Genomic DNA, 72,089 nt, shown 5'->3' on the forward strand with positions numbered 1-72,089 from the left:
ATGAGATCATGCTGCGATTAGGGCGGGCTCTAAATGCAATGAGAAATACACTTCTATGAGACAGGCAGAGGGTGATGTGAGACACAGAGCCTGGGGGAGAAGGCCCTGTGAAGACAGAGGCAGAGACTGGAGCCATCATCCTGGCACACGTCAAAGAACACCTGCAGCCATCAGAAGCTGGCAGGGCAGGGAAGGAGTCTTCCCTTGAGCTGTCGGAGAGGCCTTACTGCTGCCTTGATTTCAGAATTCAGTTTCCAGAATTATAAAGGATCAAAATTCTGTTGTTTTCAGCTAACGAGTTGAGGTAACTTGTTACAGCAGCCTTGGGAAACCAACACAGCCCAGGTCCAATCCATCAGTAAATTATTACAGGGTCAATCGCAAAACACATCCAGCCTATGCACCACCTCCACTCTCCTTAGCAACACAAAGCCACCGTCATCTCTTTACTGGCCATCCCTTCTCAGTGCTTGCACGCCCTGCAGCACACAGCAATCAGAGCGTGGCTTTAAATTGAAGTCAAATCCTGTCCCTTCTTTGCTCAAAACCCTCTCTGAGCTTCCCATTTCTCTCAGAATGTAACCCAAAGGCTTTATAGGCTGGATAGATCCGGCCCCTGCTCTCTTTCTGTCCTTACTCCTTATCATGCTCACAATCCGGGCTTCCTCGCTTTTCTTGGCACACGTGTGCCAAGCTTACTCCCCCCTGAAGTCTTTGCATGTTCTTTCTTCGGTTCAGGTAACCACAGGCCGACTTCTTTAAAGATCTCTGTTCATGTCCCACCTTTTCAGAGAAGACTTGCCTGTTCATTCTACTTGAAGTGACCTGCTCCAATTATTGTCTATAAATCACTCTCTTAACTTTTCCTTACAGTGCTTACTTTTTATTTTCCTGCTCACAGCCTCTCTCTCCTGTTAGAAAGAAAGCTGTCAAAAGTGTCAAGACAAGGGCGGCGCCTGTGGCTCAAAGGAGTAGGGCGCCAACCCCATATACTGGAGGTGGTGGGTTCAAACCTGGCCCCAGCCAAAAATTGCAAAAAAAAAAAGTGTCAAGACCTTGTCTGGCTCATTTGTGTCTGTGTTTACAGTGCCCATGCTCAATACACTGCAGTCACTAATAAACGTCTGCTGAATGAATAAACCAATATAACTTGTAGCTATTAAGGGTGTTGCTCAGAAAGGATGAAGATGGTATCTATTTTCAGCACCGCCCCAAACAAACTTTCTGGAGAATAACCAGGTTGGCCACCTACACACATTCCCAATAAATAGGATAAGAGTCGCCACCTGAGAAAACAACCCATTGTAGTTGCAAAGTGAGATCTGAAATCAAGATATTGTTAAAGAGTTGTTAACTTTCATCTTGGCGCCCCTACCTCAGTGGTTAGGGTGCCAGTCACGTGCACCAGGGCTGGAGGGTTTGAACCCCACAGGGCCTGCTAAACAAACAAAAATAGCCAGTGTTGTGGTGGGTGCCATAGTTCCAGCTACTTGGGAGGCTGAGGCAAGAGAATGGCTTGAGTTCAAGAGTTTGAGGTTGCTGTGAGTTGTGATGTCACAGCACTCTACTGAGGGTGACATAGTCAAGACTCCGTCTCAAAAAAAAAGTTATTAACTTTCAGTAACATCTCTTATAATGTTTACAACAAGTTCAAGAAATTTTTAATGTTCAAGAAATATGAATAGGAAGGAAGGAAATTTGAGAACAAAAACAATTTTTTATGCATTTAATACTGAGCAATTTAAAAGGGGTTTATGTACCCTATTTAATTTGACTGTTTACTTGCCTGAGTCCTTAGTAGTAGTGAGTACTATTATTCCCATTTTACAGATGGAAATAGGGAGACTTTTGGAGACTAATAATCTGCACGGAGTATGCCGCACAGCTGGCATTAGGGTAGTCCCAGACCCAAACTAGGACCTCTGATTCCAAATTCCTTATTTTCCTCCATTGCACTTATTTAATTCGTTGACTTATTCGTTGTACATTACTGAACATCAAATGTTTATAGTACTTCTTTAGGTGCAGTAGATTAGGATTAAAAAATTGATAACCTGTCTACAGTTTTTCAATAAAAAATGTGTAATGCATGCACTTGGGGGGAAAAAATCAGAGTAATCGCTACCCTTCTCTCCCCATCCCCTGTCCCCCAATTCCTCTCTCCTGATGCAACGCAGTGTTCCGTGGAAATCTTTGAAAATATACCGGATAAGTGTCCTGCATCTGGAGCGAGGAGGTCTTTGCTGGAGTTGGGGACTGGACTAGATGACCTTGGCTGACTCATCTCCATCCCGTGGGCGGCTGAAGCGCATGATTAAGCGCGCTATACCTACTAACAACGGCCACTCTCGCGTGTAACCACTGCGGTGTGAAAAGGAGGCCAGCCCTAACGGAGAATGCTTCCGGAGGAGAGGGACAGAGCCAAGTCCAGGCGGACCAGAGGATCCTCGGACCAAAGTACTCGGGGCTGGGTTCCCAGCGAGTGGGCGGGGCCATACGGGGGCGGGGCGGGGCCATACGGGGGCGGGGCGGGGCGGGGCGGGGCGGCGCGCGGCCGACGTGGCAGCCGCTGGGGCATGCGCCGCTGGTGGCCATCTTGGAGGCGGGGTATCACGGAGGTGAGCTCTTTACTACATCTTCCTTGTCTCCTCCGAGCCAACCGTAGTTCTAAGCCCCGACCTCCCCCACTTTTCACCTACAGCGCCGGCCTCTCCGGGTACCGCAGGTGAGCGTCCGCCTGGCAGCGACGCGGGTGCATGAGAGCGGTCGCAGGGCATGCCGGCGCCAAAGCCGGACCCCGAGGGCGCAGTCTGGGAGGTGGGCGGGCCAGCCGGGGCCGCGGGGTGCAGGGCTGGTTCCCGAGTCCCCTAGTCGCACGGTCCGGGCGCGGGGCTGTGGGTGCGCGAGGCGTACAGCAGACAGGGGTGTGCATCTTAAGACCAACAGTCCCCACAGTGTATTGCAAGGTGGGTGCGGTCCGGTGGGCTCATCCCGGCACTTGCCCTGGTCCAGCGACCGAGGCTGGGAACCCCCGGCTACCTAGCCCCACACTTCCAATTCGCTGGCCCAGGGAGGGAGACTGGTGGCGAAGGCCTGCGGACCGTAGCCCGGCCCAGTCTGGCCTGAAGACGTGGCATAGCTGGGGGAAGGCTTTGGAGGCCCCGGAGACTCGAGAGTCACCAAAACCAAACCGGACGGTCTGGGGGAGAGCTGATTTTCCCTAGGTCCTCTCGTTGGTACTCAGCGCCGCTCCAGAGGGCTTTTGCACTCTCTTGTCTCTTTGTTCTGTCTCTCACCTGCTTCAGGCAAATTTGCCGGATAGCTCCTTTCGTGGGTTGGCAGAATTTATATCCAATGGAGTTGTTGTCATTTAGAGTAGTTATTTTGAGGGACAACATGTATATTTATGCGATCATGACACATTTTGGCATTTTAGTCTTTCGCCTGTGTAGCCACTATTTAATTTAGTGAACATTTATGGAATTTTATTTTGGGATCGGAGCTGAGAATGCAGAAACAAAACTCAGCCTAGGCTCTAGGGAGTGCTCACCGTCTAATAGTAGACACAGTCGCGTGGCACCAGTACTTGACTCATAGTAATGACTTTTAATGCTTTAAAGTTTACCACAACTGCACTATTCCATTTCTTTTCATACGTCCTTATAAGTAGCCATCCACTTAAAAAAAAAAAAAAAAAGAAAAAAACAGAGAAAAACCAAAGTACAAGCAAATTAGATTAGAAAAGCAGGGCTTGGCCAGAGGCTAAATTCTTAATTTTCCCAGTCATTTCCATCACTTTTTTAAAAACATGTTGATACATTAATACTACTTTTTATGCTGCAGTTTTAAGTCCTAAAACCATTACAAACTGATGCTACAATGATATTTTATAATAGTTTTTTTAGTAAAAGATTTTATGTTTATGCACACACAATTTACCCCAATATTGTCATTACCCCGGTTCTCAAATAATAAAGCTTTTAAAAATGGAGAGAAATTGACCTGATCATTCATTTCCTGTTATGGCTTTGTATTCATTGTACAAAGTTATGGCAAAGTCATATGTCATTATTATGGCAAAGTTCCTTTGCCAACCCATTTGTTAATGTTAGACATTCTCTTCATGATTTTTATTAGCCATTTTAAGGATAAGAGAGTGGTAAGAAGTAGAATGACTCAAAAAAAAAGGTGAGAAAAGAGGTGGCTTTGGTGGGGAGTGATGGGATCCTTGGAGGGGCATTTCTGTTCTCTACCTTTGATGTATAGGTACTGAATCAAAGGATTTAGCCTCCTGGGAGCCTGTCCTCTACTTAGTGCTGTAGATCTTTCCTCTACATCCACAGCCAAACTTATTGGAAGTTTTATGCATATTAATCTCACCTAGTTTTCAGTTCAATTCAAACTTCTATCCCCACTTCTTCCACAGAACCTGCTCTTACTGAGTTCATTTCTGGTTTGGCAAATCCATTGAACTTTGCAAATTGTATCTTATTTGGTTTCTCTGCAGCATTTAAAGCAGTTGCCTATTTTTACCTGAAGCTCTCTTTGGCTTTTGGACACCACAGGGTCCTAGTTTCTTAATATCTTTCTGCTCACCACTCATCCTCTGTAAGCTTGTCTTCTACCTGATTAAAGCAAGGGTTAAGACATGCTCTCTTTCCTCTTGGTATTCTCTTCTTAGAGAATCTCATCTCAGAACATGACTTTAGAGCAACGGTTCTCAACCTGTGGGTCGCAACCCCCTTTTAACAATGAAAATACATTGCCGCATTAGGAAGGTTGAGAACCACTGAAGACTACCAGTACACTGATGACATCCACATGTTTGTGGTTTCTAAGCTCCAGAGTAAGTCAGCGTCTCCACTTAGGTGTTTCAAAGAGCTTAAAGTTAGTATGTGAAAGACTAAACACTTTATGATCTGCTCCATATACCCCCCAAAAGACGTCAAACAAACACCCTGACTTCTAGCAGTGCTCTCTCTTAGTACATGGCACTGCCATCCTAACTGTACAAGTCATGCCTCTTCCTTTCCCCACCTCCATGTCCAGTTTTACTATCTACACATTTCTTGAATTGGTCTACTTTATATCTACTCCAATTATCTTAATCGGGGTCAGAGTTTGTCAGCTTTGGCACCATTAACTAACATTTGGGATCAGTTAATTCTTGTGTGTAGAGTGTGTGTTGAAGGGCTCTAAGTGGTAGCCCAAGCCTTTGCCTACTAGATGCCAGTAGTACCCTGTTAGTATGACATCCAAAAATATCTCCATAAACATTGTCAGGTGACCCCTGGGGGCCATAAGCAGCCTATCTTCCTTACATGAATCACTGGGTTAGGTTGTGACCACCTTCGTTTTGAACTGCTAGATCGTCCTTGATTTTCACTCTGCATCTGCTCTGTCTAATGGCCCAGTCAGCATACTTTGGTCAAAGAATCTTTTCAAAATAAAAATTGCTAAGAAACTAGAATCAGGCTAAATGATCTCTGGGTAGATGGATAAGCTATGCTACTTCTATATAATGGAATAGTATTCAGCAATAAAAAATCCAACTATTGCTACATGAAACAACTTGGATAACTCTCAAGAGCTTTATGCTAAATAAAAAAAACCAATTTGGGGCAGCGCCTGTGGCTCAGTCGGTAAGGCGCCAGCCCCATATACCGAGGGTGGCAGGTTCAAGCCCGACTCCGGCTGAACTGCAACCAAAAAAAAAAAAAAAAAAAAAAACAGCCGGGCGTTGTGGTGGGCGCCTGTAGTCCCAGCTACTCGGGAGGCTGAGGCAAGAGAATCGCTTAAGCCCAGGAGTTGGAGGTTGCTGTGAGCTGTGTGAGGCCACGGCACTCTACCGAGGGCCATAAAGTGAGACTCTGTCTCTACAAAAAAAAAAAAAAAAAAAAAAAAAAAAAAAACTAATTTGAAAGGGTTACTGGTATGTGAGTCTATGTATCATTTGTGGAATGAGAAAATGATAGAGAACAGATCAGTGGTTGCCGTGGCTTATGGCTAGTGAGAGGGTGACAAAGGAGTAGCCTGAGGGAGTTTCTTTGGAGTGATGATATTAGTTCTGTATCTTAATCATGGTGGTGGTTATCCAAGTCTGTGCATATGATAAAACTTACGGAATTACACGCACAAGGGAATGAAGAAGCAGGTGAAATTTAAGGTTTGTAGTTAATGGTATTATACCAATGTCAATTTCATGGGTTTGATCATCTTCCTGTGGTTATGTAGATGCTGTTACTGAGAAAAACTGGATTTGAGGTACTTAAGAATTCTACTATTTTTGCGTCTTCTTGTGAAGCTAAAATTCCTTCAGAAAAGTTAAATGAAATACAAATATGCGGCTTTCTGCTTGAATACCCTACAATGATATTCTGTTCTTAAAAAACTCATCAATTTCTTGGGTTTGATCATCTTACTGTGGTTATGTAGATGCTGTTACTGAGAAAAACTGGATTTGAGGTACTTAAGAACTCTACTATTTTTGCGTCTTCTTGTGAAGCTAAAATTTCTTCAGAAAAGTTAAATAAAATACAAATATGCTACTTTCTGATGAATAGCCTACAATGATATTCCGTTCTTAAAAAGCTCAGTTCCTTAACGTGGCTTGGAAGACTTTAACACCGTCCGGGCTTCTGCCGGTCTCTCCAGTTCTCATTCTCCTTTTCTGTTCCTTGTCGCCGGGATTTTCTTGAATCTGTCTTGTTTCCTCTAGCTTACAGGACCTTTATAACTGCTGCATATTCATTTTTTTTTTTCTGTTACCTGCCTCCTTTTTCCTTTTCCTTGCCTACTCAGTTCTTAACTCTGCAGAGCTCAGCATCTCTTTGTGTTCTTTGGAACTGGGTCCTGACTGGCCTCCATCCAACTCAAAATCCTATTCCTGTCAAACGGAGGGATGTTCTTACCCTCAGAGCACATAATTCAGGCTAGCATTTTCTGTATATTGGCATTATTTGATTATTTTCTGTACTGGACTATGAGTATCTGTTTGTTTTTGCTAACCATTGTATTTCCAGAGGTACCAGTATAGTGCTTGGAAGGCAGTTGACCCTCACTAAATGATTATTAAATAAGTAAAATCACTGAAACATATTTGGCATATTTAGAAGTTGGTTTTATGCTTAAGATGGACTTGAAAATTTGTAACTTTTGAGAAAGTTTTCTTTATATAATCTATTGTCGTCTGTTAGGACTCTGATGTCTAGTGACATTTTAGTGACATTTTTACTATAGTTAACGTTTTTAAAACCTAAGAGGTAATTCACCTGTTGCTGGACATGCCTCAGAATATGAACTAGGAAAATTGAGATGAATGCATTTATCAAGTTAAACACGTTAATTTCTTTAAATTTTAATAGTAATTCACAAAATTGCTGTATAAGAGAAGAGATAGGGTTTAAAAAAATACATTAAGTACAGTAGAACCTCTGTAAGTTGATCGCTCAAAGATTGTAACAGCTTGGTTAACATAAGGAACGAGGCCTACTGTACTGATATGTATGTAGACGTCCAGTCTATGAAAATTAGGTCAACTTAAGGAGGTGGTCAATACAGATTTTACTCTATTTTAATTTTAAATGTAGTAGTGATTGAAATCTAGATGTAAATATGCATTCATTAGATTAGTAGTTTACTATTTGAAATATATATATGTATATAACATAGATCATCAGTTACATGGTTAACACAAAATTCCTGATTATAAAGTATTATAAGGAAATAGATAATAGATTGTTAGGTATTGACTATTCTCATAGACTATCCTCTTAGGAATTTTGACAAATCCTCCATCTGAAGAAAGTAAGTTATATTATAAATAGTAAAGGCAAACATCTGCCTTTTGATGATTCTTTTAATTTTTCTCTATACAAGCTTTAAAAATATACTTTTGATTACTGCATAGTATTATTACATTTTTATATCTTTACAGTATACCATAATTGAAGAAAAATGATGGAAGAGAGTGGAATAGAGACAACACCACCTGGGACTCCTCCACCAAATCTCGCAGGACCGGCCGCCGCGGCTGCCATGGCCTCCACCCCCCTGCCGTTAGGTGCGTGCAGTCTGACGCCTCATGCTTCTGAGAACAGTGAAGATGCTCTTCTCCATTCTCAGAGTCAGTTGAAAAAAGAAGGCATATATTTAAACTTCTCTAATCTTTCTGAGGGTGAAGGGAAATAGCCTGTTTATTTAAATAGTAGGAATAGTCTTTTTTACATATGTTTAAAGTATGAAAACATATCCCTGTTTTGCTTTAGGTAGACTTTTGCTTTATATTTATAATGGTGATAAGCCATATTTCTATATGATGGCAAAAATATCCTAAAAAGCATATGTTAGCTGTGTCTGATGTTCTGTCTTTCTAGTGATTAACCTTTTTGAGTCTTCAGTATATCGGATTTTATGCTCAAACTGGAAGTAAAAAATGGCTTTATGTTTTTGAAAAAACCTACCAAAACAAGCCAGAGAACAAAGATGAATAATGCCACAGTTAATTTCATTTATCTGCTTCTTTTACTCAATGGGATTTGAAACAGCTCATTTGCCCTCATTTATATTTGTTGTGTTTTTAAAATAATTCTTGGGCTATGCTCTGTGAAGTTACAAATTTTATAAGAAGAAAGAAGTGAGAAATTTTGAAAACTAAACATTTGTAATTTTGTGTATTTGTTCCCTTCACTTTTTTCTAGCTGCGACCACTTCTTTTTCTTCTCCAAATGTGTCCTCTGTGGAGTCCTTGCCACCGCAGGCGTATTCGACTCCGCAGCCGTCCCTTCCTCCTGGGGGACCGTTTGCAGCTCCTGCTCCAGCTCCTTCTGTTCCACCCCTCGTGACGTCCGTAGCGCCTCCTGTTTCTCCACCAGCTGCAGCTGCCCTCAGCAATCCTCCTTTATTCCACTTGCCACCTTCAACTTCTGCCCCAAGTGCTCTTTTATCTGCGCCACCTTCCGGTCCTCCTATATCAGGATTTTCTGTCGGTTCAAATTATGACATTACAAGGGGACATGCAGGAAGAGCTCCCCAGACACCTCTGATGCCATCCTTTTCTGCACCTTCAGGAGCAGGTAATTCTCTCTTTTTTAAATACTTTGAAATGCATAGGCATAACTAATGTTTTATTTTTTTAAAAAATAATAGTTTTATTGAGATATAAAATATGTGGTCTTTCGTGACTGGCATCTTTCACTTAGATAATGCTTCAAGATTCATCCATGTTATGATGGGTTTTGGTACTCCATTCCTTTTCATGGCTGCATAATATTCGAATGATGGATATACCACAGTTCGTTTATTCATCAGTTGAAGTTGGGTTGATTCCCTTTTTTTGGCTATTGAGATCATGTTGCTATGAATGTCTGTATTCAAGTTTTTGTATGGGCATATTTTTATTTCTCTTGAGTATTTACCTATGCATGGAATTACTGACTGACAGGGTAATTCTTTGCCAAACTCTTTTCCAAAGCAGGTGTACCATTGTACCTTCTTACCAACAATATGTGGGGTTCCAGTTTCTCTGCATTAATGTTCTATTTTTAACTCATTTCTTTGATTTCCAGAGTTACCTGTTGTCATGTTTTTGACATTTTAATTATGACAATAAAGCTAGTGTAACAGTGTATGATTTTTTTTTTTTTTTTATTGTTGGGGATTCATTGAGGGTACAATAAACCAGGTTACACTGATGGCATTTGTTAGGCAAAGTCCCTCTTGCAATCGTGTAACAGTGTATGATTTTTATATGACCCAGGACTTCGTGTATGATTAGTATATGGGATATCAGAAAAAATTCCAACATTTTATCCTAACATCCATTTATAGAGAAATATCAAGGTAAAGTCTAAAAGTCTTTTAAAACATTAGATAAAAAATTACCAAACCTGACTCTTCCAGAGAATTGTCTTTTTTTTTTTTTTTTTAGCCTGGGAATTCAGAACCAGATAGAATTCAGAACCAAATAAAAGTCCATGTGTGCCAGAAGTTGCTGATTTGGGTCATTTCCTTCTCTAAGTCAGTCGTATCTTCAGTTTTGCTTCTCTGGAATGGTTGTTGCAAACCATGTATCAGAATTTCATCTTCGTTATTTACTACCCGTTTTCTAGAAGCAACATTCTTGTGATTTTTGTTATCTAACTTTGCTTATCTACCTTTATAATAAAATATATTTCATGGGACAAGTATTAATCCCTGTGTCTACATATATGTGAATTTTTTTGAATTGAAATGAAGTGTGTGGAACATGTGTAGTAATCATTTTATACTTCTGTGTGAGGGGCTTTGGTGTTCATTTATTTTTGTGGACTGAAGAGACTGGAATTGGAACTGTCTACATTGAAGTGCTGTGTAGGACAAACCTGCAACTTCCTGATATATCTTTTTTGTCCATTTTCAGTCTGTTTGGTGTAATCCTATACCAAGGGAAATAAATTTCTCCTTCAGATTGTTTTGTTTGCCTTTTATAAAGGTTTGGGTTGTTCTTTGCATTTGTAACTCAATCTTGAAATACCGGACATGTAGTTTGAGCTCCTCACTTCATATGTTGTGTTTTCTTTTTATGGGAAAATATGTAGATTAAATTATACATGTTAAAATTTTTGCCATTGACTAGGTATTTTGCCACCTCCCATTACTCAGCAAGCTGGTTTGACATCTCTGGCACAGGGGACTGGAACCACATCTGCCATTACATTCCCCGAGGAGCAGGAAGATCCTCGGATTAGTAGAGGTCCAGATGAAGCCTCCGCTGGTGGAATCTGGGGTTTTATTAAGGTAGGAAGTATTTACTTTAGGAATTCTGTTTAGTTTTCTTATTATAAAACTCACAGGTGTTTCCTAGAGAAAATTTTGAAAATACAGAATGGAATAAAAGGAAAATAAAAACCCTGTTCTGTTTCGTGAGCAGTTTTCTGTAGTGCTCTCAATCTTTTGTCGATGTGTATACGTGCATAGACTGCGTCTGTAGATGTGTCTATATTTTTTTAATAAAAATCAAATTGGGGATGTGATGTGAAGATACCTATTTTGTGTTTTGTTTGTCTTTACTTAGCATATATTATGAACATCTCCCATTCAGAAAATAGTCTTCAGAAGTGTGTTTTGGCTTTTCGTATGGCTGTATCGCCACACATGCCATGGCATTTGTTTCCTGTGTTTTATTTCACAATCTGCTGTTGACATCTTCTAATTGTAATTTTTTTTTCTTTTTCTAAACACAAGACAGTTTACTCAAATGAAAGGAAACGTGGCAAACATTTTCCCACCACAACCTTCTCAGTCAATAGCAGATGACCCCAATTACCATTCAGCTAAGAAGAAAACACACCTCTTTATCCTAATTCATAAAGATTTTTATGATTTTTAGCCCTGTGATTCTTTAATGGCAATGCAAAGATAATCAGCATCTGACAGTCTCAGACTCTGGCTTAATTATCATTTAGCCAAAAAAGAAGCCATCAAAATCAATTATCCACTACTGGATAAGTGACAGTAAATGAGATTGTTCTCACTTCTCTAGGATGTTGTTACTTAATTTTCCCAAATCACTTCTTGCAAGTGCCCTATCTTCTCCCACAAAGAGAAAAAAGTTAAATTGGTTAAGGTTATAAAAAGAAAAAAAAAACTGCCCATACTTAGAATTTGAATCCTCATAATCTGTAAAACACAGAGTACAATTTAACTGCTTCCTCAATTTAAAGCAAAATTCTATAAAATATATAACATTGTCTACATTGTAGAGACGATTTCTTCTTGTCTGAGGAAATGAGTAATTGGAAATCAGGTATTGAGTTAAAATACAGCAGTCTTTAAATGGTTTCAAAGTTTGCTTATTGAAAGATAGTCAATCACAATGCAAGCCTTCCAAATCCAAATTCATTCTTCACATAAACTTTCTTGCATCTGTTTTTGATCATTTTAGGGAAGAGGGTGAAGGTCCATTATCTATTTCTGTGCTGAAGTTTTGGTAGTTCTTCTCATCTGAAGCTTTTCTGCTGCTGCATCAGGCCCACGTTTTCATAGACTCTAGCATTATCTTCCCTCATTTCTGCACAGGTGGTGTTGGGGTACAAGGCAGGAGGGGGCTCTGATCTCCACTGGTCTGGTCCGCTAGAGAATACTTAATATTTGTATATTCGTGCCCTTTCCTCTTGCTTTTCTGCTCTTCTTCAATCCTGCACTGTAGTGTTTCAATATAATGCTGGACAGCCATATAGATAAATCGGTACTGTGCTTCTGTCTGGACCATTCCTGACCTTTGAGACCGCACCATCTGGATGGTTTTTGGAACGTCAATGTCACAGTTAACACCTTTGTCTCTGATGATGTCAATAAGGATATCAATCACAATGAAAGTCCCAGTCCAGCCAATTCCAGCACTGCAGTGCACCACGACTGGCCCTGCGTCCATGATGCTCTCCTGCTTGTGGTGGACCTGCTCCAAGAAGTCCAGCACACCTCCAGGGTCACTGGGCACTCCCTGGTCTGGCCAGGTCCGAAAGTGGTATTGCCAGACCATTCTCTTTGTATTCCCTTGCCCAGCCTTCGAAAGTTTAAGGTTTCTTAATGGATAGGGTCATGAGCGGCACTTTCTTTGACATTCCTAACGCGCATGACCCCATATTCTTTTAGGGCATATTCATCAGGCCAGTATTTGACACATTTACTCTTTCCCCTCTCCACTTCTTTTGTCGTCATGACAATCACTCGGGAATTCTCTTGGAATACCATCTGCCAAAAGTCATTCACTGTGTTTTACAGGCAGCCTTGTGTGACAATATAACTCTTTTTCGGATTGTTGCACTTGGTTTCAAATTCGGGCATGATAATATTCGCGTTGATGTAATCCGAAACAGGCTCATTGGGATCACTGTCATGTAGGACAACTCTGGTATGATCAAAGGGCAGGATGTTTTTTTTTTTTTTATTGTTAAATCGTAGCTGTGTACATTAGTGCAATCGCCTGTACCCATTCTAAGATGCACCATAGATGTGGGCCCACCCATTACCCTCCTTCCACCAAAACCTCCCCCCTCCCTTCCCCTTCCTTGGCTAAAGGGCAGGATGTTTTTATATCTATTTTTGTTTTTATTTTCTTGCCTTTGACCTTCTTTACGGCTGTAAAGAAGTTTACACTCCTGTTGTTGTAGTGTCTCAAATTCTTCCCAAAAGCCTTGTTTAACTTTATCTGTGGTCTCAGCCAATTTGCTTAGTTCTCGAACCCTGCTGTCTATTTCAGCAGCATTAATATGAGTTGTGTTGAGGGGCTGATTGAGTTGCAGTACTGTGCCCAATGTTTCTGCCATAGGATTCTTCTTGTAATGTTCCACGAGATCTGTCAAAGAATCGAACCGTTCTCCACCAACATCGCATTTCAGTTCCTGACAGCAAATCATGACATGGGTCACTTTAGATTTCCCGTCATTGCTCTCCCCTTTGTGATCACCAGTGCGCACAGAGAGAACAAAATCTCCAGGGTGGCTCTGGCTCTTTCGTACAAGAAAGCTACCATGCTTTCCTTTTTCAGTTAGTAATTTCTCTGCTGCTTTCCCAGAGAGGTGTCCATGAAACCACCTTTCAGAGGTAGGATCTGCACAATTCAGAGGATATTTGAGCTCAATAACATCTCCGTTCTTCTGTTTTAACTGCCCATGATGTTCCATGTAATACTGGACCAACTCAGCCAAGGAGGCAGACTTCTCCCCATCGTACAGGTCATAGTAATCACCAGTGTTCTGAATGTGGATGTGAGTGACAGCTCCATTTCTTCTAACAGAAAGTGTAAAGTCTCCAGGGTTACTTTTGCTAGGCCTTGCCAAAAAACTGCCATCAACTCCTCTTGTCAACAGTAGGTTTTCTGCCTCCACACCAGTGATATTTGGGTGAAACCATCTCCGTGATGTCATGTTCCTCTCGCCCTCCGACTCCGTGATGGACCCGCTCCTTGCTCAGGCTCAGCTGGGCTTGGTCACATCGGGCTGGCCCAAGGGAGGCCCGCTCGGGACTGGATGCGGGACAGAGCCAGCTGGCCGTGTACAGACCCCGCTCCAGGCCTGGGGATCCCGGAGACTGTGCAGTCACCCCCCCGGTCCTTAATTGTAATTTTTTTAAATTAATTTGTTTTAGTTGACTGAAAAGTGGGTATGTTTATTATGTACAACGTGATAGTTTGAAATATGTATACATTCTGGAATGGCTAAATTGAGCAAATTAACATACATGCATTCCTCACGTACTTAACCGTTTTTTGCCATGAGAAAACTTCAAATCCATAAGCAATTTTCTAGAGTATAATACCTCGTTATTAGCTGTCGTCACCATGTTATACAGTAGCTCTCTTGTAATTGTATTCTTATCAGTAAATCTACGATGAGCATTCGTGTGTGTAAATCTTTATGGGCATCTCATCATGACGACTCCTAATGAACACTGGAGTGAGCCTTTAAAAATTATTGATACATGTTGTTCTCTAGGGAGGTTATATCAGAATACACTATTAAAGCATTTTTTGCTTGCCAGTATGTTTATTAATTTGAAATATAATATTTTCTGATTTAATAGGAAAGTATATGTCATTTTAATATTTTTTTCCTTGACAGTGGAATGTTTTTCATGTGATTTTCAGTTATTTGTATTTTTCTTTTGTGAATCCCTTTTTATGTTCTTTGCTCGGTTTTAAAAAGGGATGATTTTCTTCTTTTAATATATTCATAACAGCTTTTAATAAGGTAAGTGTATACAATCATATGTTGTAGTTTTCTTCATTTTTAGTTTACATTTTAATTTTATTATATGCCTTCTGACACAGAAGTTCTTAAGTTTTCAGGAAGCATGTCCTTCTTTCTTTTCTTTTCTTTTCTTTTTTTTTCTGAGGAAGAGTCTCACTTTGTCATCCCAGCTAGAATGCAGTGGGATCATCCCAGCTCACTGCAACCTCAAACTCCTGCAAAAATGCAGTGGGATCCCCCCAGCTCACTGCAACCTCAAACTCCTACAAAAATGCAGTGGGACCATCACAGCTCACTGCAACCTTAAACTCCTGCTCTGGTGATTCTCCTGCTTCAGCCTCCTGTAGCTGGGACAATAGGCATGTGCCATTATGCCCAGCTAAATTTTTCTGATTTTTGTAGAGATAAGGTATCATTCTTGCTCAGGCTGGTCTCAAACTCCTGGCCTCAAGCAGTATTCTCAAGTCAGCCTTCCAGAGTGCTAGGATTCAGGAGTGAGCCATGTCACCTGGCTCAGGAATTATTTCTATCACTCTCTTTTTCTTTGTAAGTTGTTTCTATTCTAAAACAGATTTTTCCCACCACAACATATGATAAATGTTTGTGATTTTTGAGTTCTTTTACTGCTTCTTTTTTATAGGAAACAATTTAATATAGCTGATCCTTATTATAATATATGAGATAGAGGTCAAACTTCATTTTTTCCCAGGTACTTAATAGAGTGTTATAATGTCCTCTGCCTTGTGGTTTGATGTATCTCTTGTATCTTAGTTACTAAATTATGAGTTAAAGTCAGTTACTGGGCTCTTTATTCTATTCCAGTGCTTTCTGCCTGACCTTATGATAGTAGCACACTATTTTAATTATTGTAACTCCCTGTTTATTTATTATACTAATGTATATTGAAAACCTGCTCTGTGCAGTGGTGGGGGTGGGGCGCTTTCAGTGATGAGTAAGATAGAAAGGGCAGTTCGAGTCTCTGCATTCAGAAGATAGATCAGGATTTGGTAGTGTAAGTTTGCCGGTTTCTGTTTTTCAAAATTTCTCTATACTGGTCTTTCCCATTTATTTTTCTCAGTGGATTTTGAAATTATTGTGCCAAGTTCCAATATTTTTCTGAGGATTTGTTTGCGGTTTTATTATGTAGTAGAAACTCCATCATTGACCATTTCCCTACCTCGACCACCTCCTTAAATTGGTCCAATTTTCATAGACTAGATATACACCACGTGTACGTATCCGTAGGCCTAGTTCCTTATGTTGACCAGTTTGTTACAGTCCCTTACAGAGGTTCTGCCATATATAGGAAACATTTTAAAATTTGGAGGTGGTTGATAGATTTACAGCATTTGAGTTTCATGTTTCAAGAAGATGACATTTTTCTAAGCTTTTTTATATCCTTCCGCACATTTAAAAAGTTTTCTTTGTACAGTGATTTTGTATAGGAACTTCTTTCTTTTGTGAAGAATATGTGAAGAATATGTTGCAGTTCTAGTAGCCAGATCAATTGTACAGGGCTTGTAAATAGTAATAATTCTTGTGATATTCAGCATAAGATAGGTTAACAGTCTTAAATTTCAAAATTATAACCTCATCTTTTCCTGAATCACCTTCTTTTGATGGTAGATTGGAAGAGGGAGAATCCCAGCCTGTTAGTGAGATGCCGTCTCAGGAGACACTGCACACCCCGGGAGAAGTGTCTCACAAGGAGGAAATGCTCACACTTGGTTCCTTCTGTCAACTGGTGTAGTTGTAAGAATCCAGAATAGTAGATCTGGTTACAAATGCAGAGTTTGGAGTGAGCAATTTGAGAAACAGGAAGCAGGAAAAGAGAAGAAACTAGTGCAACATAGTAAAATGTTGCTCATTTTAGATGTGAGGTGTGTTCACTCTTTTTATATTTTTTTTTAATTAGGGAACAAAGCATGGGCTTATTGAGACATTTGATTGTTGTCTTTGAGAACCTGAGGGACAAACTTTGTATAATCTTTTATATAAGTAAATAAATAGAAATGAAGCATTGTAAATTCATAACTGAAATAACTGCATATTAATACATGTACACTCATTTTTTGTACACACACACACACACACACACATATATACATAATGTACCTATACTTGAAGTCTCATACTTCCCAGGCGGGTGCTCCTCCAGATCTGCTGCTGGTTTGCACACTGCTCTGGGTCTGTGAAGCATTAGGAAGAGAAGCTGAGGGTATCCTTTAGAAACTTAGTAGTGATTAGACATTGTCTGGACCTTGTTTTTCTTACATTTTACAAAAGTTGTGGTCTAGGATCTCAGTCCTGAACATCAGGGTGTTCTGTGCCTAGAGTAAGTATTTATACGTCAATTTGTTTTCTGCAGGGTGTAGCTGGGAATCCTATGGTGAAATCTGTGCTTGATAAGACAAAACATTCAGTAGAAAGCATGATCACAACGCTGGACCCTGGCATGGCTCCCTACATCAGTATGTACATAAGTTAGACCAGTCTCTGCCATTGTGTTAGAAGTGCGTGTTAACGGCAGCCACTAAGCATAATTCTCAGTTCACTTTGGAAGAGTAAAAACTGTGAATTCTTATTATACTTACTGACTTTAATTTTACATACAGGTTAGTATTGCTTTATATAAGTTTTCTTTATTCACTGTTGACATTTGAAGTGATTCTTTATTCATACTTGGTTTTGACATTTCTTTAGTTTTCTGTTTTCACTAAATATGTTTATGCTTAACTCACAAACATTATTTTTGGAGAAAGTTAACCTGGTTGTTAATAATGTCTGATTACTAGTTTTGTTGGAAAAGCTATTTTAACTACCTTTGAACCTTCATCATCAAGAATCTTCCAGACAGTTAATGTAGAGATGCTGTCTGCTGTTTACATGTGTATATCCAATATGTAAAAAATACCACCAGCCTCAGTGGTCAGTTATTAGTAATCCTACAGATACAAGTTTATGAGGCAGAATTATATAACAGTTACCTGAACAGAAATTTTTTGTGGCAATAAAAAGCCAGTTAGCTTTCATAAGTTTTGACTGTGTTGGTAGTTTACTGTCCAGTAAGGTCAAAGGCTATGGCATAGCAGTGACTAAGTGCCATTTATTGAATGCTTTTGCCATGCACTGATTCTCATAAGAGCTCAGCAGGGGGTGGTTTCCTCAAGTTTGGGGTTAGGAACATTGGGTTCAGAGAGATGTAAGTTATTATCTTAAATCACATAGCATGACAGAGCTAGACTGAACGCATGTTTAATTTTTTATAATCAGACACTTTCCCTTTCTTGAATTATTCTTTGTGTTATAATTGAGGGATTTGGACTATTACATATATTAATTTCATGTATTTATAATTAGGTATTCTTTTCTTCGTATGTATATATTTTGGATGAAGGACAGAAAGGAATTAATGTTTCTGGAGCTCTTGCTGTTTTAATGGGGGTGCTGTGTCACACTGTGAAAGTTGTTATTTTATCTTTATAGCAAGCTCCATGAGGCAGCAGATTATTTTTCTACAAAGAAACAATCTCACTGACTTCCCCAAGGTAATGAAGCTAGTAAAATGTAAAGGCAGGACTCAAGGCAGTTAGTTTCTCAAACCAGTGGTCCCTGTGATGTCAATAAAAAGGTGTAAGACCAAAGGGGAAAAAAGATACAGAAATGAAATTTTTATTACTAGCAAATACCATAACTAATAACATAATCAGTTACTTTTAAAAAAAAAGTAATAAAACTGAGTGTAAAAAAGCAGGCATCTTACTGACAGCAAAAGCAACACCATTCTGATTTAACAAACTCAAAGTAAAACCTTCCAGTGTTTTTATGTATATATTCTATAATTCACTTGATGAGCAATTTCAAATATATCAAGAAGGCACAAGAACTCTTAGATCTGGATTTTAACACAGTTTAACTTTTGGATTCCTAATTGGTTCTTATTGTTAAGGGCAGGACTACCCTTCAGAAACTGAAAAGGCTATTTGGGCTGAAGCTTAATGGAATATTACTTAACTAGGGTCAAGAGATATGTCTCATGTGGAGGAGAAAAATGAGAAAAGTATATTCTTCTCTTCTTTGTGACCCATTTTGCTTTTAGGTTCTAGTAACTTCTGAAATTCTCAGTAAAGATGTTAATCAGGAGACAGGAATCCATGATAGGAAAACAGATATTTGGAAGGTAACTTCAATTGTTCCATAAGATATTTCATAGGGAAAAGTAGCCTTGTTCCTGTGGTAAAATCTTCTGTTACAAACAGCATTCATGAGAATCTCTTTTATCAGTGATAGCCATGAAAGCCAAGTATCAAGATACGCTGCGCTTAGAACGGGGGTTTTGAATTATCTATATCACAAAACATTAGGGTAAGAAAAATAATGAAACATTTTTGGTCAAATTGTTCTGTCTAGAAATAAGGTTTATAAAATTGAAAAATTTTAGATGTTTGAAAATGTTTTTATTTCATATTACTCTTAACCTTTTAAAATTTCAGCTGTATGTGTGTTATATTCGTTTTCATATATGCTTGCACATTAGGGTGGTAGTACACATATAATTCATAAATAAATGTCTTTTTTGTGATCTATAGTAAAAAAACTCAATGATCCCAACATTTAAAATGTTTTCCAAACAAAAAGCATATTTCACGATAGTACTTGTTTACTGTGTAACTTCCACTGAACTCTGTGACAAGTTATTATCACCGAGAGTCTTCATTTGCATTTTCTGTGCATAGTGTCCCAAATGTGTAACTTCACTTCACAAACTAGATAATTTAGTTGTTATGATTGCTCCATAGCTGAGGGACTGGAAACTGGTGTCACATGTGTTAGAAGCTTGTGTATAATGAATGTCTTTCCTAACCAACCAACAGCAGAAAAACCATTTTGATTTGTAACTTTAAAAATACAATAAATGAGTTTATTCAGAATTTAATTAGAAAATGATATTTGGCTATAAATTAATAGAATGATTTAGTAGACAGGCTGTTTTTATATCTGGTATATCATTATTTCCCAAATTGATATCTAGGGAATGCTTTGTAGGAGCCGTAATTAGATGCCAAGAAAGTACTTCATGAATAGGTTAAATATGGAAAGTACTAGATTAGTCATGATTTTTAACGTTTGGGTTTCTCATAGTCCTTGAAATGTTAGTGTGTATTGTGGATTTCTAAGAAAGAAGTATGACGTGCAGCGTCTCCCAGAGTCATTTGACTGCAGACTAATTTTCAGGGAGAGCTAATAATATATTCTGCAATAGCATTTCATAGAAGAGAGAAAAGCATGCTGTCGCTGTGGCAGGTATGATACTCAGAACCATTAGAGTGTGGCGTGTTCCATATTCTGCTTGCACGTGAGACTCAGATAGTGCATTAAAGTCCCATTTTTAAAATTCAGGAAAAAGTAGTTCGGGGCTAAGCATTTGTTGGAATAGCATGCTGTTAGAGTAGAAGGTGAAAACATGTCTGGCTGTATGAAATAGTGGTGAGAAAGGATTTCAGGGGGGCAGAACGAGCTTTGAGTCCTGACCTTAGTGCTTAGTAGCTGTGTTACCTGGGGCGAGACTGTCAGCCTCAGTTTCTTGATCTGTATAAAAATGGTGGTGATCTGTATGCGTAGTTTTATGAGGTAGGTAACACATTAATAAAATGTTGGCACTTGAGATGATAGTAATTGTGAGAATTTCATTATTTAATTTGGAATTGAAATTTCCTTTTGCCCTTTGTAGAATCTGGAGGTGAATTAGATATTGTAGTGACTTCAAATAAAGAAGTAAAAGTTGCTGCCGTCCGCGATGCCTTCCAGGAGGTCTTTGGTTTAGCTATGGTTGTAGGCGAAGCTGGACAGTCCAATATTGCCCCACAGCCAGTGGGCTATGCGGCTGGATTAAAAGTGAGTAGCAGAACACTTTCTTCATAAGGAAACTGGCAGTTAATTTTTTCATAATTTTGATAATAATCCTGTGGTCTCTGTGGAGCTATTAGGTTTTTTATATACCAAAGTAATGATCAGCTTTGCTTTGAGTTAGAGAACTCTGTAGTATTATGAAGATACAGTGGACTTGTAATTTGAAGAAATCTAAGATAGATTTCAGTTATTATGGGAGGGAAGAAAACACATAAGAGAGGAAGAGATGAAGAGAGCACAAGTGTAGTCTTTAAAAAGATCTTCTTACTATAATCCACTGTTAACCTGCAGATTGCTGAAATTGTAATGTCTCTTGAATCCTATGAACTTTTTATTATCACCATTAATAGTATTAGAATGTTGAAGTGCCGGGAATTCTGCCCTCTTCCCATACTTTTTTTTGCTCTCTGTGGTAGTGTTATCAACACAATTCGCAGGAACAACAGAGTAGTTCACCGGCATACAAACATCTCTCCCACCTTAAAAAACATAAACCGAAGGAAACCCAAACACATTTTTTGACTTCCCTCCCCCTAGGGCCCACCTCTTTATTTTGCTTCTTTTTGCAGCAAAATTCCAAACAGTAGCCACCATTCTTCTCCAGTTCTTCTCTTTGGGTTCTCTTAACCCCGCACAGGCAGGCCCCCCTCCACTCCATTGAGAGTGCTCTCAAAGTCACTCTGCTCTTCATCTTACTAGACTTACCAGTGGCTTTTTTTTTTTTTCCCAAAATAATATGTACACATTTTTAGATTACCTTGTTGTCAATTCTAAGGTAAAGTTCAAGTTGCAGTTGAGCCTTTACCCAGGGGGTGTGCTGAACAGTTGATCATTCCCTTCCTTAATGCTTTTTTCCGCTTGACTTCTGGGTTTTCTCCCTTTTGGCTTTTGCTCACTCCTTCTGTGCTTTCCTTGCTGGTTTTTCCTGTCCTTCCGCCTCCTAATGGTCACCTTCTCTTTATCCATTCACTCCCTTGGCACTCTCATACCACCCATGGCTTTAAATACCATCTCTGCTACAGTTCCAGATTTACATCTCCGCCTGAGACTTGTTGTAAACTCCTGATTTATATAAAAGTTGCCTTGTTGACAACTTTACTTGAATATCGCAAACTTAATATGTCTAGAACTAAACTGCTTTTCTTTTCTCTAAACCTGCCCCCCTCCCAGTCTTCTCCATCTTAACCGATAGTTCTGTCCTTCTGTCTTCTCGGGCAAGGAACCTTGGAATCTTCCCTAACTTCTCTTATTGTCTACTTCGAATCCATCGGCAAATCTTGTTTGCAAGACGGACAGTTATCATTTTTCACTGTAGTTTGTTCTGTAAGGTTGCTGCAGACATTGAATTAATGAAAACTGAGCCATTGCTCCTAGGAGAGATACAAGGTTAGGTCCTGGTGCACCTCTGGTCACAACATTTTCAGTGTCTGTAAATATATAACTTTGTTTTGTGTCTGTTTCTGTTTAATTACATCTTCACAAACCCACACAGGCACACATGCGTACTCTTTTGATTCATTAGTCACAGTCTTACAGCACAATATCACACTCATATTTAACACACTCATATTTTCTCCGTAAGGGACATCACAGTCGTCTTCTGCTTAAGAACTGTAGACTGCACCTCAGCACTGAACTTGGGGGTCATTTCAGACAAGCACAAAAATGCAAAAAGGTGGCACTAAGTTGACCTCAACAGGGATACTTGTTTACATTATGCCCACAGAACAAGAGAGTGCTCCCTTGTTTGCTCTCAATTGGGGAATGTGCATGAGGCAACTCAATTTCTTATAGCTCTGTGCATGTCTGATTTTGAAGTTACTAATAAAATTTTAGTGAGTAGTCAAATTCACCGTCAGGGAATCCCACAGATAATAAGGATCAACTGTATTTACATTCATTCTCATTTCTGACATTCTGTTATCAAAGGAGCTTATGATAGCTTGCATTTATTGAAAGCATCCTTTGAGCCAGGCACACGGACACCTTGCCTGTATTCCCTCAGGATGAGGTAACTGCGTAGCATGTTGCATTGGTGGAAAAATCTATGGCATTGGTTATAATTAGTCACTAAACATAAACTCACGTTAACAATAAGTCTTTTTTTTAATATAGAGGTGGGGTCTTGCTCAGTCTTTTTTTTATATAGAGGTGGGATCTTGCACTGTATGCACACTAGAGTACAGTGGCACAGTCATAGCTCACGGTAGCCTCGAACTCCAGGGCTCAGAGGATCTTCTTGCCTCAGTCTCCTGAGTAGCTGAGACTACAGGCACATGCTGCCATGTCTGGTGTTAGTTTTTCTTTTTTTGTCGTTTTTAAACAGATGGGGCTTTGCTCTGTTGTCCAGGCTGGTCTCAAAGTCCTGCTCTCATGTTGTCCTTCCACTTCAGCCTTCCTCCCAAGTTGCTGGGATTATAGGTGTAAGCTACCGTGCCCAGGAAGAGTAGATTATTTTTAATTCTATTAGATAGTGTTGCATAAGTTGAGATGCTTTTTTTGGTTATATTTAGTCCTTTATTTAAATAGTATATGAAAGTCATTTTTTTAGACACATACCATCCCTAAAATCACTTTTCTGACTTGGGGGCTGTGAGGCAACAGTTAGGCTATATCTAAATGTAGGATATTATGTAAACCGGAATGAAATCACACACTTCCTGCCTTTTCACTTTTCATAAGGGTCTGTTCTTAAACGGAGCAACACTACCAAAAGCACGTGCACTTTGGAGTATTTCTGCTTTCTGGTGGGTTTCCGTTAAATTTGAGTCGCGGTGTGCTTGTTCAGTAAGGCTTTCCATGATAGGAGGGGTTTGGCCTTTATAAAATATAGCAAAACTACCTGATGGCTATAGAGGTTGAGATCAATCTAGTCTTGAAACTCAATCAAAAGAGTGTGCACGTGTGTGTGTGTGTGGGTTTGTGAAGATGTAATTAAACAGAAACAGACACAGCAGTCTAGTTGTAAAACAAATATGTAGAAACAATGATCATGCAATAGGCTAGTTATACATAAGGTAAACTGTAAGCATCCATGTGAGTGGTACGTACTTGAAAGACTAGAAGGAGTAATGTGATGGAGATTGGACTTTCAGGTTTTCATGAATGTGTTTGGAAGTTGGAAAAAGTTTATAGATCTGGGAAGGAATTACATTTCAAGATTTCGTTTCAGAGGGTAATCTGAAGAAAATCCTAGGTTTCAAAAAGGTTATTGAACAAAGAAAATGGTGAGTACATTTCACTGAAACTAGACACTAAAGCAAGGGCTTTCTACATGTTATATGTATGTGATACAGAGGTTGATAGTGGTATTACTTTTCTAAAAGGGTGGCAAAAGAATATAATTCTCTAATAAAGGATATTTGAGTCTGAGGGGTTAAAAATTGAAATTTTCATATGTAGTATGAGGCTGTTAGAATTTATGGGTTTAGGTTTCAAGGTAAAAATTTGGGCAAAGATGGTGAAAACCCTGGCAGTTAGAGCGGCAGTTTATGGAGAAGAGGTTTTAGTCATTCAGAAATGTATGACCAAGTCCTGAAGTGTGAGTTTGTCATTGGGAACATGAGGAAAGGGGGACGATATGGGAAGTATTTAAGAAGGTACGTACAGTATTTATGAAGAAAAGGAAAAAATTTATAAAATTTTAGCAGTACAAATGAAAATGAATTTATGTATTGACTTCATGGCAAGCTTCCTTCTTCATTATGGCTTTTGAAACATGAGCCTTTTTTTGTTACATTGGATATAATTACACAGAAGATATTTAAAATCAGTTGGTATTAGACTTGAAAGTCTGGTGGGGATTTTTTCTTCAAGAAAAGCCTTTTTTTGATGTTATTGATAGTTCGATTTATCTTGTTATTTTGATTAGTATTTGACAGTTTTGTTTTTTTTGCTATTGGTTTTTGCCCTTCCACGTTCTACATGTGAGCTCTTTTGCCACAATTTTTTATACAAGGTCAAAACTAAAATCTATTTTAGGTTTAGATTTAGATTTAGATTTAGCAAAGTTACTTATGTATTTGTCAGCTTTTCATTGTTTTTCCAGAAACAATAGAGGGAGCTAATGAGAAGGAAAAAAAGGTGGAATCTTAGAATAAAATTTTTTTTCACTATCGGATTTTATTTTGTTTTGTTTTGTTTTGTTTTATTTTATTTTAGAGACAGAATCTCACTTACTGTGTCGCCCGTGGTAGAGTGCTGTGGTGTCACAGCTCACAGCAACCTCAAACTCTTGGGCCTAAGCAAATCTCTTAACTCAGCCTCTCAAGTAGCTGGGACTACAGGTACCCACTGCAACACCTGGCTATTTTTTGTTGTTGTTGTTGTCGTCATTGTGGTTTAGCAAACCTGGGCTGGGTTCGAACCCACTGGCCCTGGTGCATGTGGCTGGCGCCCTAACCACTGAGCTACGGGTGCTGAGCCTATCGGATTTTATTTGAAGTTAATGGATTTTCTGAACTACACTTGTCTTTTAAATATATGAAATTATTTAAGTAAATAAATCAGTCCAAGTTGCTTAGTATAAGCTGTTAGAGTGTCAGCTGTGAGAGCCTTCATGTATTGTACTTCAGTTCTGAAGCGATTATTTATATATGGCCTCTCCTCTGCCTAATTCTTGATCTCCTGCATTGATAAATGTAGGTAATAAAATTTCATTCTCAGAACATTGGTAGGGACTAACATTAAAATGTCTGTATTTGTGACTGCAGAAGAGGTTGTATTTAATCAGTGCAGTGGTCAGAGGAAAGAGAGGCCAGATATAACCTCCTCTTAATTTTTCTTCTAGATTCCATAAACAAAAAAGAATTAAACTTGTCTGTCTAGCTCATCCTTTCTCTTGTGGGTACTGGTTAACTTTAACTAAATATTTCATGAATCCTATAAATTACAAAGCCCTGTACTTTGTAAGGATAGTAAAAAATGAAAAAATTTAGTCTGTGTTCTCTGGAAGCGTAAAATCTAGGAATATTTTATGGTAGTACATAGCTAAGATACCACCTTCAAAAACTAATCTCTAGACATTGCACTAATCTAATAATTCTATGGAATTAACATTTATTTAAGTTTTTTCAAAATGAAAATTTAGAAATTGGGCAAATTTACAATATCCAGTATAAAGAATTAAGTTCTTACCTGTTATTTCCTTCGAAATCAACAGCTGTCTGTTTCTTATTAGATTTGGCAATCCCATATTTACACCCTTTGTATTCTTAACATTCACTACATAGGCCTTCAGAAGCTTTTGTTTTTTTCTTTGTTTAGTTTTTTATGTAGTACTTATTGAAAACCTGTTAGATTGGACACTGTGCTAGGCACTAGAAATAGAAGAATGAGCAAAAATATAGTGTCTTAATGTCGTGGTTTAAATCCTCGTCCTCCATCCTTCACCTTGACAAGCTAGTACCCTACATTGTCCTAAATGGTCTCACCATTCTCGTTACAGTCATCACTTTCTCTCCCTGTATCAGCTGTCCACGGAAACGAATTCAGTTGGTGTAGAACTGTTCTAACCTTCTTAATTTTCATTTACATAATAACTGACTACTTAATCTCATGTGTTCTATTTAGTTCTCCTGTCCTTAGTAAAACTAGGTGTATTATCCGTGGCTAGTTTTGTTCAGAAATAGAAAGATTTTTTATCTTGACTTTTGAATATATGTTCATCCTAACATTCATTATCACTGTTTATGAAATGATCAGATAAAAGTAATGAACAGCAACCTTGTCCTTAATAACCTAGCTTTTAGTTTTCTGTTAGGAGACAGATATTTAATTTATGGTTTTGAGTTATCTATACAGTGTTTTGAGCCCCTCAATTTTGCTTCGCAAATGGAATAAACGAATAAGCTTTTTTATACATTTTGCAGTTTCTTATTTTAAATAACCAGTCATTTTGGTACACGTATATTTAAAAGGTATCAGAACAAAGAGAAAAACATTTACTATCAGTATTATTTCCTACCTGAACTCAAGAATCAACTTATAAAACACTAAGACTAATAAAAGATCTGTATTGAGTAAGATGTCCTCTTGCCAGATCAGCATTATAAAATGCATAATTTTCTTGTATTAATAATAACCAGTTAGAAAGTGTAATATAAAAGTAATGCATTTGACAATAGCAACCAACATAGTAATGCATGGGGGAATAATTTGGAAGGTGTACCTCAAATTATTCATCCTGAGGAAGCATGATTGTACTTTATCATGTTTTGCTTTGTATACTTTTTATTATTTAAACATTACAGTGAGTATGTGTTTGTGTGTAAATGCATGCATGTATTACTTGGGTAGTCATAAATCAGTGTGTTTAACATTAAATAATTTGAAATGGCTTTCTCCCCTCTGCTTTGTTGTTCAGGGTGCCCAGGAACGGATAGATAGCTTGCGTAGATCCGGAGTGATCCATGAAAAACAGACAGCTGTGTCGGTAGAAAACTTCATTGCAGAATTACTACCTGACAAGTAAGAAGTTTACTGTGTTTCTCTCAGAATCAAAGTGCAGTTAGTTCTGAGGGCTCACACTGAAGCCTATCAAAACATGTCTTCTATTTTATAACCAAAGAGAAAGTATTTTCTGATGCAGGCTGGGTCACTTAACTAGCTGTGTGTTCTGTGTAGGGTAGCTGACATTTCTATTCTTGTTTCTCTCCTTTAATTATAAATTGGAGATAGTAATATAATAACAGTAAATATAAGATGATACAGTGATTTATTGACTGGATATAATTGACCATGCACAGGAAACACAGTCATTCACAGTTATTCAGAACAATGGGAGGGATGGACAGGAAGGCAGGCCTGATGGCGGTCAGTGGGTTTGAGTTTCTACCGAACCCCATTTCTCATGTATTTAGTTTAAAGAAGCCTCTAGACAGCATGATTCATTATTATTTTTGAGAGCTCTATATTTTTAATGGGTGACTTTTTTATGGGAAAATTTTTCTTACTTGCTGAATTGATTTATATTACAATAATTTTCCTTGGTTGAAATATACCTTCTTTTGTAATCGCATTGTGTTTCTTCATTTTTTTGTTTATTCAGTATTGTATAACAATGTCCTTCACACTTTGCGTCTTTAATATGCAAAAAAAGTCTTCCAACCCTAGACATTTTACATTTCCCACGGTGTCAGTCCCCCACCTCGCCCCAATTCTATGTCTCTCTCTGTTCTTCAGTTTGTATGTTTCTGTTCACCCGTCTGCAAGTTCAGTAATCCTGCCTTCTGCTGGGTCCAGCCTGCTGTTAAACTCAGATGTTCACTTTTTACCATTTTTTGTATTGCTTCAGTTTATATACTGAATATCTGTACCTATTCCTCTCTTTGGACTATCTTTAATTCTGTTCCCTTGAATATATGAGTTATAGTACTTTAAAATTCTCATCTGCTTATTCTATTATCTCAGTCATGAGCACTTTAGTATCCTTTTTCTTTTTGGTTTGAATATCTGGTACTGTCTCCCTGAATGTCTAGTAAGACTTGAAAATACTGTAAAAATAAATAAATAAAAATAATCCTAGAGTAAAAATAAATCCTAGAGTTTCGGGTTGTCTTGAGAAGGCTCACTTTCCTCTGATAACCACGGTTGTAGAGTATGAGGAAAGGAAGGAGGAGTTCTGTATACGTTGGTCACCATCTCAGTCAAGCCTGGGCTGGAGGTCTCACGTATGTTCACTGCCTTCCTAAGAAACCCTGGTCATAATTTTAATGACTCTGCTTTTTAGGATGTCCATGTCTGATAGTTTACTATGTTATTTACTATAGATATTATAATATATAAGTCAAGAAAAAAATGCAAAATAAATAAACTTGGCTTTACGGAAACGTCACAAATACCTTGTCTTAACTGAGAAAGTTGTCATAAAATATGAAATATTGATTATTAGATGGAAGTAAAGTAACTGTCATTATTTTGAATTTTTAATTTGAAACACAGTTTAGGACAAAAATGAACTACATTTTTGTCTAGTCATTGTAACTTAGCCTATAAAAAATTTGAAACTCATAATTCTGTTATAGATGGTTTGACATTGGTTGTTTGGTGGTTGAGGATCCCGTCCATGGCATTCATCTAGAAACATTTACACAAGCCACACCAGTACCTTTGGAATTTGTACAACAGGTTGGTTTATTTATTTATTTTTTCTTTGCAGGTTCACTATGCTTCAGAGAAACTTGCAATATTATTGTCAAAGTAAAAATTTGTGGTAGATTTTTGGTTAGAAACATGTTCTTGATTTTACTTCATTAATACATGATTAATAATTATTTTTCTTATTTTTTTATGATTATATGATTATGATCTCTACATCTTCTGCTTGTTTTATGTCTTATTTCACATTTTATTTTCTCTGTTTCCCTTTTCTTTGGTTTTCCTCTTTACTTCATCTTTCGTAACAAGACAATATTAGAAACCTTAGGTGATGGACACAAGTCAGTAGAGTTGAAGGCATTTGGCTAGAAATAACAACCACACTGATAACCTTTAGCTAATAAGGATTAGAAAACTGTATGTGCCATAAAATCGAAGCAAACGTCAGAACTAAGGATAAAACATCGGAAACCTTGTGATTATGAAGATGCTTCTGTCACTGCCTCTGGTAACGTTGCTGTAGGTCTGGGATTAGCAAACAGTGGCTCACAAATAAATCTGCCTGCCACTTGTTTTTGTAAGTGAGTTTTATTAGAACACAGCCATGCCAGTTTGCTTGCATATTGTTTATAACTGCTTTTGTACTACAGCAGCAGAATTGAGTAGTCGCAATATAGACTGGCCCACAAAACTTAAAATGTTCACAATTGGGCCCTTTTCAGAAAAAATTGACTGACCCTATGCTAGATGACCATAGCAAAAGGACAATTTTTATTTTTAGGAGCACTTATTGGAAAGAAATAGGAAAGAATGAAATGGCCCAGGTAAGAATGAAATGGGCCATGTGTGGTGACTCAGGCCTATAATCCTAGTACTTTGGGAGGCCGAGGCAGGGGGCTCTCTTGAGTCCAAAAGTTCAAGACCAGCTCAGACAACATTGTGCAACTCCATCTCTACAGAAAAATAAATTAGGTGGGAACAGTAGTACACACCTGTAGTCCCACCCACTGTGAAACTCAGGTGGGAGAATTGCTTGAGCCTGGGGAGTTCGAGACTGTAGTGAATCATGATTGTGTCACTGTACTCCAGCCTGGGCAAGAACCTGTCTCTTAAAAAACAAAATGTCACCCGGGATCTGGCTAAAAATGAATACCCTCAAGCCCTAACCCAGAACTACTAAATCAGGATCTGCATTTTAATAAAATCTTCTGGGTTTTTGTTTACACGTCATACTTTTGAGAAGCACAGTTCTGCATGTGTTGCTGAGGACCTTAGTAGTTTTTCTCCTGCTGCTCTTCTTTGAGACATGGTGAAACACTGGTAGTGTAGTATATATTTTGGAAGCAAATCGTAGAGCAGGGTTCCCAAATGCTGGGCTGCTTGCATCAGGTTTACGCAGAAGCTAGTTCTTATAATACTGTACTGTTTCTTTTGCAACAACACAAAAGTTCCTCAGGTGATTGTAGTACACAGTGTATTTGGAAATCACTGTACAGATCCATTCTACGTATGGGTTTACCACTCTGGCCTATACCTAACACCTTAAGCAAGAAAAACCACATCATTCTTAGACCTATCAAGGATGAGTTTATTTTTCTCTCATCCTTTCATAGGTGGATTTGAGTAGGAATACATATAGATTAGGTCAAGTATAAATGATGCAACAATAGTTTATACTGTCCTGGATTGGATATTATTTGATTATTTGATAATGTATTGAATCATGTTAATCATATTTCCAGCCATGCTTTCTACAAATTAATTGAGGAACTCTTTCCTAAACAAGTTAAGCAGTTTTCCTCTCTCTGGTTTGAATCTTATTCCTATAAAAAGATAACTTTAGCCCTGATTTTAGCACTAATCGTATGACTAACCTGAAGTGACACTTCATGTAGAGCTGGAACTTAAGCCCTCTAACTCTTACCTCTACGGATGGAGTCTTTAGATGTAAGAGTTGGATTATACAACAAAATGAGCTTAATGGGGATATTTTAAACAAAGTAGATGGTGCGAAATTATTTGGATTCTTTTGTAGCTGTGTAATTGCATACAGTTGGCAGCATTGCTGTGTTTCTCCGGGTTAGTCATAATCTATATTAAAAGTCATCTGAGAGAGTTTGAAATGTCACAGCTAATTCCAATGATTTTTTTTTTTTTTTAATGTACTAAAAGTAATATCTATTTTACTTTTCTACAGGCTCAAAGTCTAACTCCCCAGGACTACAATCTGAGGTGGTCAGGCCTTTTGGTGACAGTGGGCGAAGTCTTGGAAAAGAGTTTACTGAACGTCAGCCGGACTGATTGGCATGTGGCCTTCACCGGCATGTCACGCCGGCAGATGATCTACAGTGCAGCCAAGGCAGTCGCAGGCATGTACAAACAGCGCCTGCCGCCCAGGACCGCGTGAGGGAAGGCTGGTCCAGGACCCGGAGACCTCCCCTCACTTTTAGCTTGATGTTAAATAAGAGGATGTACCTTCTTAAATTGAATAGCTTTAGAGAAGCCAGCAACTTTTATAATTTTCATGTAGGCTGCAATTTTTCTTTTTCTAGAAAGGCATGATGTCATTCAACAGATGAAAAGAAATCCTTTTTATAATAATCTTATTTCAAATATCATAGTTCTCAAAAAAGAAAATATACAAATACATTTATAGCACAATTTAATACATTAAATTTATAAGATGGAAATTCATGGGCAGAGACATTAACTTAATGATACATTCTTGATTATTTTGCTTTTTTAAAGACCTAGTTAAAGGGTCTGTTTATTGAGTATTCATTCTCTAAATGGATTATTTCTTCTTGCTTAATTTTGTTCCTGTTAATCTTTGAAACTTCTGTATGTGCATGTGATCTCAGGTCTAAATGCTGAGCAGTGCGCCCGACAGTTTACCCCAAGACCCCTACTTGTATGGAGATGTCACACATTTCTATGTGTGTTTTAACAAAATGGGCCAAATGAACCAATTGATCATTTTCTCTTTTGGTCATTGTGTGCACTATACATACCATCTGGAAAATTAAACTTTTTTTTTTTTTTTTTTTTTCAAAATTTTTGGCATTTCACAAATTTGTACTATAAACGTTGGGGTGATATGTTTTATTTTTTCATTGTTTTGTGACAGCAAAGGGGCAAATGAGTCAAGTATATTTTAAATCAGAATTACTTGTGTTATTTTTATATAGTACTCTTTGGTACTTGGAAGAATAAATTTTGACAACAGCCACTGTTTCTGCTTCTACTCCTATCTCTAAACTGTGGTAGAGAAATTTTTGCGAGGGCGTTATTTTGTTGCTTATGGGATGGAATACATCTCATTTTAATTAAAGTTCCTCCTTTGTCTGCCTTAAACATTGCTTTTCTAACTTTGTGCCCTTCTGCCTTTCCTTTTATGGACGTTTTCAGAGAAACTATTTTATATCCAGTCTGGTTTATTTAGTTATGTTTGTATTTAGTGAAAGCTTTCTCCCCTTCAAATAATATATTTTACCATTTTTAGATTTATATGAATCAGAATTAAATGTTTTTTTTCCTATATTGTTGAACTTTATACGAGCAAGTTGAGATAACTTTTTGAAGATCATTTCTCATATAAATATAATTTAATTTTTATTTACTCTTCAGTACTTTAGATATAGAAGAATTAGTATACTCTCTGGCAGTTTTATAAAAGGTTTTGAAGCTCTTATCCTACACTATCTCTATACATAAGGTTTGCTTTGTATTAATGTTATTTCAGGTAATTATGTGGATTTTTTCTATTTTTACCTGAGGACGAGAATTAAATATTAATTTTGAAACTATGATCTGTGTTAATTTCCAAGCCCTGTGTAAGACTGTATAGTGAAATTCAGACTTTGTCATCATTAGAAGGAATGAGAAACAGAGAAGAGATGTGACAAGTCGCACTATGGTGCAGGGTCACAGGGACAGAACACTCTTTTTCCCCCTTCTTCATAAGCAAAGATAAGCCTTTTTCTACCATTTACCCTTATCTTTTATTTTAAAAAGCTGTCCCTTTCAAATAGTATTTTATCATTGCACTGGCCTGATGACAAAAACACAGGATTTCATCACCTACTGAAGGAAAGTATGCCTGTACTGAAATGTTTTCTTCTGCCTACGTCCTGTAATAGGGAAATTTTACGTATCCTGAAAATAAGTCTGAGTTTTTCTTTTTATTTTACTATATCTCAGATAGCTTTCTTGATGTTTCTGCGGGTTGGTCTAACAGAATCACAAACATTGATGTCTGTCTCCTTAGATGACAGTTTTCCCCCAAATCCCCAAATAGCAATGGCAGTTATTCCACGGCTCTGGTGAAGCCAAATAATTTTTCTGCACCTGATGACCTGTTAAGCCTCCTGTTCTTTGGAACAGTGTGAGTCTGTGAGGAGGATTAGAGAAGGGCAGATGGAAGAGAGAAATACATGATCTGGCCTGGTCTTTTCTGATTCCTTTTTTGGCCCAGGGTTCTCTTTGAAAGGCTGCAGAGCGTGACTGACTCCACATGCTCAGCTCACCCAACTCTTGTTGCTTACTCCTTAGTGTTCTCTGCTGTACAGGGGCGAGGAAAGTCAACCCCGTCTCTACAACACCAGGGCAACTTAGCCAGGCCATCTTAGCGGTGGGGTTTAGGCATAAGGTACGCTGGGCATCAAAGGCCGCACTTCCCTTTCCTAGTCATCCAGTCCCTGGGTTTTTCTTCCTGCCCACTTTCTTGTAACTTCCACACTAGCCTTTGGGGAGGGTGGTGATGGCAGGGGCACTATTTGCTTTTGGCTTCCCTTCAGCTTCTCGGGAAAACCCATTTTCAGCATGGTTTCTCACCACTGTTGTGGTTGTTTTGTGACATTTGTTTTTTTCCTGAAGATTTCCAGGTTATTGAAGGTGCTCAAATTATTCTGTTCAAAATCCTTCTATCTTTTAATCTTGCTTTTTGAGATGGAGTCTCGCTGTGTTTCACGGGCTGGAGTACAGTGGTGTGGTCACAGCTCACTGCAGCCTGAATCTCCTGGGCTCAAGTGATCTTTGCTAATCAGCCTCCTGAGTAGCTAGGATGACAGGTGTGTACCATATGCCCGCTAGTTCTTTTTTTGTAGAGACGGGGTCTCTTACTATGTTGCCTAGGCTAGTCTCAAATGCCTGGCCTCAAGCAGTCCTCTCACCTGGGCCTTCCACAGTGCCGCCTCTGTAGGCATGAGCCACTGTGCCTGTCCAGGGTCCTTACATTAAGATTTTGAGGTAACCCCAGACCTAAGTTGTGCCAGTCTTGGGAAGCTGGAAAAGCTTTAGGCAATCCTAGGAGGTTCCTCTGCCTAGTCTCCTGTCTTTACTATTTTCCCATTCTCTGTTCTTTCTCTTAAGGGTTAGTTAAGTAAAAAATTGAGATAAATGAATATGGACAAAGTGATAGTGTATGTGAGAGTACACATGAAAATATCACATGTATCCAAAAATACGCAAATTAGTAGCTACTCAGGGTCAGCTAAAGTACTTTCATATGCTGTTGAATTTATTCTGTTCCTTGCCTAGAAAAAGATTATACACAGGACTTTGTGATTTCTGAAACCAAATTTATAATATTCTGTTCTAAACGTTGTTGGGTTATATATACATTATTAAGAAGTAGGGTTTTTTACTCCCAGGATATGGGATTCATTTTATGATATTCTGCAGGATCTGATGTATTGAATAAGATCAATTTTGTAAGTATGTAAATATTTCACAAATAAATAATACTTTGTCTTAATTCCCAAAGGTGTGTATAGTGATTTTTAAAAATACTAATTTATGTTTATATTATACTAGGAAGACCCATATTCCTTTTTTGTCTAAATGTGTTGCTCCCAACTTTAAGCCCCATCTTTTTGTGGAACTCTAACATTCAAACAGCCAAAACATTCAACTTTCCCCGAAGTTACTAACTTTAAGGTCAAACAATATTGGGGGGAGGAGTTCATTGGAGATAACATAAAGAAGTTAAGGCCTATGTTTATGAGGGGAAGGTGTTTGGGGGGGAACTGGACCTTGACCTCTAGAAGTATCTTTTTTTTTAGACTCACTATTTTGGGTGCTTTTTTTAGGTTCACAGCAAAATTAAGAGGAGGCTAGAAGAGAAAGGTGCAGAAATTTCTCATGCAGTCCCCATCTGCAGACATGCAAATTTATTCCCATCCCCCACTAGGCTGGTCTATTTGAGATGAATCTACGTTTGACACCATGCAAAGTCCATAGTTTAGGGTTCCCTCTTGGTGTGAATACACGCCGTAGTTTGGATAAGTGTATGATGATATGTATCTGTATGTTAGTAATGTCACATAATAATCTCACTGCCCTAAAAATCCTCCACGCTTCGTCTGTGCATACCATGAAGACTCGTACCCCAACTTCTGGAAACCACTCAACTTTTTTCTGTCTCCATAATTTTGCCTTTCCCAGATGTCATAATTTTGGAATTATAAAGTATGTAGTATTTTCAGATTGACTTCTTTTACTTGCTAATATGTAAGGCTATTCTGTTAATATTTTTTTATGACTTGATAACTTATTTCCTTTTAGTAATAAATAATATTCTATTGTGCTGGATGTTTTCTAGAGCAGGGGTCCTCAAACTACGGCGCACGGGCCACATGAGGCCGGATGATTGTATTTGTTTCTGTTTTGTTTTTTTACTTCAAATAAGATATGTGCAGTGTGCACAGGAATTTGTTCATAGTTTTTTTTTTAAACTATTGTCTGGCCCTGCAACGATCTGAGGGACAGTGAACTGGCCCCCTGTTTAAAAAGTTTGAGGACCCCTGTAGAGATTACTTACCCATTCATCTACTAAAGAACATCTTGGTTGTGTTCAAACTTTCTGTTGTTGTTTATTTGTTTGTTTTGAGACAGAATCACACTACGTCGCTCTCGGTAGAGTGCCATCGCATCACAGCTAACAACAACCTCAAACTCTTGCCTCAGCCTCCTAAGTAGCTGGAACTATAGGTGCCTGCCACAACGCCTGGCTATTTATTTCGTTGTTGTAGTTGTCATTATTGTTTAGTAGGCCTGGGCCGGGTTTGAGTCCTGCCTGAGTATATGTGGCCAGCACCCTAACCACTGAGCTATGGGTGTGGAGCCTGTGTTCAAGTTTTGTGTGGATTAAGTTTTTAATACCTTTGGGCAAACACCAAGGAGTTTGATTGCTGGATGTTATGGTAAGAGTAACTATGTTCCAACTTGGTTGCATCTTAAGAAAAAAAGTTTATTCTTTACTATGTTTGTTATTATGAGCTTATGTTCCCAGAACAAGAGATTTTTGTTTTGATATGGCTGGCCGAGGGGTGTGGAGGATGTGGGGGGTACTTGGGGGATGACACTAGAGTATTGATTTGGGGTATGTGGTGGGGGTGCCTGTTTGCCCAAAGACAGCTGTATTGTTTTCAACAGACTAGAACAATTTTGATTCAGGGCTCAGGAAAGGCCCCGTTAAATTTGTACTTAATTTCCAAGTTAACTGGAGGACAAAAAAGAAGTTTTGGTAATAAAAATAGAACTTGCAAAACAGAATGTTAAGGAAGCTTAAAAATTTACAGATGAAGGAAATCTTTTATCCTTAAAATAAACTTATTTTGGGAATTAAAAGCAGTAAGAAAGGAAAGAGGAACCAGCATTTATATAATAAATACCTATTATGGTTAGGCACTGGAGTACAAACTTAAACCTATATTGAGTCCTCAGGTTTTAATATATTTTTATAGATAAGGTAACGCTAACTTATTTTAAGCTATTGCCTAATATCATGACAGATGAATCACAGAGAGTTCAAACAGAATATGGGCCTGGCTAAACCATTCTCTTCCACAACATACTAAATACTTATTTCAAAAAGTTATGAAATAAGTCATGCATAATTAATCCTGTTAGTATTTGTTGAATGAAACTAAATTCAAATAATGGCATGAGGACTTCTCCTGAGAATACTTTTAATTTTACACGATGAAAACTATTTTACTCCATAGTTTTCATTTGCGTTTGAAAGGGCTGTTTTGAGTTTTGTGGCTGGTATGAAAATAGTTTGTGACATCTGGATATTCTGTGCCTAAATTTGACAGACCATAAACTGGGTTTACCTTTGACTAATTTTTAGGATAAAAGCCACAGTGTTTCATAGCAACATCGGGAAGGTATTTGAAGAAAATTTCTAATTGTTTAATCTTCAGGCAAGGTAGTAACTATGTATCTTTTAAAATACAATATTTTAAAAATAGTTTTGTTACTGACATATAGAGAAGTATGTAAACGAGACATTAGTACAACATGGATATGCTCATTGTAACCACTGCTCTGGTTCACAGTAGACCAGCCTCCCAGAGCATCTCTTCGGCTTCCTGAGATCCCAGTTTTCTACCTTCTCTCCCAAAGTAACTACTACCCTGAATACTAACACCAGAGGTTGTTTCACCAGTTGAATTTTATGTAAATGGATGAATGTGATACATGTTCTTTTGTCCCTGACTTCTTCAACACTATTTGTGGCATTTTTCTTGTATACAGCAGTGTTTATTTGCTTTGCTGTGTAGTATTTTCTTGTCTCAATTTCCCGCAGTTTATTCATCTCCGTTGTTGCTGGATAGTGATAGTTGGGCTGGGCTGCTTCCAGTTCTTTTTTCTTTATGTTTTGACTAATGAATACTGTAGTTCTGGACATCTTATATAATACTTTTGTTACATATATGTAGCGTTTCTGTTGGAAATACAGATAAGACTGGAATTGCTGGGTCATAAAGTATCCACATGCTCAATTTTAGAAGGTATTGCCAAAATGTTTTCCAAGTGATTATATCTAAATGACCCTCCCGCCATGTGTTATTTCTACTTGCTCTATCTTCTTGTCAACATTTGGCATGTTAAGGCTTTTTAAATTTTCATTTCATTGTGGTTTTAATTTGGTTTTCTCTGGCATGAAAGTTGAATGATTTTTCGTGTTTTGCCATTTGGGTCTCCTTTACAAGGTATCAGGTCTCCTGCCCATTTTTCTCATCCAGTTTTCTCTATTCCTTAACTGAATTTTAGAAGTTCTTCGTAAACTCTAGGTACTATGAGTTGTGGCTATCTCCCAGGTGTCTTTTACTCTTTTAGTAGTACCTTTCAGTGAACAGAATTTTTAAATTATAATATGGGTAGTATTGCTCTTTTATGGTTAGTGCAGTTCATGTCCTGTTTTAAAAAAGACTTAAGTTTTTGAACAAAAAAGTTAAGTTAAGTTTGAACATCAAAGTTTTGTTCAAAACTTAGATGTCGACTTTTAAGCATTTTTGTTGTTTTAGTTTTCCCGTTTGAGATTGACAGTCTGAGAATTATATTTTCCATGTTATCAAGGGTGTGAAATAAGGGTTAAAAGATTTCCTCACCGAAATGGATATCCAGTTGTCCTGACACCATTTATTGAAAAGATTATCTTGGGAGGCTGAGGCAAGAGAATCGCTTGAGCCCGACTTTAAGGTGGCTGTGAGCTATGATGCCACAGCACTCTCTACCAAGGGTGCTATGAGACTCTTGTCTCCAAAAAAAAAAAAAAAAAGGGTTATCCTTAAATTTATCATGCATCTTAACTGAATTGACAAATTTCTACCAAGCGTCTTTTCCTTTTTAAAAATTCTAAATATTTCTGGCTTAGCACCTGTAGCTCAAGTGGTTAGGGTGCCAGCCACATATAGCAGAGTTGGCAGGTTCAAATCCAGCCTGGGTCTGCCAAACAAGAATGATTACAACTACAATAAAAAAAAATAGCAGGGTGTTGTGGAGGGTGCCTGTAGTCCCAGCTACTTGGGAGGCTAAAGCAAGAGAATTGCTTAAACCCAAGAGTTTGAGGTTGCTGTGAGCTGTGACACCACAGCACTCTACCCAGGGTGAGAGCTTGAGACTGTCTCAAAAAAAAAAAATCTAAATATGTTTTAAATCTTAGTATACATTATTGGTTTTGTTTATAGAGTCAATAGTGATTAACATTTACCTATATTTTACCCTTTCCATCGTTCTTTATTCCTTTCTGTATTTCTGAGTTTCCTTCTGTGACTTTTTTCCCCTCAACTTACAGAAAACTCCTTTGAAATGTCCTTTATTGTGAATATCACAGTCATGAACGTTCTTTCTTATTTTGTTTGACAGTGTCTTTACTTCACATTCATTTTTAGAGGTGTTTCACTGGATGTAGAATTCTATAAAGTTTGATGTTTATTTTCTTTCGGCACTTTTAAAGATAACATAGTAATATCCTCTGACTTCTGTTGTTTCTGTTGACAAGCTATGTCAGTCTTATTGTTTCTTTGAAGGTGATACACCTCAATTCTCTGCCTGCTTTTACAATGTTTTCTTTGTCTTTGATTTCAGCAGTAGTACTGTGATGTGCTTAGTATTTGCTTGCCAAACTCCCCATCACTTGTGCTTTGAGATTGTAATTACATATATCCTAGATATTCTCACTGTGTTCCATATGTAGTTTTTCTCTTTTTCTATCCTTTTGATTGTGAATTTCAATCTGGATATTTTCTTTCAATTTATCTTCCATTTCTCTAGTTCTCTCTTCACCGATATCTACTCTCCTGTTAAAGTCATCTGTTGAGTTCTTAGTATTCTATATTTCAGTCATAAAATTTCCATTTCTTTTTATACTTCCTATTCTTGGGTGAAATTCTCCATTTTGTGTTTTAGTTCCTTGAAAAGAATTAATTTTGGATTTATTTTATTCATTTATTTATTTTTATTGTTTGGGATTCATTGAGGGTACAAAGAATTAGGTTACACTGATTGCAGTTGTTAGGTAAAGCCCCTCCTATAATTGTGTCCTATCCCCAAGAGGTGTGCCATACACGGTGACCCCTGTCCCTATCCCCAAGAGGTGTGCCGTACACGGTGACCCCCGTCCCTTTCCCCAAGAGGTGTGCTGTACATGGTGACCCCTATCCCTTTCCCTTCTTCCCCCCCCTTCCTTTTTAAAGCCGACGGCTGATAACATTCTTCTGAATCTCCTACAGACCAATTTCTATTGTCTATTCTTTTCTCTTGGTTTCTGGTGAAAACTTGTCTTCTTGGAGTGGCTGGTTATTTTTGATTGAGAGGCAGACATTGTATATGAAAAGCTGTTGAGTTAATTTGAGACTCTGACTTCATCTTTTCTTCAGAGAAGATATAGTTTTGCTTCTAGCTGTCAACCAGGTTAGGAACATGTCAGTTTAATTCCATCAGATAGCAAAATAATTTGAAGCATTTTTAGTCCTTTTGAGGACTGAGCTTCTCTATTTCTACTCTTGGTTTATACCTGAAGCCCTGATACCTGCACTCTACTATCTCCATAGTCCTGTGAATCTGTCAACATCTGCTACGGCCACTGCTTCCATGTTTCACAATATTCACGGAGGGTACACGGTGCCAGGCTTCTGCCTCGTGTTCTTTCTTCTCCCCTGGGTCTTGGTCCCAGAAATTCTCTCACTTGTTTGGTAGCTTTTTGATGAATTCAAATAGATGTCCTTCTTATGCTATTTTGTCTGGCTTTTTGATTTTTTTTCAATGGGATCTAAAAACCTAGTTTGCTATTGCTGGAAGTAGAGCTTACGTTTGTTGTTCAAAGGAGAGTGGTTAAGTCTTTGAGAGCATGGAGAGGAGGAGCTGAAGGATTTAATGGTGTAATAGAACTTTTCAACTATGAAGTTCTTTATACAAATCCGTTAAATTCCGAGTAACTTCATTTACAATAGAGTGTGTCAGAACAAGTGGTACTATAGAGGAATTAGCTTTTGTATACATCCCAGTTGCCCTTCTTATCCTGCACACCTGCACCCTCTGAGGCTTTAATTAGGGAAGGGGCTATGATAGGGACATGGTGATCATTGACTGGTGGTGGTGGCTTTTGCTGTGAAGCAGCCACATACCCTAAAATCCACTTCCCTCTTCTGCTTTTGTGTAATTAGTGTTATTATTTTATCTAATAGCTGCTAATAACCAAATGGTTTCTATGTGTAGAGTTTACTGTATACATAATTTAAAAAATGTTATACCAGGAGACTATAAGCTCTGTGAGCCCCAGCACCATGGTTGTCATACACATCACTGCAGTACCACACACAATAACGATTAATAAATTGATATATATTTTTTGCATAAAGGAACTCAGGTCCATTTAACTCCACAGGCCAAATTCTGTATGTGCCTTGCAGCGTGATTGTCAGTGGATATTTTGTTTGAATAAAATGCTTTTTAAAAATACCACAAAAGGATAATGAAAGTTTAAAGGAGTGTTAAATCACACATCAGTGCAGAAAGGGTTTTTTAATTAATCTAAAGAACACAGTGCAATACAGTTGTTAAACTTCTGACAGGAAACTACTGAGGAATGGAAACCCTGGATTTGAAACTCACGCTCACCACTTGGGAGCAGAGAAGTTTCAAGCAAGTTTTTCATCCTTTTGGGCCTCACATTTTTTGTTAGTAAAGTAGAGGTGCTGATACCAAAGGCACGAGATGGTTGTGAGAAATAAATGAAGTAACACTCACTCCCAGGCCCTGTGGTTTCGTTTATTATGAACATCTTTCCATAGGGATTATATTTGCAGTGTTTAACAATAGGGAGTTTTCATGGAATGTGGCCCCCAAATGTTATCCAGCTACCTAAAATGATCTATTTTAATGCTAGAGAATTGGCCAAGTGTAGCAGCTCATGTTTGTAATCCCAGCACTTCGGGAGGCTGAGGCGGGAGGGTCCCTGCTAGGCCAGGAGTTTGAGACCAGCCTGGGCAACATGGCAAGACCCCCATCTCTACAAAAATATTTTTAAAAGATTAGCCTGGTAGGCATGGTGGTGTATGCGTGTGGTCCTAGATACCTGGGAGGCTGAGGTGGAAGGATTGTTTGAGCCCAGGAGTTTGTGCCACTGTACTCCAGCCTGCGTAACACGGCAACACCCTGTCTCTAAAAAATAATAATGCTGGAGAATTGACTGCGAGGCTTACCATGAGACATTTCAATTTCCACTCTGAATTCTTCATAGACAACTTTCAAGAGTAGTTTTGACTATACTATATATTCTATTATAATTTTATATATGTATTCCTGAAAACCCATTGCTTTCTGTAGAATTGTGTTCTAGAAATAACAGAGAAAAGATAGCATTAGGGATAGATTTTTAAGAAATTATATAACTTTGAAACCAGCCACAAAACTGAAAAATTTTCTGGAATATTAGCACAATTTTAAAAACATGTTACATTCCTAATAAATACAACAGTAATAGAGGTCATTAGCAGGAAAAAAATGCTGAAGGTAGACTGATGGGGAAAAAGAGCAGTAATACAGGGTTAAGGATGCTGAGTTATGGAAAATGGATAAAATACAGAAGGATTGGGAAGAACTGTCTGAAAAGAACCTCCAGACAGAGCAGGAGGTTGGCTCGTCTAAGCCAAAAAGAACATGGGCTACCTGAGTGATACGTGTTTTATGTATTCCAGGGCTTCCCGTGTTCACCCACGTTTGTGATTTTGCATATAGGTGCCACTACTTAGTTACATGAACCAGCAAGACTTCCAGGTTATGCAGACAACATTCACCCATTTACCACCTGTGCTTAAGCTAATTGTAAAAACATGACCCATGGCAGAACAAACTGAACTTGCTAGTTGTCTTGCTCATAACCTTAGAAACTAATCACCACTTTGGAAACTGCTATAGGAAAAGGCAAATGCCCACAGAGGTCAGTGTGGGGTGAACGGGGAAGGAGACCGCTCTGAAGAGGCGTTGCCCATCTTTGGGAAGATGGGACAGCCGTGCTCAGTGTCCGCCAATTGTTACCATCTGGGATTGTGGACCTGGGTATTGCTAGATCATCTAGTCAGAGGAGAATCCAGATGTTGGAATTTTTAGGTGAAATTGCCTAATTCTTAAAATCCTGAACAAAGAAATGTCAGAGGGTTGGGGTTCCGCTTTTGAACTTCTCGCTGTGACCTTTTGGAATGTAAAAGACGATAAATCTATAGGTTGATGCCCCCAAAGAGTGTTAAATTTAGAATGTCCTGGTGGTTACAGTGGTGTGGCCTCAGGGGTGGGTTTGTACCAACTGAACTCAAGTGCTGGTTATTGCTGGGTTGCATCAGGTATATTCTAGATCAGCGGTTCTCAACCTGTGGGTTGCACCCCCTTTCACAGGGGTCGCCTAAGACCATCCTGCATATCAGATATTTACATTATGATTCATAACAGGAGCAAAATTACAGTTATGAAATAGCAACGAAAATAATTTTACGGTTGGGGGTCACCACAACATGAGGAGCTGTATTAAAGGGTGGCAGCATTAGAAAGGTTGAGAACCACAGTAGATAATTGAGCTTAGAGTTAATTTCACTTGTCTGTCACTTGGGGTACTCATTGTCTCTTCTTTTTTTCCTATAATGGGCTGTTTTATTTGCGCTTCCTCCGACAGTGTGAAAAATATTTCCTTTTGCCTTTGCAGGGTTGGTTTGTCTAAAACGCATCCAAATGCTTTGTTAAAAATTGGATCCTAATGCAATATCCTAAAACTTTTCCTCTCTCTCCCTTACCACTGTCTTATTTAACATGAAAACAAATAGAAGTAGGGTGGTGCCTGTGGCTCAAAGGAGTAGGGTGCTGGCCCATATGCTGGAGGTGGCGGGTTCAAACCTAGCCCTGGCCAAAAACTGCAAAAAAAGAAAAATCAAAAAAAAAAATAGAAGTAAGTTCAAGTGTCTCTAGTAAACATAGCTATTAGATTCTTAAGTCTCTTCTGTAATCTAAGAACTGAAATAGTTTTGAAGCTGAAGCACCAATTAATAGGGCGAGTCATGGAAAGAGCACTTCAGAGCAAAACTTAATACTTCAGTTTTAGATTTGCGTAATGGTTTGTTGGCAAACCAGGTCTTTTTCCTCTGTTTCTTTCACCTATGTTAAATGCTCTAAAAGGATGAAGGCAAGTATTCTTGTCAGCAGGGACTTGGCAACTAATGTCTCCTTCATTCCCCTGTTGGTGTGAGACAGCCAGCCAGCCAGGCAATGTTTTATGAACCTGATGTTATGGAAAGGAAGACAGTAAATTAGGGGGAGCTGAAACCCGCCTCTTTTGGAACACCCCATTTGGGGTGTAGGAAATGTGTGCTGCCAACAGGGGCTTCAGAGAAGATGATGAAGTGGCGGTTTGCTTATATGAATTTATTTTTTCAGCTGACTTGGTCCCAGCATGCATATATAGGAGGTAAGAAGGGAAAAAATGATGAAGTTACCCGGCAGTACAAACACACTTTCTTCCAGCTTGTAGATAGGAAACCAAGAAATGGTAGACATATATTTCTAAAAAATAATAACCGATTCTTGAGTAAGCATCCATTAATTAAAAAAAATTCAGTCTGTGCCAAGTGCAAGTGAAAATGTGCAAGGAATCATGGTGGAAAGTATGGATATATTCAGCATGAGGTCAGAGAGACAACCAGACCTCCTGAGTTTCCCCCACTGCTACGGGAAGCTCAACTCCACGTCATCATGTACATGTGTACGCAGTCGTCCCTCGGTGCCCGTGAGGGATTGGCTCCCAGATCCCCTCTGGATGTCAGAATTCAAGGATGCTCCAGTCCCTTTTATAAAATGAATGAACCAGTATAAGCACATCCTTCCATATACTTCAAGTCATTTCTAGATCACTTACAATAGCTAATATAACGTAAAGGCTGTGTAAATATTATTATACTACTTTGTTTAGGAAATAACAAGGAAAAAAGTCTGTACATGTTCAGTAAAGACAGAACCATCATAGGCCTAAGTACAGTTTCAATTCGTGTTTGGTCAAATCCACAGATGTGGCACCCAGAGTGCTGACTACGTTATGTGTCAGATGGATGAAAAATAGTTGCTATCAGATGGGTGTCAGGTAGATGTAGCAGATGGACAGATGATAACTAGTGGGCTAGATAAAACCCCATTCGAGGAGCTCCTCCCGCCTTCCGTGTGCTCAGAGGCACTTTACACGCGCTCTCACTCAGCCTTCTCTTTGCATGGAAGGAGCTCTTATCTCCTTTCGGCAAATGGGATGTGAAGCTCCAAAGGTTAATTACTAAAGTCACATGGCCAGTAAGAGGTAGACTCAAACCATGCCATTTTCAAATAAATGAATTTCATGCTCTAATAGGCCTCCAAAGTGTGTTTTGACTGGTGAGATGTAGCAAAAATGAAGCTGGCTTTCAAGATTCCATATAGAGGAAAAAGGAAAAACTTAAAATTATAGTAGTCAATATATGCCTGTAACATGTTATATGTTGTATCTGATATCTCTCGTACTTGCAGAAGTCAAATGTGACTTGAGTAATAACAATTTGAATAGTTTTTTTCTTTGTTAAAATATGTATCATCTTGGCACCCTCTGTATACACACAGAACACGTGGTAATGTAGATAGAGACGTACTGTGTGCCCATGTGCTGCTGGTGTATGTCAGGCAACTGAGGCACAGGAAAAAGTAAGCCTGGAGTTTTGCTCTGGAGGTTGTCAAGGCAAAGACACATAAGCAAGTGATAACACGACTCCTGTGGTCAGTGGCACTGTCGAAATGCGTTATGTGGGATTGTGGGTGGGAGCCATTCCCGTGTTGGGGTGTCTCCGAGAGGAGTGACATTCGAAGATCCTGCAGGATGGCCAGGGCTCTCTAACGTTCCACACAAAGGGCAAAGCATACGGCAGTCCAGCAAGACGGGGGTGTAGTGTGTTCAGAGAAGAACATCTGAAAAACAGAAGAGGCCAAACAAGCGGGTGGGGTCATTTCATATTGTTAGACTTTTCTGTAGATAAGAATAAACTGTGGCCTTTTTTTTTTTTTTTTAATAGCAAATAGCAGGGGTATCAAGAGTTGCATGACGGGCGGAGAAGGAATCCAATTTGGAAGACAGAAAAATCTTCTTATGGGAAATAATCAAGACCTGGATTTGGCAGTGGTGTCCAGGACTGATGAATGGAAGTTGTCATATAGCTTTGTGATGAGGCCAGCTCAGAGAGAAGAGAAGAAACTGAGAATAACAATGTGGTCTTGGGCGGCGCCTGTGGCTCAAAGGAGTAGGGCACCGGCCCCATATACCAGAGGTGGCGGGTTCAAACCCGGCCCTGGCCAAAAAACATACAGAAAAACCCAATGTGTTCTCTGCTCTGGGACTAGGTGGGGATCATCAGGACAGACAGTACCGCAAGCAGAGGGACTGATTTTCTGGGAGGAAAGCCTTTGAGCCCTAGATGTACATGTAGGATACTTGGTCTTCTGCTGGCTTGAAAAGATCTCAGCTCTCAAGAGGCCCACGTCCTATTCTGGCTAGGGATTGTGGGGCCTCCGGGTACGGCCTCATCCTTCCACACTCTCCCAGAGCCCAGAGGAATCGTGTGAGTTTTAGAGTATATCTGAATTACCAGAGATGGTCTTCAAAAACTCAGCTCCCACACCAGGAAACTTCTTAGAGATACAAGGCAGAGAATGTCTTTTTTCTAACAGAAAACTGAAACTTCAAAAGCATTTAAGGACCTTTATCTTACAAACCTGAGGATGCCTGCTGAGATTACAAAGGGACTCCTAACCTCATCTCCCTTTTCCCTCCCTGTAAACCTAGACCAGGCCTGGCTGGCGACTGCGCACCCTGTCACTAGAGGGCACCAGTTGCACGTCAAATATCTACACATCAACGCCCATGAACATTCTTCAAACACAGGAAAACATTTAAATGGAAATGGCTTGTAGTAAGGTGGCTTCCCCACGACCCCTATCTTTTTTACCTCCATTCCTGCTACTATAGGAGCATACTAAATTTGACTTCATGGTGCTTCCAGAATTATCTTTTCAATTCAGAAATCTAATAAGTTGGAGATACAAAGGATAAATGGTTTCCACAAGATTACCTAACAGCGTTAATGGTGCCACCATTTATTCTGGTTAATGTGTAAAATGGTATATGAATTTTTTACATGGTTTTATTTCATATCCTGCAACAATGAAACTGCTATGAAGAAGTCTTCCCTGGAAGGCAAAATTATGAGGTGAAATACACCACTCAGTGTCAGGTATGGATATATCTCTGAAAATCCTAAAGTTGTATTTAGTCTATTGAAATTTTAGAAAGAAAAACTGCCTAGACATTTAGTTTATGTAACCCTGCATGGGACTGCACAGAAATAATGCCAGAGAGATGCTCCTGAAGGCCAGGTTCTACTCAGGAGCCTGATCCTCAGGGCGAGCGCCCTCACTTGAGTTTACACAAGGAAAAGCTGGGCTCTTTCTTTCCCACTGCGCTGTTTTCCCCGATCCGTGGTTATGCTTTGGGGGGTAGGGGGAAGGATGTGAGCATTCACCACGAAACCGCTTGACTCTGTTGAGCGCTAACGGAGTCCTCTCTGCAAGGACTCTGAAGTTCAGAATCTCTCTGTCTAAGCATTAGAGACTGTGTCCACCCGACCTACCCAATATCAGGTCAAGTTATAATCTGTGCCTGAAGAGTGGTCACGACATTTAGGCTGTGGAGGTGCATGAAGCTGTGTGGTGTCAGCCAAGATCTTCAGCTGTGGTGCTCTTAGTAAAATACACCCTAAAAATGGAAATTAACTGAATGGCTCCTCACCAAACTGTGAGTCTTGATGGATGAGCTTTGTGGACCCAGGAGGAAGGAATTAGCTAAAATGGAAGGTAAAAGAAGGATGAAGAAGAATGGATTCCAGCTGCCCTTGGAATCTGTGCATCTTCTCCGGGGCTGAGGTGAGTTGGCGGGGTGCTGGCTGCGCCAGGCCGGGCACGGGAAAACAATTCAACAACACATCTTGAAATGCCACTAAGCCTGGGGTTTTTATCATCTCAATAATCTTACAAAATAGAACCTTTATTCCTGTTTTATGAAGAATGAAATGGGGCTACATAGATTGTAAAATTTTCCCAAGGTCACACTGCTTATCTGAGAGGTAACAGGCTTATAGATAACAGCACCCAGTGACCACGCACGTGTCCATGTCCCCACCTCCTCCCCACAACGTCCTCTGAGGGTACACCGGGAGACATTACTGTATCTATTTTGTAAACCTCAGATCAGAAACCGGAGGCTGGGAGAAGTTAAATCACCTACCCCAGTGCACCACCCCCTTCCCGTCCCCTTGCTCCCTTCAGGCATCCCCTGCCACACTGTGGCCCCAATCTGCTGCTTTCTTATCCAACAGAAGGGGGAAAGCCTGATAAGTGAATTGACTTGCATACCTTGAAAAACCTGTTACAAATCAGGCCGCCAAGAGCACAATCTCCCAGGCAGGGTTGGGCAGAACAAGGGCCCTATGCTCCCACCACACAGAGGGTTTCTTGGTCAAACTCACTGAGAAAATTTAAAGCGCTTTATCTTCCTCTGAGAAATTGCTAACAAACATTACCACATGGACAGGCTCTGAGAAATTCTGGACTACAAGAAGGAACTTTCCTGCTCAAGGACGGCCCTTTTCATTTGTACTGTTGTAGCACAGAAAATAATACCACAAAACATGGTGGTTTGTGGCTTGGAACGAAAGAAAGTTGAAATGCCTCAGAAATAAGCCTCAGAACGAAAGTCTCTTCCTGACCTGCCCTCCTAAGGCCTGATTCTCTGTGACCCTCTTTCTTTCCCTGTACACTGGCAAGGACTCTTAAGTTTGGAATCTGTCTCTCTAAGAAATCTGACCAAGAAAATGCTTTCCAAAGAAATGTGATTGTCTTAAGACCCTCTTCTCAGGAATTTCATCACAACCAGGAAACATTAATCACCCAGAGAGAGACCAGGCATTGTCGCCACACCCGGACGGTCTTTTCATCTATTCTTCTGAGGGCAGTTCCTAGAGAGATTACCTGGGAGGCCTTTCTTCTGCATAGTGAGACAATCTTTGTTCATGGTTGAGTTCTGCCCCTCAGTTTTTTGCCACCTTTCCTGTAACCCAGAGGAACTTGGTCCCAGGTAGGCCATTGTTCTTTGGGCTCACTTACTTCCTCTGAAAATCAGTTACTACTATATCCACCATCTCCCCTTCCCCCTGAAGAAGGGTATATAAGCATCTGGAGCTCACTAGGGTATTGGGTTATCATGTTCTTCTGTGATTTTCCTCTCTGTATGTTAAATCAATTTTGTTTTATTTATTTATTTATTTGCAGTTTTGGCCGAGGCCAGGCTTAAACCCACTACCCCCCGTATGTGGGGCCGGCGCCCTACTCCTTGAGCTGTAGGTGCCACCCTGTTAAATAAATTTTGTATGTCTTTTACTCTTTTTTATTCGACGGGGTCTTCTCTGTTGCTCAGGCTGAGTATAGTGACATGATCATAGCTCACCGTAACCTGAAATGCCTGGACACAGTGATCCTCCTGCCTCAGCCTGCCAAGTAGTGGGACTACAGGTGCACATCACCATGCCCAGCTAATCATATTAAAGAAAAAGAAAAAAAACAAAACTTTAGAAATGGGGTCTTACTATGTTGTCCTGGTTGGTCTCAAATATCTGGACTCAAGCCTCCCAAAGTTCTGGGTTAATAGTCATGAGCCCCTGTACCTGGTCTTCTCAGTCCTTCTTAGAAGAAAGTGTGGTAAAGCCATAGAGACAAGTATGAAAAAATAGATGGAGAAGAGTGAGCGAAATCTCTAGAAAAGAATGTAGCCCTCTGCTGCCCCTTGGAACAGCGAGTCTGAGAGGTGACCTTGGACCCCATCTGCTGGAAGACCACAGGTGCCCCTGGTGTGGGGGATGCTGGGGCTCGGGGTGTCAATGTGCAAGTGGGTATGAACGAGGGATACTGTCTATCAATTTCCCAAGATCCTACATAACATTTTAAATAAACCCGGGCTGTTTCCTTTCAAGTAATTACCTCATTTCATAGATGTTTAATCTGAAGGAATTAGGTATTCCTTTGGGAAAATACTATGCAGTTTCAGGTCTCTTCCTTCCTTTCTTGGGCCCTTTCCCCATCCTCTGCTCCTATCTGTGTTAAGTGGAGCACAAACGTTTGCAGACCTGGAGCCAGAAGGAGCTGAATTAGACATCGGGGGAAGGATACATCAGAGCAAGGATAATTCTGGAGGTCAAAATGGTATTCAGAAGGGCAGGAGACTTTTTTTTTCTGCTTTAGCTGGACCTTATTCCCAGAGGCTCATCAAGGCCTTTAGGGAGAAAGAAAGGTGCTGGGAGAAAATAATGGAAGAGAACAAGGAGAGACTCAAAACAAATAAATAAAACCTTGCATACACATCTTAGAATGAAGGCAAAGTGTGTGCCTTTGTGTGCATGTTCTTACATCAAAGACAGAAATTATATGCTGTACAGATTCCACAGGGAGGGCAGCGTTTTAAGGACTTTGATGTCTTAAAATAGTACACTTAATAAATTGCCTTTGCTACTTTAAAAAATAAATATTAAAAATAGGCTCATTGGAAACATGACATGATTTTTCAAATTAAGCCAATAGAAGGAATCTTTATGGTTACTGTAGGGATGAATAAAATTATACTTGGAAAGCACTTGCTACCAAAGTTGGTGCTCTGTAAGCGTCAGTATCTTTTCGTTTGTTTGTTTCTTTGGAGACAGGGTCTCACTCTGTCACCCAGGCTGGGTGCACTGATATAATCAGATATCAACTTCAACCTTCAAATCCTGAGCTGGAGTGATCCTCTCACCTCGGTCCCTAATTTTTTTTGTAGAGATGGAGTCTTACGAGGTTGGCCACATGGGTCTCCAACTGCTCAGCTCGTGAGATCCTCTTGCCTCAGCTCCCAAAGTGCTGGGATGATAGGCACAAGCCACTGGGCCCAGTGAAATGCCAGTATCTTTTTCTATGCCTTTCTTTTATTAAAAAAAGGCAGGAAAAAAGCAAAGGCAGACAAGAAGGAGAAAAAAATGGAGGAAGGGAGAAAAGAAAGAAGTTAAAAGAAGGAGGGATGAAAACATCCCTCCAGAAGACTGCGTGCCAGCTAAGACAGGAAATAAGCTTGTACATTGAAATATTGATGGTATTTGTTGATATTGCTGGGAATTCTCCATAGTACATCTTTGTCAATGAAATCCCATAGAATAGGAGGCTTTATTATTGTTGTTCATTTCTTTGTTTCGTGTATGTGTTTTTCAGAAATGAGATCTCACTCTGTTACCCAGGCTGAAGTGCCGTGTGATCATAACTCACTGCAACTTGGAACTCCTGGGCTCAAGTGATCCTCCCCACCTCAAGTAGGAGGCTTTTTAAAATTAGACTTTACAGCCAATTCGCTAGATAATACAACTCACATATCTTAAAAGTGATACTACAACCAATCAGATTTGACATTTCCTCTTATGCTTGTTTTCTTATCTGTGAGTATTAGCTTAAAAGGAGGGCAAAAAAAAGAAACAAAAAACTTTTTGCAACAGTTGTGAAATGTACCTTTAAAAACTAACCTCTGAAATCAGGCTGCCTCTTGTTGACCTGGGTTGGGCCATATGATTCTCTTGAAATCCGAAGGCGTGAATAGATTTCTTTGTGTGCTCAGCCCTCATTCAAGCCAAGCCAGCCTGGCTTTTGTTTTGGCATGTCTGCAAGAGCCCCATAGACAAGTAGGTTTTGATTTACAGATACATGTAAGTAGAAGTGATTTCCTTTCCAGGAAAAGGCCATGATGGGCTAATGCACTTTCATTTATACACGCAAAGCTCTTTCAGAAGACAGTCTTGTAGTTAGGGCTTGGTTAAAGTGGTTCCTTCAGAAGGGAGCATTGCTTCCAAATGCTTACTGGTAGATAGCAAATCTGGGAAAGTACCAAGGCCAGTGTGTGGGAGGGGAAGACTTTTTGGAGCTGGACTATCTCTATAAATGTTTCATACATTTCACATGTATCTGATTTTTATTTTTTCTGATTTGGTTTTCCTTGTTTTAGTTGTTTCTTGTTTTTCAGCCACTGGCAATCCTTTTGCCTGAAAACACCTGCTACTATATTTTTTGCTGACACGTGGTTTTTCCGTTAGATAAGATTTCTGTAATAAATCAGGTTGATTGGTTTGTTGAACTTGGTGTCAATTTTCCAGTTGTATAGGTAGTTGCTTTTCATCTCATAGCTAAAGCTGTAATTTAGTCATCCACAGAGCTCAAGAACATTTACAGGGGCCCCAGAACAATTGTTTTTGTTGAAGCCAACTTTAGTAAGTGTCACAGAGATAAATTGGTAGTAGTGCCCTTTTAAGCTCCAGGCCTGTTGTTTGCGAGGCCTCTCAGCCAGTTTGATGACAGTGGTAAGGAAGTCAAAGATGCTTCAGTTTCTGGGCCAGCTGGCTCACTTTGCAGGGAGAAAAATGACTGCATGGCCACAGGTTGAACCCCTACACTTGAGGAAATGTCTGTGTTGTTCAGAAGGAGCATTAAACAAAAGTGTCCTTAGCGGCTTTTCTGTCCGTCTTCTACACATTTGTCCTTTGTTCCCTCATAACCCAGAGAGACAAAGAACGCTTCTGTCCTTTGTTGGGTTGGCCTCTCTTTGTGGAGCTTTCTGCTCCCTTTCGTTGCCTACAGTCCATTAAGACTGTTCTTGTGACCAGAAGGTGGAAAAAGAAACACATTTCAAGTAGTAAAAACAATCGTCCAGGAAGCAGCTTTCCATCAGGTTAAAACAAATGGAAAGGCCAGGTCTCTTATTTCTTTATCTGGATCTGGAATAGATGAGGGAGAAATATTGAGAGTTTGCAGCAGCTGTCATTAGGCACCGTGGGCTTGGCCATGCTGCCCTGGAATAAGAGGCTGGATTCTGGGGAGGGGACAAAGACATATTTCCAGGGCAGATGATCTGTCCTCTGTCTGCTATTTAGACAGCTCTTACTTTGACCACTTCAGGATTATTTTTTCTTTACTTTTCTTTTTCTTTAAACTTTTTTTTCCCACCATCACTTTCTCTCTCTTCTTTACTTTTCATTTTTTCTCCTCTGCTCAAAGTTGACTCCTGTCACCTTCCATCCACCCAGCAAAGCCCCTCAACTGCCAACTCTATAATGTGCTCTCTCTGTATGTCATGGCAATGATAATAATAATAATGGCTATGGGTTATTTAGGGCTTTTCATGGGCTTTTTATCTCACTTAAATGTTCTAGAAATCTTAGAAGTAGTAGGTTAATCAGGATAAGTGAATTATTGCAATAAGCAATATCAGAATGGCAGGGAGATCATTTATTTTTTGTTCTTATGTGGCATCTGATGCACCTGTTTTTGCCTGGGTAGTTCTCTTGGGCATCTGGTCTTCAAACCATTGAGTACTGGATTCAATGTTCCTTTCATGACATGTCTCAATTATCCTGGAGTCATTTCCATATTGGGGAGACACTGGATGTTCTAAGGGCCAAGACTGTCTGTGACATCTCACAGTTTCCCCTATATTCTATTGGCTATGTGTCTGATACATGGTCCCTCTTAGTTTCGGGGAACCAGGAAATGTAGTTTCCTTGTATTCAGGATGAAATGAAACTACGTGGTACATGAAATATGGTCTCTACCATAGGTGGGTGTTGTCATCACCTCCAGGTAAAAGAATTGAGGCTGGAAGATTCTGAATCATTGGCTATTATGTGGAAGAGCAAAATTCTAACCTTACAAATATGACTCCAAAACTATAGTCCTGCTTTCTCTGTCTTCAGATAAAAATAGTTATTCCCCCTTGTGCTAACACTCTTCCTTTTACAAATCTTTACTCCAGTGCTTATCACACTTATCACAGGACATATTTTACATATTTTACCTGTTATGTTAGACTGTGAATACCTAAGGGAGAACTGGACTATTACAATAATCATTGCCATATAGCTATTTTAAATCCATCAATGAAACTGATCCCTTAAAAATTTAAGCAAGAAATTATGTCAGCAAGGTGGTAGAATAGAAACTTTCTGCCGTCATCTCCCTCTAGAATCATTAATTTTGACATCTATCCAGAGATGAGAGTACATTTGTCAGAGTTTGGGAATCCAACAGAGAATTTGAGCACATCATTAGAATAAAAACTTAAGAATAGGTGCATTGAAGGGGGTAAGAGGAACAGTTTTGTTTCATGCACATCACCCCTCTCACAAGGTAGTGCAGCCCAGTGCCAAGAGAGACCTTCTTTGCCTGTGATTCTCCTGTGGGGGATAGTGAGAGAGTAGCGGGTGAGCATCTGCTTCCTCCAGCCACATGGGATGCTGCCAAAGAGGCCTACCTTTTCTCACCCAACCCAGAATACTGAGGCAATTGGGAAAGGCTAGAAGCATAGAAGAGAGAGCATGAAGACAGTACTAACTGCCCTGCAGACTCCAGCAGGATGCAGACCTACATACTACCTAGAACGCATTTTCTGTGGATCTCCCCAAACTGGCCTGTTGGCACTCCATTGCTCCACATGCCTCATTCCCACAGAACTAAAAGGTTATTTGAAAAAATCCAATCAGGGCAGAAAAAAAAAATAAAAATAATGGAGAAGAATAAAGAAAGCCTACAATATTTATCTGACACCGTCAAGAGAGCTAACTGGTGCATTATAGAAGTTTCAGAAGGTGGAAGAGAGGAAGTGAAGAGAGAAAGGGCAGAAAGCTTTTTTTAAAAAATAGCGTCTAAAAACTTTCCAAATCAGGAGAAACTTATAATATCCAGATATATGAAGTTTAAAAGTCTCCAATAAATTTCAACCTCAAGAAGAGCTCACCATGACATTACAATCAAATTGTTAAAAATTAAAGACAATGAATTTTAGAAGCAGCAGGAGAAAAGAGGCTTTTTTCATACAAAGGAACCCATATAAATCCATAAGAAGATTTCTCAACAGAAATATTACAAGCCAGGAAAGAGCAGAAGGATATATTCAGAGTGTTGGAAAAAAAAATGCCAATCAAGAATACTTTACCTAGCAAAGTTTCCTTTCATAAATGAAAGAGAGATAACTTTCCCAGACAAACAAAAGCCTAGGAATTTCATTGCCACTATGCTTGCCTTACAAAAAATGTTAAAGGGAGACCTTCAAGATGAAAGGAAAGAATGCTAATTAGTAATATGAAAATATACAGAAGTATAAACCTCACTGGTAATGGTTAAGTATATGATTGAATTTGGAGTGCTCTAATATTGTAGTGGTGCTGTGTAAATTACTTATAGCTCTATTATAAAGACTAAAAGACAAAAAATATTGAAAATAACTATAGTATAATTTGTTGATGTATAGATAATATAAAAATATGTTAATTGTGATATCAAAAACAAAAATTCTGAGGAGGAGCAAAAATGTGGAGTTTTGGTATATAATTATAGTTAAATTGACATCAGCTTGAAACAGACTATTTATAATGTACACATAGCTGTGTAATAACTAAAAAGTGAAACTCTGTGTAATCTTAAGATACAATTCTAAGATAATTAGGAAGAATCAAAAAATACCACTATACAAAAATCATCAAATCACAAGGAAGACCGCAAGAGAAGAAAGGAATAAAGGATTTACAAAACAGTCATCAAACAATTAATAAGAGGACAAAAGTAAGCCATTACCTAGCAATAATTACTTTAAATTTAAATGGATTAAATTGTCTAATGAAAAATAGAGTGGCTGAGTGGATAAAAACATGATGTAATATATGCCATATACAAGAGATCACTTTAGCTTTAAAAATACACTGATTAAAAGTGAAAGCACGCAAAAAGATATTCCACACTAACAGAAATCAAAAGAGAACAGAGGTAGCTTTATTTATATCAGACAAAATAGACTTTATGGCAAAAAATGTAATAAGGGACAAAGAAGGTCGTTATATAGGGAAAAAGCAGTCAATTCATCAAGCAGATATAATACTTGTAAATATATATACACCCAACATTGGAGCAACTAAAATATCAATATATCCATACTACCCTAAAGTGATCTACAGAGTCAATGCAATATTTACCAAGTTCCAGTGGCATTTTTCACAGAAATAGAAAAAAACAATGCTAAAATTCATTTGGAACTACAGAAGACCCGAGTAGCCAAAACCATCTTGAACAAGAAGAACAAAACAAGAAGCACACTTCCTGATTTAAAATCATGTACAAAGCTATAGTCCTCAGAGCTGTATTGTACTGGCATAAAAGCAGACACATAGACCAATGAAGCAGGGTTGGAAACACAGAAACTCATACATAGATGGTCAACAGATTTTTGACAAAGGCACAAATAATACATAATGGAGAAAGATAGTCTCTTCAATAAATCACGTTGGGAAAACTGGATAGACACACGCAGAAGAATGAAATTGAATCTCACTATGTACAGACTCAACTCAAAATGAGTTAAAGACTTAAGTATTCTTACAAGAAAACATGGAAGAAAAGCTCCATGACGTTGGTCTTGACAACGATTTTTTGAATATGACACCAAAAGCACAGGCGACAAACAAAAATAAACAAGTGGTACTATATCAAAGTAAACATTTCTGCACAGCAAAGGAAAAAGTCAACAGGATGAAAGGCAACTTATAAATGGGAGAAAATAATTACAAACCATATATCCAATAAGAGGTCAACTTCCAAAATGTATAAAGTATTCAGGCAACTGAATAGCAATGAAACAAATAACCCAGTTAAAAAATGGGAAAAGGGGGCGGGGTGCCTGTGGCTCAAAGGAGTAGGGCACTGGCCCCATATGCTGGAGGTGGTGGGTTCAAGCCCAGCCCCAGCCAAAAACTGAAAAAAAAAAAAAAAGGGAAAAGGTACCTGAATAGACATTTTTCCAGGGAAGACGTACAAATGGCCAATGTATATGTGAGTAGATGCTTAACATAATTAATCATTAGTGAAATGCAAATCAAAACCACAATGAGATAACACCTCACATCTATAAAATGGCTAATTATCAAAAAGTCAAAAGGTAAGATTGGTAGGGATGTGGAGAAAAAGGAACCCTTTTACATTATTGGTGGGGATGAAAATTGGTACAGCGATTATGGCAAACACTATGGAGGCTCCTCAAAAATTGAAAATAGAGCTGGGATATGATCCAGCAATTTTACTTCTAAATATATATTTAAAGGAAATTAAATCACTACCTGGAACAGATATTTACATTCCTGAACTTCCATATTCACTGCACATAACTTATAATAGCTAAGATATGGAATCAACCTAAGTGTCTGTCAGCAGATTAATGGATAAAGAAAATTTGACATGGGGTGGCACCTATGGCTCAGTGAGTAGGGTGCTGGCCCCATATACTGAGGGTGGCGGATTCAAACCCAGCCCTGGCCAAACTGCAACAAAAAATAGCTGGGCCTTGGGGTGGGCACCTGTGGTCCCAGCTACTTGGGAGACTGAGGCAAGAGAATCACCTAAACTCAATAGCTGGAGGTTGCTGTGAGCTGTGACACCACAGCACTCTACTGAGGGTGACAAAGTGAGACTCTGTCTCTAAAAAAAAAAAAAAAAAAAAAACAAAGAGAAAATTTGACATGCACATACACATACCACATATATATGCACACACTGGAATATTATTCAGCCTTAAAAAAGAAGGAAATCCTGCCATTTGTGACAACAGGGATGGACCCAAAAGACATGCCAAATGAAATAAGCCAGGCATAGAAAGACAAATATTGTATGATCTCAATTATATGTAGAATCTTAAAAAGTCAAACTCATGGAAACAGCGAATAGAAAGATGGTTACCAGGGGTCAGAAGACATTGGTGAAAGGCTACAGACTTTCAGTTATAAGGAGAATAAGTTCAGTATGGTATACAGTTTGGTGACTGTCAATAATAATGTCTACTTGACAATTTGTCTACCTCTTTTTATAAAGAAAAAGCCCATGTGTGTATATATGAAAGTATCTGTGGCTTAGAGACCAAAGAGATTTTCTGCAACTCCCTGCCTGCCAGTTAACGTTAACTTGACTTACAGGGCATAAGATTCAGGACATTAAATGTCAATAAAGACTTAATATGTGTACAAAGGTAGATCAATCATACTGTCATTTCCTAGGACTTCTGTCTTCTTATACAAAATAATATAGGATGTGATTTTTCCCTCTAAAATTAGAATAGTCTTATTCCTTTTTCTAGTTACTAAAATTGTCTGCATCGGGGAGTGAAGGGAATAGAAGAGAACATAAAGAAGAAAGTAAAAATCACTTAAAATAAAAAAATGTATACTTGATATTTGCTAACAGGGTGAATATTAAGTATTCCCATCATGAAGAAAAAAGGTAACCATGTGAAGTGATAGGTATATTAATTAGCTTGAGTGCAGCAGTTATCATTTCACTCTGTACACATATTTCAAAGTGTCACACTGCACACCTTACATATATAAAATTTTTACTTGTCAATTATACCTGAATAAAGTTGGGAGAAAAGGAATGAGCACAGAGTCCTGCTCTATTATATAGATGAACCATGACAATATTATGTTAAATAAAGAAAGCAAATCAAAAGAATCCACAGAGTGTATAATTCTATTTATGTGGAATGTTCAGATTAAGTAAAGCCATAGAAATAAAGTGTAGCTCAGTAGCTGCCAGGGGAAGAAGGAAATGGAAATTAGGAATGGCTCTAAATGTGGTTTATTTCAGGGGTGATGAACATGTTCTGGAATTAGTGCTGATGAAGTGCAGCATGATGTCCTGGATTAGATCTTGAGACAGAAAAGACACTATGGGATAAATGAGTGAAATCTGAAAAAAGTCTATGAAGTTGTATACCAATGCTAATAAGTACTTTTAGTAAGTGTGCCATGGTTATAGAAGACATTAACTTCAGGGAAAGCCAGGTGAATGGTGTATGGGAATTCTAGTTTATCACTACAGCTATGTTAAAATCACTTTAAAATAACATGTTTCTAAAAAGTAAGCTCCAACTCATGTTGAGTAAAATCCAATGTCCTTTTCAATTGCCCATAAAGACTGATGTGATGTTCACCATTCCCTCTCTTGTCTTTTCTCATTCCCTCTCTCCTGCAGATGACTATAGCTGTTCCTCCAATACTCCTGGCAGGCTCAGGCTCAGGGCCTTGACACTTAATTATTTCCTTTGCCTGGAAAGCTTCCCCTGGAGACAGCTTCACAGCTTACTTCTCAGAGGTCTTTACTCAGATGTTGTGTAACCATGAGGCCATCTCTGACCAACCCCAATAAAACCACACATTAGTCCCATCATGCCATACTCTGGCATACTTTACTTCTCCATTGCTCTTATCAACATTAGTTATTCAAAATACTTTATTTTTTAATTTTTGTCTTATTGCCCTTGCAGAAGAATGCAGAATAATGACCTAGAAAAATGTTCAACACATCCTACTGCCTTAAAGCTGAGAATGTACACGGCAAAGTGTAATGAAGGCTACAGATGGAGTGAAGGCTACGGATGGGATGATGGCTGCAGATGGAATGAAGATACGGATAGAATGAAGGATGTAGACGGAATAATGGCTACAGATGGAATGACGGCAAAGATGGAATGAAGGCTACAGATGGAGTGAAGGTTGCAGATGGAATGAAGGCTACAGATGGAATGAAGGCTGCAGATGGAGTGAAGGATATGGATAGAATAAAGGATATAGACGGAATGAAGGCTACAGATGGAATGAAGGCTACAGATGGAGTGAAGGCTACAGATGGAGTGAAGGCTGCAGATGGAGTGAAGGCTATACAGATGGGCTGATGGCTACAGATGGAGTGAAGGATACGGATAGAATAAAGGATATAGACGGAATGAAGGCTACAGATGGAGTGAAGGCTACAGATGGAGTGAAGGCTGCAGATGGAATCATGGCAAAGATGGAACTAAAACTGCAGATGGAATGAAGGGTGTAGATGAATGAAGGCTGCAGATGGAATGAAGGCTGCAGATGGAATGAAGGGTGTAGATGAATGAAGGCTGCAGATGGAATGAAGGCTGCAGATGGAATGAAGGCTGCAGATGAATGAAGGCTGCAGATGAATGAAGGCTGCAGATGGAATGAAGGCTGCAGATGAATGAAGGCTGCAGATGGAATGAAGGCTGCAGATGAATGAAGGCTGCAGATGGAATGAAGGCTGCAGATGAATGAAGGCTGCAGATGGAATGAAGGCTGCAGATAGAATGAAGGCTGCAGATGAATGAAGGCTGCAGATGGAATGAAGGCTGCAGATGGAATGAAGGCTGCAGATGAATGAAGGCTGCAGATGGAATGAAGGCTGCAGATGGAATGAAGGCTGCAGATGAATGAAGGCTGCAGATGAATGAAGGCTGCAGATGGAATGAAGGCTGCAGATGGAAGAATGAAGGCTGCAGATGAATGAAGGCTGCAGATGGAATGAAGGCTGCAGATGGAATGAAGGCTGCAGATGAATGAAGGCTGCAGATGGAATGAAGGCTGCAGATGAATGAAGGCTGCAGATGGAATGAAGGCTGCAGATGAATGAAGGCTGCAGATGGAATGAAGGCTGCAGATGAATGAAGGCTGCAGATGGAATGAAGGCTGCAGATAGAATGAAGGCTGCAGATGAATGAAGGCTGCAGATGGAATGAAGGCTGCAGATGGAAGAATGAAGGCTGCAGATGAATGAAGGCTGCAGATGGAATGAAGGCTGCAGATGGAATGAAGGCTGCAGATGAATGAAGGCTGCAGATGGAATGAAGGCTGCAGATGAATGAAGGCTGCAGATGGAATGAAGGCTGCAGATGGAATGAAGGCTGCAGATGAATGAAGGCTGCAGATGAATGAAGGCTGCAGATGGAATGAAGGCTGCAGATGGAATGAAGGCTGCAGATGAATGAAGGGTGTAGATGAATGAAGGCTGCAGATGGAATGAAGGCTGCAGATGAATGAAGGCTGCAGATGGAATGAAGGCTGCAGATGGAATGAAGGGTGTAGATGAATGAAGGCTGCAGATGGAATGAAGGCTGCAGATGGAATGAAGGCTGCAGATGAATGAAGGCTGCAGATGGAATGAAGGCTGCAGATGGAATGAAGGCTGCAGATGAATGAAGGCTGCAGATGGAATGAAGGCTGCAGATGAATGAAGGCTGCAGATGGAATGAAGGCTGCAGATGGAATGAAGGCTGCAGATGAATGAAGGCTGCAGATGAATGAAGGCTGCAGATGGAATGAAGGCTGCAGATGGAATGAAGGCTGCAGATGAATGAAGGGTGTAGATGAATGAAGGCTGCAGATGGAATGAAGGCTGCAGATGAATGAAGGCTGCAGATGGAATGAAGGCTGCAGATGAATGAAGGCTGCAGATGGAATGAAGGCTGCAAATGGAATGAAGGCTGCAGATGAATGAAGGCTGCAGATGGAATGAAGGCTGCAGATGGAATGAAGGGTGTAGATGAATGAAGGCTGCAGATGGAATGAAGGCTGCAGATGAATGAAGGCTGCAGATGGAATGAAGGCTGCAGATGGAATGAAGGCTGCAGATGAATGAAGGCTGCAGATGGAATGAAGGCTGCAGATGGAATGAAGGCTGCAGATGAATGAAGGCTGCAGATGGAATGAAGGCTGCAGATGAATGAAGGCTGCAGATGGAATGAAGGCTGCAGATGAATGAAGGGTGTAGATGAATGAAGGCTGCAGATGGAATGAAGGGTGTAGATGAATGAAGGCTGCAGATGAATGAAGGCTGCAGATGGAATGAAGGCTGCAGATGAATGAAGGCTGCAGATGGAATGAAGGGTGTAGATGAATGAAGGCTGCAGATGAATGAAGGCTGCAGATGGAATGAAGGCTGCAGATGGAATGAAGGCTGCAGATGAATGAAGGCTGCAGATGGAATGAAGGCTGCAGATGAATGAAGGCTGCAGATGGAATGAAGGCTGCAGATGAATGAAGGCTGCAGATGGAATGAAGGCTGCAGATGGAATGAAGGCTGCAGATGAATGAAGGCTGCAGATGGAATGAAGGCTGCAGATGAATGAAGGCTGCAGATGGAATGAAGGCTGCAGATGAATGAAGGCTGCAGATGGAATGAAGGCTGCAGATGGAATGAAGGCTGCAGATGGAATGAAGGGTGTAGATGAATGAAGGCTGCAGATGGAATGAAGGCTGCAGATGGAATGAAGGCTGCAGATGAATGAAGGCTGCAGATGGAATGAAGGCTGCAGATGAATGAAGGCTGCAGATGGAATGAAGGCTGCAGATGAATGAAGGCTGCAGATGGAATGAAGGCTGCAGATGGAATGAAGGCTGCAGATGAATGAAGGCTGCAGATGGAATGAAGGCTGCAGATGAATGAAGGCTGCAGATGGAATGAAGGCTGCAGATGAATGAAGGCTGCAGATGGAATGAAGGCTGCAGATGGAATGAAGGCTGCAGATGGAATGAAGGGTGTAGATGAATGAAGGCTGCAGATGGAATGAAGGCTGCAGATGGAATGAAGGCTGCAGATGAATGAAGGCTGCAGATGGAATGAAGGCTGCAGATGAATGAAGGCTGCAGATGGAATGAAGGCTGCAGATGGAATGAAGGCTGCAGATGGAATGAAGGGTGTAGATGAATGAAGGCTGCAGATGGAATGAAGGCTGCAGATGGAATGAAGGCTGCAGATGAATGAAGGCTGCAGATGGAATGAAGGCTGCAGATGGAATGAAGGCTGCAGATGGAATGAAGGGTGTAGATGAATGAAGGCTGCAGATGGAATGAAGGGTGTAGATGGAATGAAGGGTGTAGATGGAATGAAGGCTGCAGATGGAATGAAGGCTGCAGAGGGAATGAAGGGTGTAGATGAATGAAGGCTGCAGATGAATGAAGGCTGCAGATGAATGAAGGCTGCAGATGGAATGAAGGGTGTAGATGAATGAAGGCTGCAGATGGAATGAAGGCTGCAGATGAATGAAGGCTGCAGATGAATGAAGGCTGCAGATGGAATGATGGCTGAAGATGGAACTAAAACTGCAGATGGAATGAAGGCTGTGTTACTAAAATCTCAGCACTTGTGCCTGAGGCTGCATCATAAGAATGGGGAAAATTGGTTTGAGTAGAATAAAGAGAAGTTTATTACTTTGCTGGCAAAGGAGGAAAATGGCAGGCTATTGTCTCAAAATCCAAATTTCTGCTTATGAGCAGAAACATAGAATTTTTAAAGGTTCTGATTAATCCATACTCCTATTTTGGGCCAAGACTATCTTGTGGCCTCTACCCAGACAATTCCCTTAAGCTATCTCCTGTGGCACAGGGGACAAAAGATATTCTCCTGCCCCTCCTGACCATTGGCCTACAGGTTTAAATTCCCCAAAAAGAGTGGGGCTACAGATAAACCTATCTTGAGATGGAGAGGTTATACTGGTTTATGTGGATGAACCCAGGATAATCACAAGGTAACTGAAAAGTAGAGAGGGGAGGCAGATGATAAATTGGAGTGATTTCACGTGAGGGTGCCTCAGTGTCCCAACACTGGCTTTAGGGATGGAAGGGACCCAGGAGCCAAAGGCTGTGGGCAGCCTCTAGAAGCTGACAAAGATGAGGAAACAGATTCTTCCTAGAGCCTCTGAAAGAAACCCAGCCTGCTGACACCTTAACTGACTCCTGTAGCCCAGTGAGACCCACCTTAGACTTCTTAAATTTATGTTGTATTCAGCAAAACAACACAATAAATCATTCTCTTCCTGTTTGTCATGTAATACATTTGTGATAATTTGTTACAGTGACAATAGAAAACTAGTGCTTATCAAGAATCAAATCCCATTGCTAATGTCCACATGGACTCTCAGGTCTGAAGAGTGTGGGAAGTAATATACGATGCAAGGACTGCTTTCCCATAAAATTGTTCATGGTGAGCAGTAACTGAGTGAGATTCTGTGAGCGCAGGGCGTGTTTTAGGGTATGTGTGCGTGCATGAGTGAGGGACTGTATCTATTGTGTAACATGTTCCTGTCACTTACCCAGAGACCCTGTAGGCACTGTCCCTATTTTTGGGTTAAATGCTGAAGTTAGGCCTTTCCCATTTCTAGTGTCCAAGATTCAGAATCTTTATGTGGACTTGGAGGCCATTTCTGAACACTTTGCCTAAGCACCCTGTGATAGGGAAAATGTAGGGACCCGCCCAAATAGGACGTCCTGCTCAGGAGGAAATGAATGCCTCAATCCCTACCCCTCCGAATTTTTATATTCCCATCCACCTTAACCCATGTGCTGACTCCTTTCTCGGACTCAGCTCACTCGTACTCAAGTAGAATAAAGGTCATGTTGCCCACACAGAACCTGGACTCCAATTCCTTTTGTTCATGTCTTGGAATAATTTCTTATTTTTGGTCCTTAATTTCTCACCCTGTACCACCCTGTCTGTTCTAGAAAGGAAATAAAACAGTGGCCTCGGCATGCTGGAGTTTTATACCTAAGGCTCACTCTGAGACATTAAAGGAATCTTATGAGGAGAAGTTGATTTACGAAGGTGGTGCAAGTGCTTCTCAAGTGCTCCTCTTGTTTTTATTTAGACTTCTTAGAGTCAGACCTTTGAGGGATTATAGATTGATGAGTAAATTTGCTTGTTTTTTATTACATAAAATAACAGCAGAGCCAGAAGCAATATAACCAAAATAGAAAAGAGCTTTATAAGTAAAATAGGAATAATAGATACTTGAAAGATAATGTTCCCAAGCACTTTAGAAATGTCTAAAGTCACCCAAAATTTTTTAGATAAATGGCTCTAAATTCATTTTGGAATGGACTTTTCTGAGTAAGTCAACAAAAGTTTTAACTAGATATAAAATACAAATGGCTCACCAAGAGCATCCTCCATGAAGCTTTCATTGTTGTATTTAATAAAACTATCATCATGTTGTATGAGTAGGAGACTTGGGTTTGCACGTGACCAAAAAACTCTACTCAGCCTGGTTTAAAACAATAATGGCAATTTACTGGATCACATTGGGATCACAAAAGTCTCTGAGGTAGGTCGGGGTTCAGCAAAGGTGATCCAAAAGTTCGCAATACACCAGGAATGGTCTCTGCAGTTTTCTTACCTCAACTCCCTAAAATTTGTTGGCTTTTTCTTTGGACTGGCTTCTCTCACCTCTGCTGGCTCTGAGAGGGGTTGGCTTTCTCACGTTTGGTAGAAAGGCTCACCCTGGAGCTTCTAGTCTAATTGTATAGCTGGGAAATTCAAGATTGATAATATAGAGCAGAGGCCTGCAAAGGAAACTAGCCAGCTTCCTGCTTTTGTAAATAAAGTTTTATTGGAACACAGTCATGCCCATGCATTTGCATATTGCTTATGGTTGTTTTGGCATAATGGCAGAGCCGAGTAGTGACAACAAAAACTTTAACCCCATGCAAAGCCTAAAATATTTACTATCTGGCCTTTGATGGGAAAAGTTTGCTGACCTCTGTAATAGATTAACAGAGAATAACTCTTAGAGGTAGCACTCTGCTCAGAAGCTATTCTCCTCACCAAAATCAGTTAGTTCATCTCGTTATTTCTCTTTTTTCTTTCTCCCACCAAAGATTTTCATCAGGCAATTATAGCAGGCAGTTTTTAAGAGCCAGGAATCAGATTTCCTGATGCGTTAGGATTTGCCCAGATCTTTTTAGTAGCTAATAGTTATAGCTATAGCTATAGTCAGAGAGACAGAATTGAGGGCAGGGACAGTATCATGATTTCATACTAGCGGCAGACGCTAGAGGCCAGACTCTGTGTCAGCACATTACATATATTAATCTCTCATAAAACCTTCTGAGGTGTGTTCTACAATTATTCCTACTTTGTAGATGAGGCACCAAGAGTTTGAGAAATTTCTCCAGTTTACACAAGTGATATAAAGCACAGATGGGCCCAAAAGCCCAGCTGCAGGACTCCAGCGCCCACAACAGTCATCAGTACCCAGGCTGCTTCTCTGAACTGGAGTTCAAACTAAGCAAATGTAGAAAGAGGCTCAGAACTATCTGTAGTTTGTGCTGTGTCTCAACACTGAAGATAAAAATGCATAAAACATGCAATACAAGAGCAGAGGCCCTTCATATCACCAGGAGACAAGAAGCAAGCAGAGTCAGAGAGAAGAAATCAACTTTGCCTGCAGCCTCCCCCTGCTCAGGCTGATGCAAAGCCCTGATGAGGAAGGTGCTGGAAGGTAATACCTGAACCACTCCAGTGTTGACCAGAATGAGTTCCTCTGTATATGAGTCTCAGAAGTCGCTGTACAGAAATATGGTCCTGGGGTCAGCTCCATTGGAGAAACAGTACACACACTAACTCACCAGGGACTGTTCCAGTGCCAATGCTGGCAACCCTGGGAAATGCTAGAGTGGGGAAGTTTGTTTGTTTAATCTAGTATTTAATGAATTTGCATAAGCACTGAGCATCCTCAGTGTGTGTGTATGACATCTGGGAACATCCCAAGGAACCAGCTTTCCATGCATTTTGTATAATTTCAATGCATCGCTTATATTCCACAGCTCTTAATACCTATGTATGAAATCATTGCTTCTTATCTTTTTGGGTTGTCTTTTTACAGTCAGTAAGAGCCCTTCCAAGGGAATTAAACTAGGAATCTGAAGCAGATGGATCTCTGGGAGCCAGATGGACTGACCATTTGAGCCAGGTGAACTCCCTGCCAAAAGGAGCCATGTGAGGTCCCGGCCTGGGAGGGCCTACCCCATGACTGCACCCATTACAATCAGGGCATTGAAAGGGATTCATTACAATCTACTGCTGTACTAAAGGGCTAAACTGTGTGGAATAACTAAGGAGGGTATCGGAGCACAGAGAAACAGCTGCAAATGGTAAACGCAATGCATTCAAAGGAACTTGAAGATTGATGCTATGAGAGTGGGTTAGATATAGCCAACAGGGGAGGATACACGGGAGGAAATGGCTGAGCTGGACATGAAAGTGTCTGGTGGATGTGGGCAGTGGGGGAAAGGAGGGTGGATGGAGGTTTCAGACCAGCAGGTGCAGACAAGGCCTGAGTATGCACAGGACTGGGGGCAGGATCTATGTAGGACAGGGGTGACACTGGGCCTGGATTAAAAAGAGTGTGTCGGTTGTGGTTGGTGAGGTCTGAACAGGGAAGTGGGCTGGTTTATAGAGGACCTTGAAAACCAGACAAAGCAATGTGGCTTTAATTCAGCTGGTAACAGGGAAACATAAGTTTCTGACCATGGTCCCAGTGTGTTGTTTGGTGTAGATCTGATAAACTGCAGTATAAAAATGGGTTGGGAATGGCTCATGCTCAGTGGTTAGGGCCTGGCCTGGGCCTGCTACACAACAATGACAACTGTAATTAAAAAATAGCTGGGCGTTGTGGTGGGCGCCTTTAGTCCCAGCTACTTGGGAGGCTGAGGCGAGAGAATCACTTAAGCCCAAGAGTTTGAGGTTGCTGTCAGCTGTGACGCCATAGCACTCTACTGAGGGTGACATACTGAGACTCCGTCTCAAAAAAAAAAAAATGAGTTGGGAAGGAGAAAGCTAAAAGACTAAGTAGAATCCCCTTATTACATGGCAGGGAGACCATTTACTCTAGTTTCAAGCTTCCAAAAAGGCTGACTTCCAAATTACCAAGGTCAGAGTCATCGGTTTTATTTTTTAGGAATGTCCAGAGACCAGGCAATTCTCCCAACTGACCAAACTCCACCTGGTGTCCTACAGTTAAGTTCAATTCTGATATTGTCTATCTGGAATTAGCACTGATCCCACTGATAAAGGACCCAGTCCTGCAAGACTGCCCTCTTTTCAGGTACCGATTGCAAGTCTAGGCCTCTGGTATTTCTAATTGACCAACTATTAGTTAGGGGTTCCCACGACCCCCTCCTCATGTTAAATAATCTGTCAGAATGGCTCCCGGAACTCACGGAAACACTTTCCTTATGTTTACTCTCATTATAAGAACGCTACCACTCAGGAGCAATCTGATGAAACAGAGCATCAGGCAAGATATGGGACTATGGGGTGGGGCTCCAAGCTTCCACGCCTTCTCTAGCAGGCACACCCCTCCCAACACTTGCACATGCTTAGCTACCCCCAAATTCATCAAATCTTGTTGTTCGAGACTTTTTAGAGAGCTTAATCTTCCTGAAGGTCCGTGGGTAGGGCTGAAAATTCCAATCCTATAATCACCTGGTCTTTCTGGTAACCAGTCCCACTCTAAGTCACCACTTTAGCATGAGCTCAGGAGCAGGGAAAAGGGGGCTCATTATAAATAAGAAAAGACACTTCTATGACTCAATTAATTCGAAGGGTTTTAGAAGGTCTGTGCCAGGAACCAGAGACAAAGACTAAACACATTTCTTGCTATAGCACAACTGTATATATGCCTTATTCCACATATATGTGAACTTGTTTATCTCAGCATATTTGGAAAATAGAGTAAAATCTAAGGAAGGAAATGAATCACGTACAATTTCAGAGACAATCATACTTTGGGGGATATTTCCTTCTGCAAGCAGTTGGGCAGGCCTGTGTGGGGTGGTGAAGGTGACAGACGTGGCCCCGCAGGCACTGCAGTGATGTCTGGTTGGAACCCCAGCCTCCTACCTGAGGAGACAGGGGTAGGGAAGACAGAGTGGAGCTTAGGGGAGAGGCTGTGGTTTGTACTTGTAAACGCATGTGGGTTGGGGTTAAATGCTCTTTCTAGGTTCCATGCAATTTTTTGAGATACACAGAAATCAAGAAACATAAGCAAATGAAGCCCTCCCACCGACACCAATAAGCTCAGCAAGTTGATGCTTGCATGGGAGAACCAGAAAGGATTTTGTTAACGATGTTTCCTGGAAGTGAAATAATGGACAGCAACACAGTTTGTCTGAAAACTTTCGTAGTGACCCATGTATATGCTCTATTTTAGAGCCCGTGAAATTTACATGGCATCCAGTCCTGTTCTTGTGGGGATTAGAGGCTTATTAAAAACTTCTCTGTCATGAAGGCACCCTCCCGAACCTCCACTGTTGCTCTGCGTTCTCTCTAGGTAGGAGGGAAAGATGCAGCTAATTTGACTTACCCAGGATTCTGATCAGGAGCCTGTCTTCTGAAAAGAGCTCCTAGGAAAATCTATCCAATCGGCTTTACAGCTTGACTAACACACGCATTGATCCCTGAAAATAAATGAGAGCAGTCGATGCAACTTCAATGAGCAAAATACTTTTTCCTTTTAAAAATAAAATTTAGCTAAATTTATGGGGACTGAGTGCCAGGAATTCAAGCTACAGTTTGATCATTCTTTTTTTTTTTTTTTTTGCAGGTTTTGGCAGGGACTGGGTTTGAACCCACCACCTCCGGTATATGGGACTGGTGCCCTACTCCTTTGTGCCACAGGTACCACCCGATCATTATTTAACTTATGGTCATTTCAGGAGCCTCTGTAACATGGATTAACATATATTTATTGTGGATGATAATGGGAAAAATACATTTTGTTGAAAATATTATTTCCATGTCTATTCTTGGAGAACATTCCTCCCCCAGATTATCTGGGTTTCACATTATCTTTGAAGGGAGAGAAATAAAAGCCTTCACTAGTCATATTGAACATTTGAAGAAAATGGTTAGATCAGGACAGGGGATTTTTTTTTTTCAAAGCAGGCTTAATGGCAAACATGTATTCTTCAAAATATTTCCAAATGACTTTAAAATAAATACATTGTTATTGGTCTCACTGCAATTATAGTCTAGAAATTGTGGAGGTGGGAGGGGGATGAGATGACTATTAAACAATCTAGAAAAGTTTAATTGCCTTGAGAATGTGAAAATCGATGCAGCCTGATCTTCTCCTACAAAGTGGGATTTTGCACCCAGGCATGATGTGTGAAGCCAGAGAGGGGAGGGCTGTGCTACTGAAGATCAGAACAACACAAGGAGCTTGATTCTCAAGAAGTGCAGCATTTCTCAGAGGGTGTGAGCGGTGCAAGAAAAGGGTGTAGATGGGAATGTGAACCCTTAGTGGAGGTGTAATGGGATGTTGAAAGATTCTCTGCTGTCTCAGTTGAGCCCCAGCCTGAGAATAAAATACAAGTTTCCAAAGACATTAGACCAGCGGTTCTCAACCTGTGGGTCGCACCCCACAGGAACTGTATTAAAGGGCCGCGGCATTTGGAAGGTTGAGCTCCACTGCATTAGACCCTTGGGTATAATAAGGAAATGGCAGAAGCTGCCTGAAACTGATCAAGAGTTCATAGACCTTTTTTTTGGAGGCTATTTGGAGAGATGTGCTATTTCTCTTCTTGCTCTTTCTAACTCCAAGTCTTGTGTGTGTGTGGGGGAAGCCAAGTGAGAGGAGCTGCCAGTGACCACTCAGTCTGACCTTGTGTCTGGCATACCCTATGCCCGGGTAAAATCTGTAGCTTCATTAGCCTAAAGTTGAAGGAGCAAAGGGTGAGAACATCTCCTTGGAATCCAACAAGATAGTAGAGCAAAAGTGCTTGCTTTAACTTTCAATGAGTTTGAAGTTTTCCTACTCTACTACAATAGATAGCAATTTTTCAAATAGACTGGACTCAGTGCTGTTTGAAGGTGACCAAAGAACATCTATCATCTGAGCATGATTAGAAACCATAGAACTCCTTAAGATGAGGTAAGGGAATTTATGGGCAGGAAAGAAAAAAAATAAAATTGGTGTCTTCGTTAATTAATAAGCCGGCTCCATGACCTGAGCATGCATTAGGATTATGTGGCTTTTGGGTTTCAAGGAAAAAGCGGTATGCCAGTGACCATTGATGGCTTCTGATTAATGTGCATTCTCTCTGAGATGAGGCCTATAAAGAGCTTAGCACAGTGCCCAGTACATGGAAGCCCAGATAAACAAGAGTATTAGTATGTTTGTTATCTTTAATTATTATTACAAGCCATCTGATTTAAGACGTATCCAGTTTGACTCTCAGCAATTCTCAACCAGGTACAGACCTCTGAGAGATGATGCCTCCCTCCCCATCAGCTGTGGCTTCCCTGAGAAAACTTGATCCATGTGGTGGGTTGACTCTGGGGAGGCATCATGGCAGATAGATCAGCCATTCTGACTTTGAATCTTGGTTCTATAATCAGTGATGGGACAAACTAGTAACCTCATTGAACTTCAGTTTTCTCATGTTTAAAAATCAAAAAAGATACGTACCTGTCGTGGGAGGGTCTGCTACCTACTTAACTGGGTTTTTGTGATACATGATAAAAACTTAATTCACTTGCATTTTTCTTCCTAGCTCAAGTGGAAGTGATCCTCTTCTTTTGATTTTGAAAACTCCCCTCTGGGAGTCTGCCTTTCTTGAACTTCTCTGCTCTGTGGCCTGTTGCCTTTGCTTATTTAGAAAAGTAGCCTAATAAACCAATTTCCAGTAAGGTAGAAATGAATGATAATTGCTTCGCCCAGAGCATACCTTTTAACAGAGGAATGTCGAGGGTGGAAAGCAGAGAAGAATTCACAGACCCTGAGCTTCCCCACCTGTGTTAACAGGATGGAAAAATCTAGACCTGAAGGGCCCCGTTAACACTTCTACTAGGCTGGTGCACCACTGAAAGCAAAGCTACCTTGGATCCAAGTGAGTGCTGTGGTTTGGATATTACCTCCCTAAACTTCATGGCAAAATTTGATCACCAATATTGGAGGTGGGACCTAATGGGAGGTGTTTGTGCTGGAGGCGTGGATACCTCATGAATAGATTAATGCCCTCCTTGTGGGGGGTGGGGGTGAGAGAGTTCTGTTAGTTACAGGAAAGCTGGTGTAAAAACAGCCTGGCACCTGCCCCTCTCTTTTACTTCCCCTCTAACCAAACCATCTCTGCACACCAGCTCCCTACCGTGGAAGCAGCCTGAGGCCCTCATCAGATGCAAATATCCTGTTTCTTAAAATTTACAAAATTATGAGCCAAAGAAGCCTCTTTTCCTTAAGAAAAAACCAGCCTCCAGCATTCCTGTATGCAACAAAACACTCAAAGACAGCCAGTGGCCACCTCCCACAGCCAGTGAGCAGGAAAGAGCTAACATTTTACTGGCCTCCTGCTCTGAAGCCCTCTGTGCTCAGTTCTAAGCTGGGAGAATCACACTGCGTCTTTGTAACCCCTTGAAAGGGAAGAATTTGTTAACTGAGAGACTCAGACCAGACAGACTTCAAAGGAGTCTCCCAGACACACTCCTATGAGAAGGGGGTGTGATTCAAGAAGTACATGTGTGGGCGAAAAGTAAAAGATGAAAAAAAGATGAAAAGGTAAAAGATGAACTCTTTGAAAAGAGGAGCCGTGCCGGTACAAGATGAAAAAAGAAGTCACAAACTTCAGGGCTCCAGACTGTCCTTGAACTCTTTCTCTCCTTCCTGGCTAGTTAATGCGCGTTGCTGTCAGATCAGCACACAAACTGCTTTCCACAAATCTGCCAGGTCCTCAGCTGTTGACGAGAGGTCACAGAGAAATGCGCATCACGCCCTGTACTCTGGACCTGGCATTTGCAGAATGGGTGGGA

The 72,089-nt window shown here is 39.9% G+C and overlaps 1 protein-coding gene and 1 pseudogene across 3 annotated transcripts; one reads left to right on the forward strand and one right to left on the reverse strand.

The window, feature by feature from the left end:
- The first annotated feature begins 2,435 nt into the window (after positions 1 to 2,435).
- Positions 2,436 to 34,493, forward strand: PRRC1 (proline rich coiled-coil 1). Of its 3 annotated transcripts, none has more exons than XM_053567048.1 (9): positions 2,436 to 2,457; positions 7,937 to 8,062; positions 8,700 to 9,074; positions 10,616 to 10,776; positions 17,098 to 17,200; positions 20,461 to 20,624; positions 27,004 to 27,107; positions 28,664 to 28,766; positions 30,934 to 34,493. In XM_053567048.1, the coding sequence occupies exons 2-9, from the start codon at positions 7,957 to 7,959 to the stop codon at positions 31,141 to 31,143; spliced, it is 1,326 nt and encodes a 441-aa protein (XP_053423023.1). In that variant the 5' UTR covers positions 2,436 to 2,457; positions 7,937 to 7,956; the 3' UTR covers positions 31,144 to 34,493. The 3 variants fall into 3 exon arrangements, with proteins under 3 accessions (XP_053423023.1, XP_053423022.1, XP_053423021.1); XM_053567047.1 differs by lacking the exon at positions 2,436 to 2,457 and adding an exon at positions 2,552 to 2,618; XM_053567046.1 differs by lacking the exon at positions 2,436 to 2,457 and adding an exon at positions 2,602 to 2,725.
- Positions 11,431 to 13,917, reverse strand: LOC128569006 (tyrosine-protein phosphatase non-receptor type 11-like; annotated as a pseudogene).
- Positions 34,494 to 72,089: the final 37,596 nt, after the last annotated feature.

The sequence above is a fragment of the Nycticebus coucang genome, chromosome 17, assembly GCF_027406575.1.
Source record: "Nycticebus coucang isolate mNycCou1 chromosome 17, mNycCou1.pri, whole genome shotgun sequence".
NCBI classification, from domain to species: Eukaryota; Metazoa; Chordata; class Mammalia; order Primates; family Lorisidae; genus Nycticebus; species Nycticebus coucang.

What these genes read in the sequence shown, in the direction of transcription:
- PRRC1 (XM_053567048.1), top strand. Translation starts at nt 7,957, where the DNA reads ATGATGGAAGAGAGTGGAATAGAGACAACACCACCTGGGACTCCTCCA. An exon ending in GAATCTGGGGTTTTATTAAG is followed by an intron (nt 10,777 to 17,097) that starts GTAGGAAGTATT and finishes TGTTTTCTGCAG; the next exon opens with GGTGTAGCTGGGAATCCTAT. An exon ending in CTTTGGAATTTGTACAACAG is followed by an intron (nt 28,767 to 30,933) that starts GTTGGTTTATTT and finishes ACTTTTCTACAG; the next exon opens with GCTCAAAGTCTAACTCCCCA.